The sequence below is a fragment of the Gorilla gorilla genome, chromosome 15 (assembly GCF_029281585.2).
Source record: "Gorilla gorilla gorilla isolate KB3781 chromosome 15, NHGRI_mGorGor1-v2.1_pri, whole genome shotgun sequence".
NCBI classification, from domain to species: Eukaryota; Metazoa; Chordata; class Mammalia; order Primates; family Hominidae; genus Gorilla; species Gorilla gorilla.
In genome coordinates, this window is record NC_073239.2 from 38,205,967 (window position 1) to 38,278,055 (window position 72,089).

The following is a 72,089-nucleotide window of genomic DNA, read 5'->3' on the forward strand; positions in this document are numbered from 1 at the left end:
AGTAGTCTCTGACAGTGCTTATGTCTAGATTTTAGATGAAGATATTCCTGTTGCCAACGAAATCTATAGAGCAATCCAAATATCCACTAACAGATACTACCAAAGGAGTGTTTCCAAACTGCTCTTCAAAAAGAAAGGTTGAACTCTGTTAGTTGAGGACACACATCACAAAGAAGATTCTGAGAATGCTTCTGTCTAGATTTTATGTGAAGTTATTCACGTTTCCAACGAAACCGTTAGAGCTATCCAAATATCGACTTACAGATTCTGCAAAAAGAGTGTTTCCAAACTGCTCTGTCTATAGAAAGGTTGAACTCTGGTAGTTGAGGACACACAAAGCAAAGAAGTTTCAGAGAATGCTACTGTCTGGATTTTATATGAAGACACTCCCGTTTCCCACGAAATCTTCACATTTATCCAAATATCCACTTGCAGATTCTACAAAAAGAGTGTTTCCAAACTGCTGTATCAAAAGAAAGGTTCAATTCTGTTGTTTGAGGACACACATCCCAAATAAGTTTCTGAGAATGCTTCTGTCTCGTTTTTATGGGAAGATATCTCCCTTTTCACAATAGGCCTCAAAGTGCTCGAAATGTCCACTTGCAGATAGTACAGAAAGAGTGTTCCAAAGCTGCTCTAAGAAGGGGAATATTCAGCTCTGTGAGTTGAATTCAGACATGACAAAGTAGTTTCTGAGAGAGCTTCTCTCTAGATTTTAGATGAAGATATTCCCGTTTCCAATGAAATCATTAGAGCTATCCCAATATCCACTTACAGATTCTACAAAAAGAGTGTTTCCAACCTGCTCTATCAAAAGAAATGTTGAACTCTGTTAGTTGAGGACACACATCACAGAGAAGTTGCAGAGAATGCTTCTGTCTCGTTTTTATGGGAAGGTATTTCCCTTTTCACCATAAGCCTGTAAGCGCTCGTAATGTCCACTTGCAGATACTACAGAGAGAGTGTTCCAAACCTTCTCTAGGAAAGGGAATGTTCAGCTCTGTGGGTTGAAGGCGCTTATCACAAAGTAGTTTCTGACAGTACTTCTGTCTAGATTTTAGATGAAGACATTCCCGTTTCCAACGAAATCTTCACGGTTATCCATATATGCACTTACAGATAATACAAAAAGAGCTTTTACAAACTGCTCTATCAAAAGAAAGGTTGAACTCTGTTAGTTGAGGACACACATCTCAAAGAAGTTTCTGAGAATGCTTCTGTCTAGATTTTATATGAAGATATTCCCGTTTCCAATGAAATTTTCACAGTTATCCAAATATCCACTTGCAGATGCTACAAAAAGAGTGCTTCCAAACTGCTCTACCAAAAGAAAGGATCAACTCTGTTATTTGAGGCCACACATCCGAAATAAGTTTCTGAGAATGCTTCTGTCTTGTTTTTATGGGAAGTTATTCCCTTTTTCATCATAGGTCTGAAAGCGTTCGAAATTTCCACTTCCAGATACTACAGAAAGAGTGTTTAAAACCTGATCTATGAAAGCGAATGTTCAGCTCTGTGACTTGAATGCAGATATCACAAAGTAGTCTTTGACAGTGCTTCTGTCTAGATTTTAGAGGAAGATATTCCAGTTGCCAGCGAAATCTTTAGAGCTATCCAAATATCCACTTACAGATACTACGAAAGGAGTGTTTCCAAACTGCTCTGACAAAAGAAAGATTGAACTCTGTTAGTTGAGGTGACACATCACAAAGAAGATTCTGAGAATGCTTCTGTCTAGATTTTATTTGAAGTTATTCCCGTTTCCAAAGAAACCGTTAGAGCTATCCAAATATCCACTTGCAGATTCTACAAAAAGAGTGTTTCCAAATTGCTGTATCAAAAGAAAGTTTGAAGTCTGTTATTTGAGGACACACATCACAAAGAAGATTCTGAGAATGCTTCTGTCTAGATTTTATATGAAGATATTACCATTTCCAACGAAATCTTCACAGTTATCCAAATATCCACTGGCACATTCTACAAAGAGTGTTTCCAAACTGCTGTGTCAAAAGAAAGGCTGAACTCTGTTCATTAAGGACACACATCACAAAGAAGTCTCTGAGAATGCTTCTGTGTAGAATTTATATGAAGATATTCCCGTTTCCAACGAAATCTTCACAGTTATCCAAAGATCCACTTACAGACCCCACAAAAAGAGTGTTTCCAAACTGCTCTATCAAAAGAAAGGTTGAATTTTGTTAGTTGAGGACACACATCACAAAGAAGTTGCAGAGAAAGCTTCTGTCTCGTTTTTATGGGAAGATATTTCCCTTTTCACCATAAGCCTGTGAGCGCTCGAAATGTCCACTTGCAGATACTAGAGAAGGAGTGTTCCAAACCTTCTCTAAGAACGGGAATGTTCAGCTCTGTGAGTTGAAGGCAGATATCACAAAGTAGTTTCTGACATTGCTTCTGTCTAGATTTTAGATGAAGATATTCCCGTTTCCAATGAAATCTTCACGGTTATCCATATATGCACTTACAGACCTTACAAAAAGAGTTTTTGCAAACTGCTGTATCAAAAGAAAGGTGGAACTCGGTTAGTTGAGGACACACATCACAAAGAAGTTTCTGAGAATGCTTCTGTCTAGATTTTATATGAAGATCTTCCCGTTTCCAATGAAATCTTCACTGTTATCCAAATATCCACTTGCAGATTCTACAAAAAGAGTGTTTCCAAACTGCTCTATCATAAGAAAGCATCAACTCTGTTAGTTGAGGCCACACATCAGAAATAAGTTTCTGAGAATGCTTCTGTCTCGTTTTTATGGGAAGTTATTTCCTTTTTCACAATAGGCCTGAAAGCGTTCGAAATGTCCACTTCCAGATACTACAGAAAGAGTGTTTAAAATCTGCCCTATGAAAGCGAATGTTCAGCTCTGTGACTTGAATGCAGATATCACAAAGTAGTCTCTGACAGTGCTTCTGTCTAGATTTTAGATGAAGATATTCCTGTTGCCCACGAAATCTTTAGAGCTATCCAAATATCCACTTACAGATACTACCAAAGGAGTGTTTCCAAACTGCTCTGTCAAAAGAAAGGTTGAACTCGGTTATGTGAGGACACACAACACAAAGAACATTCTGAGAATGCTTCTGTCTAGATTTTCTATGAAGTAATTCCCGTTTCCAACAAAACCGTTAGAGCTATCCAAATATCCACTTACAGATTCTACAAAAAGAGAGTTTCCAAACTGCTCTGTCTATAGAAAGGTTGAACTTTGTTAGTTGAGGACACACTTCACAAAGAAGTTTCAGAGAATGCTTCTGTCTGGATTTTATATGAAGATATTCCCGTTTCCAACGAAATCTTCACAGTTATCCAAATATCCACTTGCAGATTCTACAAAAACAGTGTTTCCAATCTGCTCTATCAAAAGAAAGGTTGAAATCTGTTAGTTGAGGACACACATCAGAAAGAAGTTTCTGAGAATGCTTCTCTCTAGATTTTATATGAAGATATTACCGTTTCCAACGAAATCTTCACAGTTATCCAAATATCCACTGGCACATTCTACAGAAAGAGTGTTTCCAAACTGCTCTGTCAAAGGAAAGGCTGAACTCTGTTCATTAAGGACACACATCACAAAGAAGTCTCTGAGAATGCTTCTGTGTAGATTTTATATGAAGATATTCCCGTTTCCAACGATATCTTCACAGTTATCCAAATATCCACTTATGGATCCTACAAAAAGAGTGTTTCCAAACTGCTGCATAAAAAGATAGTTTCAACTCCGTTTCTTGATGGCACAAATCCCAAATAAGTTTCTGAGAATTCTTCCGTCTCTTATTCATGTGAAGATATTTCTTTTTTCACCATAGTCCAGAAAGCGCTCGAAATGTCCACTTCCAGATACTACAGAAAGAGTGTTTCAAACCTGCTCTATGAAAGCGAATGTTCTGCTCTGTGTCTTGAATGCAGATATCACAAAGTAGCTTCTGACCGTGCTTCTGTGTAGATTTTAGATGAAGATATTCCCGTTTCCAACGAAATCTTTAGAACTATCTAAATATCCACTTACAGATTCTACAAAAAGTGTGTTTCCACATTGCTCTGTCAAAAGAAAGGTTGAACTCTGTTAGTTGAGGACACGCTTCACAAAGAAGTTTCTGAGAATACTTCTGACTATATTTTATATGAAGATATTCCCGCTTCCAAAGAAATGGTCATAGATATCCAAATATCCAGTTGCAGATTATACAAAAAGAGTGTTTCCAAACTTATGTATCAAAAGAAAGGTTCAACTCTGTAATTTGAGGACACACATCCCTAATAAGTTTCTGAGAATGCTTCTGTCTCGTTTTTATGGGAAGATATTTCCCTTTTCACCATAAGCCTGAAAGCACTCGAAATATCCACTTGCAGATGGTACACAAAGAATGTTCCCAGCCTGCTCTAAGAAAGGGAATATTCAGATCTGTGAGTTGACTGCGGAAATCACAAAGTAGTTTCTGACAGTGCTTCTGTCAAGATTTTAGATGAAGATATTCCCGTTTCCAACGAAATCATTAGAGCTATCCCAATATCCACTTACAGATTCTACAAAAAGAGTGTTTCCAAACTGCTCTATCAAAAGGAAAGTTGAACTCTGTTAGTTGAGGACACACATCACAAAGAAGGTTCTGAGAATGCTTCTGTCTAGATTTTATATGAAGATATTCCCGTTTCCAACCAAATCTTCACAGTTATCCAAATATCCACTTGCAGATACTTCAAAAGGAGTATTTCCAAACTGCTGTATCAAAAGAAACGTTCAACTCTGTTAGTTGTGGACACACATCCCTAATAAATTTCTGAGAATCCTTCTGTCTCGTTTTTATGGGAAGATATTTCCTTTCTAACCATAGGCCTGAAAGCTCTCGAAATGTCCGCTTCCTGATACTACAGAAAGAGTGTTTCAAACCTGTTCAATGAAAGGGAATGTTCAGCTCTGTGACTTGAATGCAGATATCACAAAGTCGTTTCTGACAGTGCTTCTGTCTAGATTTTAGTTGAAGATATTCCCGTTTCCAATGAAATCGTTACAGATATCCAAACATCCACTTACAGATTCTACAAAAAGAGTTTTTCCAAACTGCTCTATCAAAAGAAATGTTGAACTCTATTAGTTGAGGACACACATCACAAAATGATGCAGAGAATGCTTCTGACTCGTTTTTATGGGAAGATATTTCCCTTTTCACAATAAGCCTGTAAGCGCTCGAAATGTCCACTTGCAGATACTACAGAAAGAGTGTTCCAAAACTTCTCTAAGAAAGGGAATGTTCAGCTCCGTGAGTTGAAGGCAGATATCACAAAGTAGTTTCTGACAGTGCTTCTGTCTAGATTTTAGATGAAGATATTCCCGTTTCCAACGAAATCATTAGAGCTATCCCAATATCCACTTACAGATTCTACAAAAAGAGTGTTTCCAAACTGCTCAATCAAAGGAAAGGTTGAACTCTGTTAGTTGAGGACACACATCACAAAGAAGGTTCTGAGAATGCTTCAGTCTAGATTTTATATGAAGATATTCCCGTTTCCAACCAAATCTTCACAATTATCCAAATATCCACTTGCAGATACTTCAAAAGGAGTATTTCCAAATTGCTGTATCAAAAGAAACGTTCAAGTCTCTTAGTTGAGGGCACACATCCCTAATAAGTTTCTGAGAATCCTTCTGTCTCGTTTTTATGGGAAGATATTTCCTTTTTCACCATAGGCCTGAAAGCTCTCGAAATGTCCACTTCCTACTACTACAGAAAGAGTGTTTCAAACTTGGTCTATGAAAGGGAATGTTCAGCTCCCTGACATGAACGCAGATATCACAAAGTAGTTTCTGACAGTGCTTCTGTCTAGATTTTAGTTGAAGGTATTCCCGTTTCCAATGAAATCGTTAGGGCTATCCAAACATCCACTTTCAGATTCTACAAAAAGAGTGTTTCGAAACTGCTCTATCAAAAGAAATGTTGAACTCTGTTAGTTGAGGACACACATCAAAAAGAAGTTGCAGAGAATGCTTCTGACTCGTTTTTATGGGAAGATATTTCCCTTTTCACCATAAGCCAGTAAGCGCTCGAAATGTCCACTTGCAGATACTACAGAAAGAGTGTTCCAAACCTTCTCTAAGAAAGGCAATGTTCAGCTCTGTGAGTTGAAGGCAGATATCACAAAGTAGTTTCTGACAGTGCTTCTGTCTAGATTTTAGATGAAGATATTCCCGTTTCCAACGAAATCTTCACGGTTATCCATGTATGCACTTACCGATCCTACAAAAAGAGTTCTTACAAACTGCTCTATCAAAAGAAAGGTTGAACTCTGTTAGTTGAGGACACACATCACAAAAAATTTTCTGAGAATGCTTCTGTCTAGATTTTATTTGAAGATATTCCCGTTTCCAATGAAATCTTCACAGTTATCCAAATATCCACTTGCAGATTCTATAAAAAGATTGTTTCCAAACTGCTCTATCAAAAGAAAGGATCAACTCTGTTAGTTGAGGACACACATCCGAAATAAGTTTCTGAGAATGCTTCTGTCTCGTTTTTATGGGAAGTTATTTCCTTTTTCACCATTGGCCTGAAAGCGTTCGAAATGTCCACTTCCATATACTACAGAAAGAGTGTTTAAAACTTGCTCTATGAAAGCGAATGTTCAGCTCTGTGACTTGAATGCAGATATCACAAAGTAGTCTCTGACAGTGCTACTGTCTAGATTTTAGATGTAGATATTCCTATTGCCAACGAAATCTTTAGAGCTATACTAATATCCACTTACAGATACTACCAAAGGAATGTTTCCAACCAGCTCTGCCCAAAGAAAGGTTGAACTCTGTTAGTTGAGGAAACACATCACAAAGAAGATTCTGAGAATGCTTCTGTCTAGATTTTATTTGAAGTTATTCCCGTTTCCAACGAAACCATTACAGCTATACAAATATCCACTTACAGATTCTACTAAAAGAGTGTTTCCAAACTGCTGTGTTTACAGAAAGGTTGAACTCTGTTAGTTGAGGACACACATCGCAAAGAAGTTTCAGAGAATCCTTCTGTCTGGATTTTATATGAAGATATTCCCGTTTCCAAAGAAATCTTCACAGTTAGAACAATATCCACTTGCAGATACTACAAAAAGAGTTTCCAAATTGCTGTATCAAAAGAAAGTTCGAACTCTGTTAGTTGAGGACGGACAACACAAAGAAGTTTCTGAGAATGCTTCTGTCTAGATTTTATATGAAGATATTACCGTTTCCAACGAAATCTTCACAGTTATCCAAATATCCACTGGCGCATTCTACAAAAAGAGTGTTTCCAAACTGCAGTGTCAAAAGAAAGCTTGAACTCTGTTCATTACGGACACACATCACAAAGAAGTTTCTGAGAATGCTTCTGTGTAGATTATATATGAAAATATTCCCTTTTCCAATGAAATCTTCACAGTTATCCAAATATCCACTTACAGATCCTACAAAAAGAGTGTTTCCAAACTGCTCTATCAATAGAAAAGTTGAACTTTGTTAGTTGAGGACACACAACACAAAGAAGTTTCAGAGAATGCTTCTGTCTGGATTTTATATGAAGATACTACCGTTTCCAACGAAATCTTCACATTTATCCAAATATCCAATTGCAGATTCCACAAAAAGATTATTTCCAAACTGCTGTATCAAAAGAAAGGTTCAATTCTGTTGTTTGAGGACACACATCCCAAATAAGTTTCTGAGAATGCTTCTGTCTCGTTTATGTGGGAATATATCTCCCTTTTCACCATAGGCCTGAAAGCGCTCGAAATGTCCACTTGCAGATAGTACAGAAAGAGTATTCCAAAGCTGCTCTAAGAAGGGGAATGTTCAGCTCTGTGACTTGAATGCAGATTTCACATAGTAGTTTCTGACAGTGCTTCTGTCTAGATTTTAGTTGAAGGTATTCCCGTTTCCAATGAAATCATTAGAGCTATTCAAATATCCACTTAAAGATTCTACAAAAAGAGCGTTTCCAACTGCTCTATCAAAAGAAATGTTGTACTCCGTTAGTTGAGGACACATTTCAAAAAGTAGTTGAAGAGAATGCTTCTGTCTCGTTTTTAAGGGGAAGATATTTCCCTTTTCACCATAAGAGTGTAAGCCCTCGAAATTCCCAATTGCAGATACTACAGAAAGAGTGTTCCAAACCTTATCTAAGAAAGGGAATGTTCAGCTCTGTGAGTTGAAGGCAGATATCACAAAGTAGTTTCTGACAGTGCTTCTGTCTAGATTTTAGATGAAGATATTCCCGTTTACAACGAAATCTTCACGGTTCCCTATATATGCAATTAGAGATCCTACAAAAAGAGTTTTCACAAACTGCTCTATCAAAATAAAGGTAGAACTCTGTTAGTTGAGGACACACATCACAAAGAAGTTTATGAGAATGCTTCTGACTAGATTTTATATGAAGATATTCCCGTTTCCAACGAAATCTTCACAGTTATCGAATATCCACTTGCAGATTCTGCAAAAAGAGTTTTTCCAAACTGCTGTATCAAAAGAAATGTTCAACTCTGTTAGTTGAGGACACACATCCCAAATAAGTTTCTGAGAATGCTTCTGTCTCGTTTTTATGGGAAGATATTTCCCTTTTCACCATAGGCCTGAAAGCGCTCGAAATGTCCACTTGCAGACAGTACAGAAAGAGTGTTCCAAACCTGCTCTAAGAAAGGGAATGTTCAGCTCTGTGAGTTGAATGCAGATATCACAAAGTAGTTTCTGAGAGTGCTTCTGTCTAGATTTTAGATGAAGATATTCTCGTTTCCAACGAAATCGTTAGAGCCATCCAAATATCCACTTGCAAATTCTACAAAAAGGGTGTTTGAAAACTGCTGTATCAAAAGAAAGGTTGAACTCTGTTAGTTGAGGACACACATCACAAAGAAGTTTCTGAGAATGCTTCTGTCTAGATTTTAGATGAAGATATTCCAGCTTCCAGCGAAATCGTTAGATCTATCCAAATATCCACTTACAGATTCTACAAAAAGAGAGTTTCCAAACTGCTCTATCAAATGAAAGGTTGAAATCTGTTAGTTGAGGAAACACATCACAAAGAAGTTTCTGAGAATACTTCTGTCTATATTTTATACGAAGATGTTCCCGTTTCCAACGAAATCTTCACAGTTATCCAAATATCCACTTGCAGATCCTACAAAAAGTTTGCTTCCAAACCGCTCTATCAAAAGAAATGTTGAACTCTATTAGTTCAGGACACACATCCGAAATAAGTTTCTGAGAGTGATTCTGTCTCAGTTTTATGGGAAGGTATTTCCTTTTTCACCATAGGCCTGAAAGCCCTCGAAATGTCCACTTCCAGATACTACGGAGAAAGTGTTTCAAAGCTGCTCTATGAAAGGGAATGTTCAGCTCTGTGTCTTGAATGCAGGTATCACAAAGTAGTTTTTGACAGTGCTTCTGTCTAGATTTTAGTTGAAGGTATTCCCGTTTCCAAAGAAATCCTTAGAGCTTTGGAAATATCCAGTTACAGATTCCAGAAAAAGAGTGTTTCCAAACTGCTCTATCAAAAGAAAGGTTGAACTCTGTTAGTTGAGGACTCCCATCAGAAAGATGTTTCTAAGAATGCTTCTGTCTATATTTTATATGAAGATATTCCTGTTTCCAAAGAAATGGTCATAGATATCCAAATATTCACTTACAGATTCTACAAAAACTGTGTTTCCAAACTTATGTGTCAAAAGAAAGGTTCAACTCTGTAAGTTGAGGACACACATCCCTAATAAGTTTCTGAGAATGCTTCTGTCTCGTTTTTATGGGAAGATATTTCCCTTTTCACCATAAGCCTGAAAGCGCTCGAAATATCCACTTGCAGATGGTACACAAGGAATGTTCCAAGCCTGCTCTAAGAAAGGGAATGTTCAGCTCTGTGAGTTGACAGCGGAAATCACAAAGTAGTTTCTGACAGTGCTTCTGTCAAGATTTTAGTTGAAGATATTCCCGTTTCCAATGAAATCTTTAGATCTATCCAAATATCCACTTGCAGATTCTACAAAAAGAGTGTTTCCAAACTGCTCTATCAAAAGAAAGGTTGAACTCTGTTAGTTGAGGACACACATCACAAAGAAGTTTCTGAGAATGCTTCTGTCTAGATTTTATATGAAGATATTCCCGTTTGCAATGAAATCTTCACAGTTATCCAAATATCCACTTGCAGATTCTACAAAAAGAGTGTTTCCAAACTGCTGTATCAAAATAAAGGTTGAACTCTGTTAGTTGAGGACACACATCCCAAATAAGTTTCTGGGAATCCCTCTGTCTCGTTTTTATGGAAAGATATTTCCATTTTCACCATAGGCCTGAAAGTGCTCGAAATGTCCACCTCCAGATACTACAGAAAAAGTGTTTCAAACCTGCTCTATGAAAGGGAATCTTCAGCTCTGAGAGTTGACTGGAGATATCACAAAGTAGTTTCTGACAGTGCTTCTGTCTAGATTTCAGATAAAGATATTCCCTTTTCCAATGAAGACTTTAGAGCTATCGAAATATCCCCTAACAGATTCTTAAAAAAGTGTGTTTCCACCATGCTCTATCAAAAGAAAGGTTGCACTCTGTTAGTTTCAGGACACACACTCACAAAGAAGTTTCTGAGAATGCTTCTGTCTAGATTTTTTGTGAACATATTCCCGTTTCCAAGGAAATCTTCACATTTATCCAAATATCCAATTGCAGATTCTACAAAAAGAGTGTTTACAATCTGCTCTATCAAAAGAAAGGTTCAACTCTGTTAGTTGAGGACACACATCCCAAATAAGTTTCTGAGAAAGCTTCTGTCTCGTTTTCAGGGGAAGATATTTGGTTTTTCACCATAGTCCTGAAAGTGCTCGAAATGTCCTCTTCCAGATACTACAGAAACAGTGTTTCAATCCTGCACAATGAAAGCGAATGTTCAGCTCTGAGACTGAATGCAGATATCACAAAGTAGTTTCAGACAGTGCTTCTGTCTAGAATTTATATGAAGATATTCCCGTTTCCAACGAAATCTTCACAGTTATCCAAATACCCACTTGAAGATTCTACAAAAAGGGTGTTTCCAAATTGCTGTAACAAAAGAAAGGTTGAACTCTGTTAGTTGAGGACACACCTCACAAAGAAGTTTCTGAAAATGCTTCTGTCTAGATTTTATATGAGGATATTCCCGTTTCCAATGAAATCTTCATGGTTATCCATATATGCACTTACAGATCCTACAAAAAGAGTGTTTCCAAACTGCTCTATCAAAAGAAAGGTTGAACTCCGTTAGTTGAAGACACACATCACAAAGAAGGTTCTGAGAATGCTTCTGTCTAGATTATATGTGAAGATATTCCCGTTTCCAACCAAATCTTCACAATTTTCCAAATATCTACTTGCAGATTCTTCAAAAGGAGTATTTCCAAATTGCTGTATCAAAAGAAACGTTCAACTCTGTTAGTTGAGGACTCACATCCCTAATAAGTTTCTGAGAATCCTTCTCTCTCGTTTTGATGGGAAGATATTCCCTTTTTCACCATAGGCCTGAAAGCGTTCGAAATGTCCACTTCCGTATACTACAGAAAGAGTGTTTAAAACCTGCTCTATGAAAGAGAATGTTCAGGTCTGTGACTTGAATGCAGATATCACAGAGTAGTTTCTGACAGTGCTTCTGTCTAGATTTTAGATGAAGATATTACTGTTGCCAACGAAATCTTTAGAGCTATCCAAATATCCACTTACACATACTACCAAAGGAGTGTTTCCAAACTGCTCTGTCAAAAGAAAGGTTGAACTCTGTTATTTGAGTACACACATCACAAAGAAGATTCTGAGAATGCTTCTGTCTAGATTTTAGAGGAAGTTTTTCCCGTTTCCAACGAAACCGTTAGAGATATCCAAATATCCACTTACAGATTCTACAAAAAGAGAGTTTCCAAACGGTTCTGTCTATAGAAAGTTTGAACTCTGTTAGTTGATGACACACATCGCATAGAAGTTTCAGAGAATGCTTCTGTCTGGATTTTATATGAAGATATTCCCGTTTCCAATGAAATCTTCACAGTTAGCCAAATATCCACTTGCAGATTCCACAAAAAGAGTGTTTCCAAACGGCTGTATCAAAAGAAAGTTTGAACTCTGTTAGTTGAGGACACACATCACAAAGAAGTTTCTGAGAATGCTTCTCTCTAGATTTCATATGAAGATACTACCGTTTCCAATGAAATCTTCACAGTTATCCAAATATCCACTGGCACATTCTACAGAAAGTGTTTTTCCAAAATGCTGTGTCAAAAGAAAGGTTGAATTCTGTTCATTAAGGACACACATCACAAAGAAGTTTCTGAGAATGCTTCTGTGTTGATTTTACATGAAGATATTCCCATTTCCAAAGAAATCTTCACAGTTATCCAAATATCCACTTGCAGATCCTTCAAAAAGAGTGTTTCCAAACTGCCCTATCAATAGAAACGTTGAACTTTGTTAGTTGAGGACACATATCACAAAGAAGTTTCAGAGAATGCTTCTGTCTGGATTTTATATGAAGATACTCCCGTTTCCAACAAAATCTTCACACTTATCCACATATCCACTTGCAGATTCTACAAAAAGAGTATTTCCAAACTGCTGTATCAAAAGAAAGGTTCAATTCTGTTGTTTGAGGACACACATCCCAAATATGTTTCTGAGAATGCCTCTGTCTCGTTTTTATGTGAAGATATCTCCCTTTTCACCATTGGCCTGAAAGCGCTCGAAATGTCCACTTGCAGATAGTACAGAAAGAGTGTTCCAAAGCTGCTCTAAGAAGGGGAATGTTCAGCTCTGTGTCTTGAATTAAGGTATCACAAAGCAGTTTCTGACAGTGCTTCTGTCTAGATTTTAGATGAAGATATTCCCGTTTCCAACGAAATCTTTAGATCTACCCAAATATCCACTTACAGATTCTACAAAAAGAGTGTTTCCAAACTGCTCTAGCAAAAGAAAGTTTGAAATCTGTTATTTGAGGACACACATCACAAAGAAGTTTCTGAGTATGCTTCTGTCTAGATTTTATAGGAAGATATTCCCATTTCCAAAGAAATCGTTAGAGCTATCCGAATATCCACTTACAGATTCTACAAAAAGTGTGTTTCCAAACTGCTCTCTCAAAAGAAAGGTTCAATTCTGTTAGTTGAGGACACACATCACAAAGAAGGTTCTGAGAATGCTTCTGTCTATATTTTATGTGAAGATGTTCCCGTTTCCAATGATATCTTCCCAATTATCCAAATATGCACTTGCAGATATTACAAAAAGTTTGTTTCCAAACTGCTCTATCAAAAGAAAAGTTGAACTCTATTAGTTCAGGACACACATCCGAAATAAGTTTCTGAGAGTGATTCTGTCTCAGTTTTATGGGAAGGTATTTCCTTTTTCACCATAGGCCTGAAAGCCCTCGAAATGTCCACTTCCAGATACTACACAAAAAGTGTTTCAAACCTGCTGTATGAAAGGGAATGTTCAGCTCTGTGTCTTGGATGCAGGTATCACAAAGTAGTTTTTGACAGTGCTTCTGTCTAGATTTTAGTTAAAGGTATTCCCGTTTCCAAAGAAATCCTTAGAGCTATCCAAATATCCAGTTACAGATTCTACAAAAAGAGTGTTTCCAAACTGCTCTATAAAAAGAAAGGTTGAACTCTGTTTGCTGAGGACACACATCACAAAGAAGCTGCAGAGAATGCTTCTGTCTAGATTTTATATGAAGATAATCCCATTTCCAATGAAATCTTCACAGTTATCCAAATATCCGTTTGCAGATTCTACAAAAAGAGTGTTTCCAAACTTCTGCATAAAAAGAAAGTTTCAACTCTGTTAGTTGATGGGACAAATCCCTAATAAGTTTCTGAGAATGCTTCTGTCTCGTTTTCAAGGGAAGATATTTCCTTTTTCACCATAGTCCTGAAAGCGCTCTAAATGTCCACTTCCAGATACTACAAAAAGAGTGTTTCAAACCTGCTCTATGAAAGCGAGTGTTCAGCTCTGTGTCTTGAATGCAGGTATCACAAAGCAGTTTCTGACAGTGCTTCTGTCTAGATTTTAGATGAAGATATTCCCGTTTCCAATGAAACCTTTAGATCTACCCAAATATCCACTTACAGATTTTACAAAAAGAGTGTTTCCAAACTGCTCTATCAAAAGAAAGGTTGAACTCTGTTAGTTTAGGGCACGCATCCAAAAGAAGGTTCTGAGAATGCTTCTGTCTAGATTTTATATGAAGTTATTCCCGTTTCCAAAGAAATCTTCACAGTTATCCAAGTATCCACTTGCAGATTCTACAAAAAGAATGTTTCCAAACTGCTGTATCAAAAGAAAGGTTCAACTTTGTTAGTTGAGGACACACATCCCTAAGAAGTTTCTGAGAATCCCTCTGTCTCGTTTTTATGGGAAGATATTCCCTTTTTCACCATAGGGCGGAAAGCGCAGAAAATATCCACTTCCAGATACTACAGAAAAAGTGTTTCAAACCTGCTCTATGGAAGGGAATCTTCAGATCTGTGAGTTGACTGCAGATATCACAAAGTAGTTTCTGAGAGTGCTTCTGTCTAGATTTTAGATGAAGATATTTCGTTTCCAACGAAATCCTCACAGTTATCCAAATATCCACTTGCAGATTCTACAAAAAGAGTGTTTCCAAACTGCTGTGTCAAGAGAAAGGTTTAACTCCGTTAGTTGAGGACACACATCACAAAGAAGTATCAGAGAATGTTTCTGTCTAGATTTTATATGAACATATTCCCGTTTCCAATGAAATCGTTAGAGGTATCCAAATATCCACTTACAGATTCTACAAAAAGAGTGTTTCCAAACTGCTCTATCAAAAGAAAGGTTGAACTTTGTTAGTTGAGGACACACATCACAAAGAAGTTTCTGAGAATGCTTCTGTCTGGATTTTATATGAAGATATTCCCGTTTCCTACGAAATCTGAACAGTTATCCAAATATCCACTTGCAGATTCTACAAAAAGAGTGTTTCCATACTTCTCTATCAAAAGAAAGTTTGAACTCTGTTTGTTTAGGACACAAGTCCCAAATAAGTTTCTGATTATGCTTCTGTCTCGTTTTTATGGGAAGATATTTCACTTTTCACCATAGGACTGAAAGTGCTCGAAATGTCCACTTGCAGATAGTACACAAAGAGTGTAGATACTGGGATAGCACTAACGATTACGTTGGGAACGGAATTATCCTCATATAAAATCTAGACGGAAGCATTCTCAGAAACTTCTTTGTGATGAGTGTCCTCAACTAACAGAGTTCAACCTTTCTTTTGTTACAGCAGTTTTGAAACACGCTTTTTGTAGAATCTGTATGTGGATATTTGGAAAGCTCCAAAGATTTCATTGGAAACGGGAATATCTTCATCTAAAATCCAGACAGAAGCACTCTCAGAAACTACTTTGTAATATCTGCATTCAACTCACAGAGCGGAACATTCGCTTTCATATAGCAGGTTTGAAACACTCTTTCTGTAGTATCTGGAAGTGGACATTTCGAGCGCTTTCACGACTATGGTGAAACAGGAAATATCTTCCCATAAAAACGAGACGGAATCATTCTCAGAAACTAATTTAGGAAGTGTGTCCTCAACTAACCGAGTTCAAACTTTCTTTTAATACAGCAGTTTGGAAAAACACTTTTTGTAGAATCTGCATGTGGATATTTGGATAACTGAGAGAATTTCGTTGGAAACGGGAATATCTTCATATAAAATCCAGACAGAAGCATTCTCTGAAACTTCTTTGTTATGTGTGTCCTCAAATAACAGAGTTCAACCTTTCTTTTGATAGAGCAGCTTGGAAACAGCCTTTTTGTAGAATCTGCAAGTGGATATTTGGATAACTGTGAAGATTTCGTTGGAAACGGGAATATCTTCATATAAAATCTATACTGATGCATTCTCAGAAACTTCTTTGTGATGTGCGTCCTCAACTAACGGAGATCAAACATTCTTTTGATAGAGCAGTTTGGAAACACTCTTTTTGTAGAATCTGTAAGTGGATATTTGGATGCTTCTAACGATTTTGTTAGAAACGGGAATATCTTCATATAAAATCTAGACAGAAGCATTCTCAGAAACTTATTTGGGATGTGTGTCCTCAACTACCCGGGTTCAACGTTTCTTTTGATAGAGCAGTTTGGAAACACTCTTTTTATAGAATCTGCAAGTGGATATTTGGAAAACTGTGTAGATCTCTTTGGAAACGGGAATACTTTCATTTAAAATCTAGACCGAAGCATTCTCAGAAACTTCTTTGTGATTTGTGTCCTCAACTAACAGAGTTCAACCTTTCCTTTGATACAGCAGTTTGGAAACACTCTTTTTGTAGAATCTGCAAGAGGATATTTGGCTGACTGTGAAGGTTTCGTTGGAAACGGGAAAATCTTCGTATAAAATCTAGACGGAAGCATTCTCAGAAGCTCCTTTGTTATGTGTGGCCTCAACTAACAGAGTTCAACCTTTCTTTTAATAGAGCACTTTGGAAACACTCTTTTTGAAAGATCTGTAAGAGGATATTTGGATAGCTCTAACGATTTCGTTGGAAACAGGAATATTTTAATATAAAATCCGCACAGAAGCATTCTCAGAAACTTCTTTGTGATGTGTGTCCTCAGCTAACAGAGTTCAACCCTTCTTTTGATTCAGCAGTTTGGAAACACTCTATTTGTAGAATCTGCAAGTGGATATTTGGATAACTGAGAAGATTTCCTTGGAAACGGGAATATCTTCATATAAAATCCAGAACAGAAGCATTCTCTAAAGCTTCTTTGTGATGAGTGTCCTCATCTAACACAGTTAAACTTTTCTTTTGACAGAGCAGTTTGGAATCACTCTTTTTGTAGAATCTGTAAGTGGATATTTGCCCAGATCTAACAATTTCATTGGAAAGAGGAATATCTTCATATAAAATCAAGACAGAAACATTCTCAGAAACTTCTTTGTGATGAGTGTCCTAAACTAACAGAGTTCAACCTTTCTTTTGACAGAGCAGTTTGGAAACACTCTTTTTGTGGTATCTGTAAGTGGATATTTTCATAGCTCTAAAGATTTCGTCGGAAACGGGAATACGTTGAAGTAAAATCTAGAAAGAAGCGCTGTCAGAAACTACTTTGTGATATCTGATTTCTAGTCACGGAGCTGAACATTCGCTTTCATAGAGTAGGTTTGAAACACTCTTTCTGTAGTTTCTGGAAGTGGACATTTCGAGCGCTTACTGGCCTACGGTGAAAAAGGAAATATCTTCCCATAAAAACGAGACGTAAGCATTCTCAGAAACTTACTTGGGATGTGTGTCCTCAAATTACACAGTTGAATATTTCTTTTGATAGAGCAGTTTGGAAACACACTTTCTGAAGAATCTGCAAGTGGATATTTGATAACTGTGAAGATTTCGTAGGAAACGGGAATATCTTCATGTAAAATCTAGTCAGAAGCACTGTCAGAAACTACATTGTGATATCTGCATTTAAGTCACAGAGCTGAACATTCCCTTTCATAGACCAGGTTTGAAACACTCTGTCTGTAGTATCTGGAAGTGGACATTTCGTGCGCATTCAGGCCTATGGTGAAAAAGGAAATATCTTCCCACAAAAACGAGACAGAAGGATTCTCAGAAACTTATTTGGAATGTGTGTCCTCAATTAACAGAGTTCAACGTTTATTTTGATCCAGCAGTTTGGAAACACTCTTTTTGCAGAAATTGCAAGTGGATATTTGGATAACTGTGAAGATTTCCTTGGAAACGGGAATATCTTCATATAAAATCTAGACAGAAGCATTCTCAGAAACCTCTTTGTGATGTGTGTCCTCAACTAACAGAGTTCAACATTTATTTTGATAGAGCAGTTTGGAAACACTGTTTTTGTAGAATCTGCAAGTGGATATTTGGATAACTGTGAAGATTTCTTTGGAAACGGGAATATCTTCATATAAAATCTAGACAGAAGCATTCTCAGAAACTTCCTTGTGATGAGTATACTCAACTAACAGAGTTCAAACTTTCTTGTGATACAGCAGTTTGGAAATCCTCTTTTTGTAGAATCGGCTAGTGGATATTTTGATAACTGTGAAGATTTCGTAGGAAACGGGAATATCTTCATATAAAATCTAGACAGAAGCATTCTCGGAAACCTCTTTGTGATGTGTGTCGTCAACTAACAGAGTTCAACTATTCTTTTGATAGAGCAGTTTGGAAACACTCTTTTTGTACAATCTCTAAGTGGATATTTGGAGAGCTCTATCGATTTCGCTGGAAACAGGAATATCTTCATCTACAATCTAGACGGAAGCACTGTCAGAACCTACTTTGTGATATCTGCATTCAAGTCACAGAGCTGAACATTCCCTTTCATAGAACAGGTTTGAAACACTCTTTCTGCTGTACCTGGAAGTGGACATTTCGAGTGCTTTCTGGCCTAAGGTGAAAACGGGAATATCTTCCCATAAAAAAAAAGACAGAAGAATTCTCAGTAACTTAATTGGGATGTGTGTCCTCAACTAACAGAGGTGAACATTTCTTTTGATGTACCACCTTGGAAGCATTCTTGTTGTAGAATCTGCAAGTGGATATTTGGATAACGGTGAAGATTTCGTTGGAAACGGGAATATATTCATATAAAATTTAGACAGAAGCATTCTCAGAAACTTCTTTGTGATGTGTGTCCTCAATTAACAGAGTCCAACCTTTCTTTTGATACAGCAGTTTGGAAACACACTTTTTGTAGAATCTCCAAGTGGAAATTGAGATAACAGTGAAAATTTCATTGGAAACGGGAATATCTTCATATAAAATCTAGACAGAAGCATTCTCAGAACACTCTTTGTGATGTGTGTCGTCAACTAACAGAGTTCAACCTTTCTTTTGATAGAACAGTTTGGAAACACTCTTTTTGTAGAATCGGTAAGTGGATATTTGGAGAGATCTATCTATTTCATTGGAAACGGGAATATCTTCATCTAAAATCTAGACAGAAGCACAGTCGGAAACTACTTTGTGACATCTGCATTCAAGTCACAGAGCTGAACATTCCCTTTCATAGACCAGGTTTGAAACACTCTTTCTGTAGTATCTGGAAGTGGACATTTCGAGCGAATTCAGGCCTAAGGTGAAAACGGGAATATCTTCCCATAAAAACGAGACAGAAGGATTCTCAGAAACTTAATTGGGATGTGTTTCCTCAACTAACAGAGTTGAACGTTTCTACTGATACACTAGTTTGGAAACACTCTTTTTGTAGAATCTGCAAGTGTATATCTGGATAACAGTGAAGATTTCCTTGGAAACGGGAATATCTTCATATAAAATCTAGACAAAAGCATTCTCAGAAACTTCTTTCTGATGTGTGTCCTCAACTAACAGACTACAACTTTTCTTTTGATACAGCAGTTTGGGAACACGCTTTTTGTAGAATCTGTAAGTTGATATTTGGATACCTCTAACGATTTTGTCGGAAACGGGAATATCTTCATATAAAATCTGGACAGAAGCATTCTCAGAAACTTCTTTGTGATGTGTGTCCTCAACTAACAGTGTTCAACCTTTCTTTTGGTAGAGCAGTTTGGAAACACTCTTTTTGAGGAATCTGCAAGTGGATATTTTGATAACTGTGAAGATTTCTTTGGAAACGGGAATATCTTCATATAAATTCTAGACAGAAGCACTGTCAGAAACTACTTTGTGATATCTGCATTCAAGTCACGGAGCTGAATATTCCCTTTCATAGAGCAGGTTTGAAACATGTTTTCTGTAGTATCTGGAAGTGGACACTTCGAGCGCTTTCAGACCTATGGTGAAAAAGGAAATATATTCCCATAAAAACGAGACAGAAGCATTCTCAGCAACTTATTTGGGATGTGTGTCCTCAACTAACAGGGATCAACCTTTCTTTTGATACAGCAGTTTGGAAACACTCTTTTTGTAGAATCTGCAAGTGGATATTTCGATATCTCTTACGATTTCGTTGGAAACGGGAATATCTACCTATAAAATCTAGATGGAAGCATTCTCAGAACCTTGTTTGTTATATGAACCCTCAATTAACAGAGTTCAACCTTGCTTTTGATAGAGCACTTTGGAAACACTCTTTTCGAAGGATCTGTAAGTGAATGTTTGGATAGCTCTAACAATTTCGTTGGAAACGGTAATATCTACATGTAAAATCTAGACAGAATCATTCTCAGAAACTTCTTTGTAATGTGTGTCCTCAACTAACAGAGTTCAACCTTTCTTTTGATAGAGCAGTTTGGAAAAACTCTTTTTGTAGAATCTGCAAGTGGATATTTTGATAACTGTGAAGACTTCATTGGAAACGGAAATATCTTCATATAAAATCTAGACAGAAGCATTCTCAGAAACTTCTTTGTGATGTGTGTCCTCAACTAACAGAGTTGAACCTTCCTTTTGATACAGCAGTTTGGAAACACTCTTTTTGTAGAATCTGAAAGTGGATATTTGGATAACTGAGAAGATTTCGTTGGAAAAGGGAAGATCTTCATATAAAATCCAGACAGAATCATTCTCAGAAACTTCTTTGTGATATCTGCAATAAAGTCACCGAGCTGAACATTCCCTTTCATAGAGCAGGTTTGAAATGTTTTTTCTGTAGTGTCTGGAAGTGGACATTTCGAGCGCTTTCAGGCCTATGGTAAAAAAGGAAATATCTTCCCATAAAAACGAGACAGAAGCATTCTGAGAAACTTATTTGGGATGTGTGTCCTCAACTAATGGAGTTCAAACTTTCTTTTGATAGAGGAGTTTGGAAACACTCTTTTTGTAGAATCTGCAGGTTGATATTTGGATAAATGTGTAGACTTCATTGGAAATGGGAATATCTTCATATAAAATCTAGACAGAAGTATTCTCAGAAACTTCTTTGTGATGTGTGTCCTCAACTAACAGAGTTCAACCTTTCCTTTGATACAGCAGTTTGGAAACACTCTTCTTGTAGAATCTGCAAGTGGATATTTGGATAACTGTGAAGATTTCGTTGGAAATGGGAATATCTTCATATAAATTCTAGACAGAAGCACTATCAGAAACTACTTTGTGTTATCTGCATTCAAGTCACAGAGCTGAACATTCCCTTTCATAGAGCAGGTTCGAAACATGATTTCTGTAGTACCTGGAAGTGGACATTTCGAGCACTTTCAGGCCTATGGTGAAAAAGGAAATATCTTCCCATAAAAACGAGACAGTAGCATTCTCAGAAACTTATGGGGGATGTGTGTCCTCAACAAACAGGGATCAACCTTTCTTTTGATAGTGCAGTTTGGAAACACTCTTTTGTAGAATGTGTAAGTGGATATTTCGATATCTCTAACGATTTCATTGGAAACTGGAATATCTTCATATAAAATCTAGAAGGAAGCATTCTCAGAACCTTCCTTGTTATATGTGCGCTCAACTAACAGAGTTCAACATTTCTTTGGATAGAGCACTTTGGAAAAACTCTTTTTGAAGGATCTGTAAGTGAATTTTTGGATAGCTCTAACGATTTCGTTGGAAACAGTAATATCTTCATGTAAAATCTAGACAGAAGCATTCTCAGAAACTTCTTTGTGATGTGTCCCTCAACTAACAGAGTTCAACCTTTCTTTTGATAGAGCAGTTTGGAAACACTCCTTTTGTGGAAACTGCAAGTGGATATTTGGATAACTGCGAAGATTTCTTTGGAAACATTAAGATCTTCATATAAAATCTAGACAGAAGCATTCTCAGAAACTTCTCTGTGATGTGTCTCCTCAACTATCAGAGTTCAACCTTTCTTTTGATAGAGCAGTTTGGAAACACTCCTTTTGTAGAAACTGCAAGTGGATATTTGGATAACTGCGAAGATTTCGTTGGAAACATTAAGATCTTCATATGAAATCTAGACAGAAGCATTTTCAGAAACTTCTTTGTGATGTGTGTCCTCAACTAACAGAGATGAACCTCTCTTTTGATACAGAAGTTTGGAAAAACTATTTTTGTAGAATCTGAAAGTGGATATTTGGATAAGTGTGAAGATTTCTTTGGAAACGGGTAGATGTTCATATAAAATCTAGACAGAATCATTCTCAGAAACTTCTTTGTGATATCTGCAATAAAGTCACCGAGCTGAACATTCCCTTTCATAGAGCAGGTTTGAAACGTTTTTTCTGTAGTGTCTGGAAGTGGACATTTCGAGCGCTTTCAGGCCTATGGTGAAAAAGGAAATATCCTCCCATAAAAAGGAGACAGAAGCATTCTCAGAAACTTAATTGGGATGTGTGTCCTCAACAAACAGGGATCAACCTTTCTTTTGATAGAGCAGTTTGGAAACACTCTTTTTGTAGAATCTGTAAGTGGATATTTCGATATCTCTAACGATTTCATTGGAAACGGGAATATCTTCACATAAAATCTAGATGGAAGCATTCTCAGATCCTTCTTTGTTATATGTGCACTCAACTAACCGAGTTCAACCTTTCTTTTGATAGAGGACTTTGGAAACACTCTTTTCGAAGGATCTGTAAGTTAATGTTTGGATAGCTCCAACGATTTCATTGGAAACGGTAATATCTTCATGTAACACCTAGACAGAAGCATTCTCAGAAACTTCTTTGTGAAGTGTTTCCTCAACTAACAGAGTTCAACCGTTCTTTTGATACAGCAGTTTGGAAACACTCTTTTTGTAGAATCTGTCAGTGGATATTTGGATAGCTCTAATGATTTCGTTGGAAATGGGAATATCTTCATCTAAAATCTAGACAGAAGCACTGCCAGAAACTAGTTTGAGATATCTGCATTCAAGTCACAGAGCTGAACATTCTGTTTCATAGAGCTGGTTTGAAACACTCTGTCTGTAGTATCTGGAAGTTGACATTTCGGGTGCATTCAGGCCAATGGTGAAAAAGGAAATATCTTCCCATAAAAACGAGACAGAAGGATTCTCTGAAACTTAATTGGGATGTGTTTCCTCAACTAACAGAGTTGAACGTTTCTACTGATACACTAGTTTGGAAACACTCTTTTTGTAGAATCTGCAAGTGTATATCTGGATAACAGTGAAGATTTCCTTGGAAACGGGAATATCTTCATATAAAATCTAGACAAAAGCATTCTCAGAAACTTCTTTCTGATGTGTGTCCTCAACTAACAGACTACAACTTTTCTTTTGATACAGCAGTTTGGGAACACGCTTTTTGTAGAATCTGTAAGTTGATATTTGGATACCTCTAACGATTTTGTCGGAAACGGGAATATCTTCATATAAAATCTGGACAGAAGCATTCTCAGAAACTTCTTTGTGATGTGTGTCCTCAACTAACAGTGTTCAACCTTTCTTTTGGTAGAGCAGTTTGGAAACACTCTTTTTGAGGAATCTGCAAGTGGATATTTTGATAACTGTGAAGATTTCTTTGGAAACGGGAATATCTTCATATAAATTCTAGACAGAAGCACTGTCAGAAACTACTTTGTGATATCTGCATTCAAGTCACGGAGCTGAATATTCCCTTTCATAGAGCAGGTTTGAAACATGTTTTCTGTAGTATCTGGAAGTGGACACTTCGAGCGCTTTCAGACCTATGGTGAAAAAGGAAATATATTCCCATAAAAACGAGACAGAAGCATTCTCAGCAACTTATTTGGGATGTGTGTCCTCAACTAACAGGGATCAACCTTTCTTTTGATACAGCAGTTTGGAAACACTCTTTTTGTAGAATCTGCAAGTGGATATTTCGATATCTCTTACGATTTCGTTGGAAACGGGAATATCTACCTATAAAATCTAGATGGAAGCATTCTCAGAACCTTGTTTGTTATATGAACCCTCAATTAACAGAGTTCAACCTTGCTTTTGATAGAGCACTTTGGAAACACTCTTTTCGAAGGATCTGTAAGTGAATGTTTGGATAGCTCTAACAATTTCGTTGGAAACGGTAATATCTACATGTAAAATCTAGACAGAATCATTCTCAGAAACTTCTTTGTAATGTGTGTCCTCAACTAACAGAGTTCAACCTTTCTTTTGATAGAGCAGTTTGGAAAAACTCTTTTTGTAGAATCTGCAAGTGGATATTTTGATAACTGTGAAGACTTCATTGGAAACGGAAATATCTTCATATAAAATCTAGACAGAAGCATTCTCAGAAACTTCTTTGTGATGTGTGTCCTCAACTAACAGAGTTGAACCTTCCTTTTGATACAGCAGTTTGGAAACACTCTTTTTGTAGAATCTGAAAGTGGATATTTGGATAACTGAGAAGATTTCGTTGGAAAAGGGAAGATCTTCATATAAAATCCAGACAGAATCATTCTCAGAAACTTCTTTGTGATATCTGCAATAAAGTCACCGAGCTGAACATTCCCTTTCATAGAGCAGGTTTGAAATGTTTTTTCTGTAGTGTCTGGAAGTGGACATTTCGAGCGCTTTCAGGCCTATGGTAAAAAAGGAAATATCTTCCCATAAAAACGAGACAGAAGCATTCTGAGAAACTTATTTGGGATGTGTGTCCTCAACTAATGGAGTTCAAACTTTCTTTTGATAGAGGAGTTTGGAAACACTCTTTTTGTAGAATCTGCAGGTTGATATTTGGATAAATGTGTAGACTTCATTGGAAATGGGAATATCTTCATATAAAATCTAGACAGAAGTATTCTCAGAAACTTCTTTGTGATGTGTGTCCTCAACTAACAGAATTCAAACTTTCTTTTGACAGAGCAGTTTGGAAACACTCTTTTTGTAGAATCTGCAAGTGGATATTTGGATAACTGTGAAGATTTCGTTGGAAATGGGAATATCTTCATATAAATTCTAGACAGAAGCACTATCAGAAACTACTTTGTGTTATCTGCATTCAAGTCACAGAGCTGAACATTCCCTTTCATAGAGCAGGTTCGAAACATGATTTCTGTAGTACCTGGAAGTGGACATTTCGAGCACTTTCAGGCCTATGGTGAAAAAGGAAATATCTTCCCATAAAAACGAGACAGTAGCATTCTCAGAAACTTATGGGGGATGTGTGTCCTCAACAAACAGGGATCAACCTTTCTTTTGATAGTGCAGTTTGGAAACACTCTTTTGTAGAATGTGTAAGTGGATATTTCGATATCTCTAACGATTTCATTGGAAACTGGAATATCTTCATATAAAATCTAGAAGGAAGCATTCTCAGAACCTTCCTTGTTATATGTGCGCTCAACTAACAGAGTTCAACATTTCTTTGGATAGAGCACTTTGGAAAAACTCTTTTTGAAGGATCTGTAAGTGAATTTTTGGATAGCTCTAACGATTTCGTTGGAAACAGTAATATCTTCATGTAAAATCTAGACAGAAGCATTCTCAGAAACTTCTTTGTGATGTGTCCCTCAACTAACAGAGTTCAACCTTTCTTTTGATAGAGCAGTTTGGAAACACTCCTTTTGTGGAAACTGCAAGTGGATATTTGGATAACTGCGAAGATTTCTTTGGAAACATTAAGATCTTCATATAAAATCTAGACAGAAGCATTCTCAGAAACTTCTCTGTGATGTGTCTCCTCAACTATCAGAGTTCAACCTTTCTTTTGATAGAGCAGTTTGGAAACACTCCTTTTGTAGAAACTGCAAGTGGATATTTGGATAACTGCGAAGATTTCGTTGGAAACATTAAGATCTTCATATGAAATCTAGACAGAAGCATTTTCAGAAACTTCTTTGTGATGTGTGTCCTCAACTAACAGAGATGAACCTCTCTTTTGATACAGAAGTTTGGAAAAACTATTTTTGTAGAATCTGAAAGTGGATATTTGGATAAGTGTGAAGATTTCTTTGGAAACGGGTAGATGTTCATATAAAATCTAGACAGAATCATTCTCAGAAACTTCTTTGTGATATCTGCAATAAAGTCACCGAGCTGAACATTCCCTTTCATAGAGCAGGTTTGAAACGTTTTTTCTGTAGTGTCTGGAAGTGGACATTTCGAGCGCTTTCAGGCCTATGGTGAAAAAGGAAATATCCTCCCATAAAAAGGAGACAGAAGCATTCTCAGAAACTTAATTGGGATGTGTGTCCTCAACAAACAGGGATCAACCTTTCTTTTGATAGAGCAGTTTGGAAACACTCTTTTTGTAGAATCTGTAAGTGGATATTTCGATATCTCTAACGATTTCATTGGAAACGGGAATATCTTCACATAAAATCTAGATGGAAGCATTCTCAGATCCTTCTTTGTTATATGTGCACTCAACTAACCGAGTTCAACCTTTCTTTTGATAGAGGACTTTGGAAACACTCTTTTCGAAGGATCTGTAAGTTAATGTTTGGATAGCTCCAACGATTTCATTGGAAACGGTAATATCTTCATGTAACACCTAGACAGAAGCATTCTCAGAAACTTCTTTGTGAAGTGTTTCCTCAACTAACAGAGTTCAACCGTTCTTTTGATACAGCAGTTTGGAAACACTCTTTTTGTAGAATCTGTCAGTGGATATTTGGATAGCTCTAATGATTTCGTTGGAAATGGGAATATCTTCATCTAAAATCTAGACAGAAGCACTGCCAGAAACTAGTTTGAGATATCTGCATTCAAGTCACAGAGCTGAACATTCTGTTTCATAGAGCTGGTTTGAAACACTCTGTCTGTAGTATCTGGAAGTTGACATTTCGGGTGCATTCAGGCCAATGGTGAAAAAGGAAATATCTTCCCATAAAAACGAGACAGAAGGATTCTCTGAAACTTATTTGTAATGTGTGTTCTCAACTAACAGAGTTCAACATTTATTTTGATCCACCAGTTTGGAAAAACTCTTTTTGTAGAAATTGCAAGTGGATATTTGGATAACTGTGAAGATTTCCTTGGAAACTGGAATATCTTCATATAAAATCTAGACAGAAGCATTCTCAGAAACTTCTTTGTGACGTGTGTCCTCAACTAACAGAGTTCAACCTTTCTTTTGATTGAGCAGTTTGGAAACACTCTCTTGGAAGAATCTGCAAGTGGATATTTTGATAACTGTGAAGATTTCGTTGGAAACAGGAATAACTTCATATAAAATCTAGACAGAAGCATTCTCTGAAACTTCTTTGTGATGAGTATCCTCAACTAATAGAGTTCAACCTTTCTTTTGATTCAGCAGTTTGGAAAACCTCTTTCTGTAGTATCTGCAAGTGGATATTTGGATAACTGTGAAGATTTCGTTACAAACGGGAATAGGTTCGGAAATACTCTAGACAGAAGCATTCTAAGAACCCTCTTTGTGATGTGTGTCCTCAACTAACAGAGTTCAACCATTCTTTTGAAAGAGCAGTTTGGAAACACTCTTTTTGTAGAATCTGTAACTGGATATTTGGATAGCTCTGATGATTTCATTGGAAACAGGAATATCTTCATCTAAAATCTAGACAGAAGCAATGTCCGAAACCACTTTGTGATATCTGCAATCAAGTCACAGTGCTGAACATTCCCTTTCATAGACCAGGTTTGAAACACTCTTTCTGTATTATCTGGAAGTGGACATTTCGGGCGCATTCAGGCCTGTGGTGTAAAAGGAAATATCTTCCCACAAAAACGAGACAGAAGGATTCTCAGAAACTTATTTGGAATGTGTGTCCTCCACTGACAGGGTTCAGCCTTTCTTTTGATACAGCAGTCTGGAAACACTCTTCTTGTTGAATCTGCAAGTGTATATTGGATAACTGTGAAGATTTCGTTGGAAATGGAATATCGTCATATAAAATCAAGACAGAAGCATTCTCAGAAAATTCTTTGTGATGTGTGTCCTCAACTAACCGAGTTCATCCTTTCTTTTCATAGAGCAGTTGGGAAGCACTCTTGTTGTAGAATCTGTAAGTGGATATTTAGATACATCTAATGATTTCACTGGAAACGGGATTATCTTCATATAAAATCTAGACAGAAGCATTCTCAGAAACTTCTTTGTGATGAGTGTCCTCAACTAACAGAGTTCAACCTTTCTTTTGATAGAGCAGTTTGGAAACACTCTTTTTATAGAATCTGTAAGTGGATATTTGGATACCTCTAACGATTTCACTGGAAACGGGAATATCTTCATATAAAATCTAGACGGAAGCATTCTCAGAAACTTCTTTGTGATGTGTGACCCCACTAACAGAGTTCAACCTTTCTTTTGATAGAGCAGATTGGAGACACTCTTTTTGTAGAATCTCCAAGTGGATATTTGATAACTGGGTAGATTTCGTTGGAAACGGGAATATCCTCATATAAAATCTAGACAGAAGCATTCTCAGGAACTTCTTTGAGATGTGTGTCCTCAACTGACAGATTTCAACCTTTCTTTAGGTAGAGCACTTTGGAAACACTCTTTTTGTAGAATCTGTAAGAGGATATGTCGATAGCTCTAACGATTTCATTGGAAACGGGAATATCTTCATGTAAAATCTTGACAGAAACACAGTCAGAAACTACTTTGTGATATCTGCATTCAAGTCACAGTGCTGAACATTCCTTTTCATAGACCAGGTTTGAAACACTCTTTGTGTAGTATCTGGAAGTGGACATTTCAAGCGATTTCAGGCCTTAGGTGAAAACGGGAATATCTTCCCATAAAAACGAGACAGAAGGATTCTAAGAACCTTATTTGGGATGTGTGTCCTCAACTAACAGAGCTGAACGTTTCTATTGATACAGTAGTTTGGAAACACTCTTTCTGTAGAATCTGCAAGTGGATATTTGGATAACGGTGAAGATTTCTTTGGAAACGGGAATATCTTCATATAAAATCTAGACAGTAGCATTCTCAGAAACTTCTTTGTGATGTGTGTCCTCAACTAACAGAGTACAACATTTCTTTTGATACAGCAGTTTGGGAGCCCACTTTTTGTAGGATCTGTAAGTGGATATTTGGATACCTCTAACGATTTCGTCGGAAATGGGAATTTCTTCATATAAAATCTAGACAGAAGGATTCTCAGAAACTTATTTGGGATGTGTGTCCCCAACTAACAGAGTTGAACCTTTCTTTTCATACAGCAGTTTGGAAACACTCTTTTTGTAGAATCTGCAAGTGGATATTTGGATAACTGTGAAGATTTCCTTGGAAACGGGAATATCTTCATATAAAATATAGACACAAGCATTCTCAGAATCTTCTTTGTGATGTGTGTCCTCAACTTACAGAGTTCAACCTTTCTTTAGATAGAGCAGATTGGAAACACTCTTTCTGTAGAATCTGAAAGTGGATATTTGGATAACAGTGAAGATTTAATTGGAAACAGGAATATCTTCATATAAAATCTAGACAGAAGCATTATCAGAAACTTCTTGTGATGAGTGGCCTCACCTAACAGAGTTCAACCTTTCTTTTGACACTGCAGTTTGGAAACACTCTTTTTGTAGAATCTGCAAGTGGATATGTGGATAACTGTGAAGATTTCATTGAAAAAGGAAATATTTTCATGTAAATTCTAGACAGAAGCATTCTCATAAACTTCTTTGTGATGTGTGTCCTCAAATAACAGAGTTCAACCTTTCTTTTGATAGAGCAGTTTGGAAACACTCTTTTTGTAGAATCTGTAAGTGGATATTTGGATTCCTCTAACGATTTCATTGGAAACGGGAATATCTTCAACTAAAAGCCTAGACAGAAGCACTGTCAGAAACTACTTTGTGATATCTGCATTCAAGTCACAGAGCTGAACATTCCCTTTCATAGACCGAGTTTGAAACACTCTTTCTGGAAGTGGACATTTTGAGCGCATTCAGTCCTACGGCGAAAACAGAAATATCTTCCCATAAAAACGACACAGAATTATTCTCAGAAACTTATTTGGAATGTGTGTCCTCAACTAACAGAGTTGAACCTTTCTTTTCATACAGCAGTTTGGAAACACTCTTTTTGTAGAATCTGCCAGTGGATATTTGGATAAAAGTGAAGATTTCCTTGGAAACGGGAATGTCTTCATATAAAATCTAGACAAAAGCGTTCTCAGAAACTTGTTTGTGATGTGTGTCCTCAACTAACAGAGTACAACCTTTCTTTTGATACAGCAGTTTGGGAACACGCTTTTTGTAGAATCTGTAAGTGGATGTTTGGATACCTCTAACGATTTCGTGGGAAACGGGAATATCTTCATATAAAATCTAGACAGAAGCATTCTCAGAAACTTCTTTGTGATGAGTATCCTGAACTAACAGAATTCATCCTTTCCTGTGATACAGCAGTTTGGAAACCCTCTTTTTGTAGAATCGGCTTGTCGATATTTGGATAACTGTGAAGATTTCGTAGGAAACGGGAATATCTTCATACTAAATCTAGACAGAAGCATTCTCAGAAACTTCTTTAAGATTAGTGTCCTCAACTAACAGAGTTCAACCTTTCTTTTGATACAGCAGTTTGGAAACACTCTTTTTATAGAATCTGTATGTGAATATTTGGACACTTCTAACGATTTCGTGGGAAACGGGAATATCTTCCTCTAAAATCTGGACAGAAGCACTGTCAGAAACTACTTTGTGATATCTGCATTCAACTCACAGAGCTGAACATTCCCTTTCATAGACCACGTTTGATACACTCTTTCTGTAGTATCAGGAAGAGGATATTTCGAGCGCTTCCAGGCCTATGGTGAAAACGGAAATATCTTCCCAAAAAAATCAGACAGAAGGATTCTCAGAAACTTAATTGGGAAGTGTGCCCTCATCTAACAGAGTTCAACCTTTCTTTTGATACAGCAGTTTGGAAACACTCTTTTTGTAGAATCTGCAAGTGGATATTGGGATATCTGTGAAGATTTCGTTGGGAACTGGAATATCTTCATATAAAATCTAGACAGAAGCACTCTCAGAAACTTCTTTGTGATGTGTGCCCTCAACTAACGGAGTTCAACTTTTCTTTTGATACAGCAGTTTGGAAACACTCTTTTTGTAGAATCTGCATGTGGATATTTGGATAGCTCTGTCGATTTCATTGGAAACGGGTATATCTTCATCTAAAATCTAGACAGAAGCACTGTCAGAAACTACTTTTTGATATCTGCATTCAAGTCACAGAGCTAAACATTCCCTTTGGTAGACCAGGTTTGAAACACTCTTTCAGTAGTATCTGGAAGTGGACATATTGAGCGCATTCAGGCCTAAGAAGAAAACGGAAATATCTTCCAATAAAAACGAGACAGAAGGATTCTCAGAAGCTTAATTGGGATGTGTGTCCTCAAGTAACAGAGTTGAAAGTTTCTCTTGATACAGTAGTTTGGAAACACTCTTTTTGTCGAATCTGCAAGTGGATATTTCGATAACTGTGGAGATTTCATTGGAAACGGGAATATCTTCATATAACATCTAGAGAGAAGCATTCTCAGAAACTTCTTCGTGATGTGTGTCCTCCACTAACAGCGTAAAACCTTTCTTTTGATACCGCAGTTTGGGAACACGCTTTTTGTAGAATCTGTAAATGGATATTTGAATACATCGAAAGATTTTGTTGGAAACGGGAATATCTTCATATAAAATCTAGACAGAATCATTATCAGAAACTTCTTTGTGATGTGTGTCCTCAACTAACAGAGATCATCCTCTCTTTTGAGAGAGTAATTTGGAAACACTCTTTTTGTGGAATCTGTAAGTGGGTATTTGGATAGCGCTTTCGATTTCGTTGGAAACGGGAATATCTTCATCTAAAATCTAGACAGAACCACTGTCAGAAACTGCTCTGTGATATCTGCATTCAAGTCACAGAGCTGAACATTCCCATTCATAGGCCAGGTTTGAAACACTCTTCCTGTAGTGGTAGGAAGTGGACATTTCGAGAGCTTTCAGGCCTATGGTGAAAAAGGAAATATCTTCCCATAAAAACGAGACAGAAGGATTCTCAGAAACTTATTAGGGATGTGTGTCCTCAACTAACAGATTTGAACGTTTCTTCTCATACAGCAATTTGGAAATACTCCTTTTGAAGAATCTGCAAGAGGATATTTGGATAATTGTGAAGATTTGGTTGGAAACGGGAATATCTTCATATAAAATCTAGACAGAAGCATTCTCAGAACCTTCTTTGTGATGTGTGTCCTCAACTAACAGAGTTCAAGCTTACTTTTGATTGAGCAGTTTTGAAACACTCTTTTTGTAGAATCTGTAAGTGGATATTGGGATAGCTCTAATGATTTCGATGGAAACGGGAATATCTACATCTAAAATCTAGACAGAAGCACTCCCAGAAACTACTTTGTGATATCTGCATTCAAGTCACGGAGCTGAACATTCCCATTCATAGGCCAGGTTTGAAACACTCTTCCTGTAGTATCTGGAAGTGGACATTTTGAGCGCATACAGTCCTATGGTGAAAACGGAAATATCTTCCCATAAAAACGACACAGAATTATTCTCAGAAACTTATTTGGGATGTTTGTCCTCACCTGACAGATTTGAACATTCGTTTTGATACAGCAGTTTGGAAACACTCTTTTTGTAGAATCTGCAAGTGGATATTTGGATAACGGTGAAGATTTCTTTGGAAACGGGAATATCTTCATATAAAATCTAGACAGAAGCATTCTCAGAACCTTCTTTGTGATGTGTGTCCTCAACTAACAGAGTTCAAGCTTACTTTTGATTGAGCAGTTTTGAAACACTCTTTTTGTAGAATCTGTAAGTGGATATTGGGATAGCTCTAATGATTTCGATGGAAACGGGAATATCTACATCTAAAATCTAGACAGAAGCACTCCCAGAAACTACTTTGTGATATCTGCATTCAAGTCACGGAGCTGAACATTCCCATTCATAGGCCAGGTTTGAAACACTCTTCCTGTAGTATCTGGAAGTGGACATTTTGAGCGCATACAGTCCTATGGTGAAAACGGAAATATCTTCCCATAAAAACGACACAGAATTATTCTCAGAAACTTATTTGGGATGTTTGTCCTCACCTGACAGATTTGAACATTCGTTTTGATACAGTAGTTTGGAAACACTCTTTTTGTAGAATCTGCAAGTGGATAATTGGATAACTGTGAAGATTTCCCAGGAAACGGGAATATCTTCACATAAAATCCAGACAGAAGCATTCCCAGAAACTTCTTTGTGATGTGTGTCCTCAACTAACAGAGTTCAACCTTCTCTTGGCAGAGCTGTTTGGAAACACACTTTTTTTTAGAATCTGCAATGCACATTGGGATAACTGTGAAGATTTCGTTTTAAACGGGATTATCTTAATATAAAATCTAGACAGAAGCATTCTCAGAAACTACTTTGTGATGTGTGTCCTCAATTAACAGATTTCAGCCTTTCTTTTGATAGGGCAGTTTGGAAACACTCTTTTTGCAGTATCTGTAAGTGGATATTTGGATACCTCTAACGATTTCGTTGGAATCGGGAATATCTTCATATAAAACCTAGACAGAATCATTCTCAGAAACTTCTTTGTGATGAGTGTCCTCAACTAACAGAATTCAATCTTTCTTTTGATACAGCGGATTGAAAGCACTCTTTTTGTAGGATCTTCAGGTGGAAATTTGGATAACTGTGAAGATTGCATTGAAAACGAGAATATCTTCATATAAAATCTAGACAGAAGCATTCTCAGAAACCTCATTGTGATGTGTGTCCCCAACTAACAGAGGTCAACCTTTCTTTTGATAGAGCAGTTTGGAAACACTCTTTTTGTAGAATTTGTAAGTGGATATTTGGATAGCTCTATCGATTTCATTGGAAACGGGAATATCTTCATCTAAAATCTAGACAGAAGCACTGTCAGAAGCTACATTTTGACATCTCCATTCAAGTCAGAGAGCTGAACATTCCCTTTCATAGGCCAGGTTTGAAACACACTTTCTGTATTATCTGGAAGTGGACATTTTGAGCGCATTCATGCCTATGTTGAAAACGGAAATATCATCCCATAAAAAAGAGACAGAAGGTTTCTCAGAAACTTATTTGGGATGTGTGTCCTCAACTAACAGATTTGAACATTTTTTTTGATACAGAAGTTTGGTAGACAGAAGCATTCTCCGAAACTTCTTTTTGATGCATGTCCTCAACAAACAGAGTTCAACCTTTCTTTTGATAGACCAGTATGGAAACACCCTTTTTAGAGAAACTGCAAGTGGATATTTGGATAACTGTGAAGATTTCGTTGTAAACGGGAATATTTTCATATAAAATCTAGAGAGAAGCATTCTCAGAAACTTCCTTGTGATGTGTGTCCTCAACTAACGGAGTTCTACCTTTTTTTTGATACAGCAGCTTGGAAACACTCTTTTTGTAGAATCTGTAAGTGGATATTTGGAGAGCGCTATCGATTTCGTTGGAAACGGGAATATCTTCATCTAAAATCTAGACAGAAGTACTGTCAGGAACTGCTTTGTGATATATGCATTCAAGTCACAGAGCTGAAGATTCCCTTTCATAGACCAGGTTTGAAACACTCTTTCTGTAGTATCTGGAAGTGGACATTTCGAGCGCATTCAGGCCTAAGGTTGAAACGGGAATATCTTCCCATAAAAACGACACAGAAGCATTCTCAGAAACTTATTTGGGATTTGTGTCGTCAAGTAACGGAGATGAAGATTTCTTTTTACACAGAAGTTTGGAAACACTCTTTTGGTAGAATCTGCAAGTGGATATTTGTATAACTGTGAAGATTTCTTTGGAAAAGGGAATATGTTAATATAAAATCTGGACAGCAGCATTGTCAGAAACTTCTTTGTGATGTGTGTCCTCAACTAACAGAGTTCATCCTTTCTTTTGATACAGCAGATTGGAAACACTCTTCTTGTAGAATCTGAAAGAGGATATTTCGATAACTGTGAAGATTTCGTGGGAAACAGGAATAAACGGGAATATCTTCATATAAAATCTAGACAGAAGCATTCTCAGAAACTTCTTTGTGATGTGTGTCCTCAACTAACAGAGTTCAACCTTTCTTTTGATACAGCAGTTTGGAAACACTCTTCTTGTAGAATCTGAAAGAGGATATTTCGATAACTGTGAAGATTTCGTTGGAAACGGAATATCTTCATTTAAAATCTAGACGGAAGAATTCTCTGAAACTTCTTTCTGATGTGTGTCCTCAACTAACAGAGTTCAACCTTTCTTTTGATAGAGCAGTTTTGAAACACTCTTTTTGCAGAATCTGTAAGTGGATATTTCGATAGCTCTAACAATTTCGGTGGAAACGGGAATATCTTCATCTGAAATCTATACAGAAGTACTGTCAGAAAGTACTTTGTGATATCTGCATTCATGTCACAGAGCTGAACATTCCCTTTCATAGAGCAGGTTTGAAACACTCTGTCTGTAGTATCTGTAAGTGGACATTTCGGGCGCATTCAGGCCTATGCTGAAAAAGGAAATATCTTCCCATAAAAACGAGACAGAAGGATTCTCAGAAACTTATTTGGAATGTGTGTCCTCAACTAACAGAGTTCAACATTTATTTTGATACAGCAGTTTGGAAACACTCTTTTTGTAGAATCTGCAAGTGGATATTTGGATAACTGTGAAGATTTCGTTGGAAACGGGAATATCTTCATATAAAGTCTAGACAGAAGCATTCTCAGAACCCTCTTTGTGATGTGTGTCGTCAACTAACAGACTTCAACCTTTCTTTTGATAGAACAGTTTGGAAACATTCTTTTTGTAGAATCTGTAAGTGGACATTTGGATAGCTCTATTGATTTCATTGGAAACGGGAATATCTTCATCTAAAATCTAGACAGAAGTACTGTCAGGAACTGCTTTGTGATATATGCATTCAAGTCACAGAGCTGAAGATTCCCTTTCATAGACCAGGTTTGAAACACTCTTTCTGTAGTATCTGGAAGTGGACATTTCGAGCGCATTCAGGCCTAAGGTGAAAACGGGAACATCTTCCCATGAAAACGAGACAGAAGGATTCTCAGAAACTTAATTGGGATGTGTGTAATCAAGTAACAGAGTTGAACGTTGCTCTTGATACAGTAGTTTGGAAACACTCTTTTTGCAGAATCTGCAGGAGGATATTTGGATAACTATGAAGATTTCCTTGGAAACGGGAATATCTTCATATAAAATCTAGACAGAAGCATTCTTAGAAACTTGTTTGTGATGTGTGTCCTCAACTAACAGAGTACAACTTTTCTTTTGATACAGCAGTTTGGGAGCACGCTTTTTATAAATTCTGTAAGTGGATATTTGAATACATCTATAGATTTCGTTGGAAACGGGAATATCTTCGTATAAAATCTAGACAGAAGCATTCTCAGAAACTTCTTAGTGATGTGTGTCCTCAACTAACAGAGTTCAACCTTTCTTTTGATAGAGCAGTTGGGAAACACTCTTGTTGTAGAATATGCAAGTGGATATTAGGATAACTGTGCAGATTACGTTGGAAACGGGAATATTTTCAAATAAAATCTAGACAGAAGCATTCTCAGAAACTTCTTTGTGATGTGTGTCCTCAACTAACAGAGTTCAACCTTTCTGTTGATAGAGGATTTTGGAAACACTCTTTTTGTAGAATCTCTAAGTGGATATTTGGATAGCTCTATCGATTTTGTTGGAAAAGGGAATACTTCATGTAAAATCTAGACAGAAGCACTGTCAGAAATTACTTTGTGATATGTGCATTCAAGTCACAGAGCTGAACATTCCCTTTCATAGACTAGGTTTGAAACACACTTTCTGAAGTATCTGGAAGTGGACATTTTGAGTGCATTCAGGCCTATGGTGAAAACGGAAATATCTTCCCATAAAAACGACTCAGAATTATTCTCAGAAACTTATTTGGAATCTGTGTCCACAACTAACAGAGTTGAACCTTTCTCTTGATAGAGCAGTTTGGAAACACTCTTTTTGTAGAACCTGCAAGAGGATATTTGGATAACTGTGAAGATTTCGTTGGAAACTGGAATACCTTCATATAAAATCTAGACAGAAGTATTCTGTGAAACTTCTTTATGATGTGTGTCCTCAACTAACAGAGTTCAACCTATCTTTTGACAGAGTAGTTTGGAAACACTCCTTTTGTAGAATCTGTAAGTGGATATTTCGATAGCTCTTATGATTTCGTTGGAAACGGGAATATCTTCATCTAAAATCTAGACAGAAGCACTGTCAGAAACTACTTTGTGATATCTGCATTCAAGTCACAGAGCTGAAAATTCCCATTCATAGACCAGGTTTGAAACACTCTTTGTGTACTATCGGGAAGTGGACATTTCGAGCGCATTGAGGCCTATGGTGAACACGGAAATATCATCCCATAAAAACGAGACACAAAGATTCTCAGAAACTTATTTGTGATGTGCGTCCTCAACTAACGGAGTTGAACATTTCTTTTGATACAGAAGTTTGGAAACACTCTTTTTGTAGAATCTGCAAGTGGATATTTGTATAACCATGAAGATTTCTTTGGAAACGGGAATATCTTAATATAAAATCAAGACAGAAGCATTCTCAGAAACTTCATTGTGATGTGTGTCTTCAACTAACAGAGTTCAACCTTTTTTTTGATAGAGCAGTGTGGAAACACTCTTTTTGTAGAATCTGTTAGGGGATATTTGGATATATCTAACGATTTCATTGGAATCGTGAATATCTTCATATAAAATCTAGACAGAAGCATTCTCAGAAACTTCTTTGTGATGAGTGTCCTCAACTAACAGTTTTTGTGGTATCTGTAAGTGGATATTTGGGTACCTCTAACGATTTCATTGGAAACTTGTATAACTTCATATAATATCTAGACAGAAGCATTCTCAGAAACTTCTTTGCGATGAGTGTCCTCAACTAACAGAGTTCAACGTTTCTCTTGATACAGCAGTTTGGAAACACTCTTTTTGTAGAATCTGCAAGTGGATATTTGGATAACTGTGAAGATTTCTTTGGAAACGGGAATATCTTAATATAAAATGTAGACAGCAGCATTCTCAGAAACTTCTTTGTGATGTGTTTCCTCAACAAACAGAGTTCAACTTTTCTTTTGATAGAGCAGTTTGGAAACACTCTTTTTCTAGAATCTGTAAGTGGATATTTGGATAACACTAAAGATTTCGTTGGAAACGGGAATATGTTCATCAAAAATTCTAGACAGAAGCACTGTCAGAAACTACTTTGTGATATCTGCATTCAAGTCACAGAGCTGAACATGCCCTTTCATAAACCAGGTTTGAAAAACTCTTTCTTCAGTATCCGGAAGTGGACATTCCGAGCAAATTCAGGCCTATGGTGAAAACGGAAATATCTTCCCATAAAAGGTGACAGAAGGATTCTCAGAAACTTAATTGGGATGTGTGTCTTCAACGAACACAGTTGAACGTTTCTATTGATACAGTAGTTTGGAAACACACTTTTTGTAGAATCTGCAACTGGATATTTGGATAACTGTGAAGATTTCACTGGAAACGGGAATATCTTCATATAAAATCTAGAAAGAAGCATTCTCAGAAACTTCTTCATGATGTGTGTCCTCAACTAACAGAGTACAAACTTTCTTTTGATAGAGCAGTTTGGAAGCACGCTTTCTGTAGAATCTGTATGTGCATATTTGAATACCTCTATAGATTTCGTTGGAAACGAGAATATCTTCATATAAAATCCAGACAGAAGCATTCTCAGAAGCTTCTTTGTGATGTGTGTCCTCAACTAACAGAGTTCAAACTTTCTTTTGATAGAGCAGATTGGAAACACTCTTTTTGTAGAATCTGCAAGTGGATATTTGGATAACTGTGAAGATTTCGTTGGAAATGGGAATATCTACATAAAAAAACTAGACAGAAGCATTCTCACAAACCCTTTTGTGATGTGTGTCGTCTACTAACAGAGTTCAACCTTTCTTTTGATAGAGCAGTTTGGAAACACTCTTTTTCTAGAATCTGTAAGTGGATATTTGGATAGCTCTAACAATTTCATTGGAAACGGGAATATCTTGATATAAAATGTAGACAGAAGCATTCCCAGAAACTTCTTCGTGATGTGTGTCCTCAACTAACAGAGTTCATCATTTCTTTTGATAGAGCAGTTTGGAAACACACTTTTTGTAGAATCTGCAAGTGGATATTTGGGTACCTCTAACGATTTCATTGGAAACTTGAATAACTTCATATAATATCTAGACAGAAGCATTCTCAGAAACTTCTTTGTGATGAGTGTCCTCAACAAACAGAGTTCAACGTTTCTTTTGATACAGCAGTTTGGTAACACTCTTTTTGTAGAATCTGCAAATGGATATTTGGAGAACTGTGAAGATTTCTTTGAAAACGGGAATATCTTCATATAAAATCTGGGCAGAAGCATTCTCAGAAACTTCTTTGTGATGGGTGTCCTCAACTAACAGAGTTCAACCTTTCTTTTGATAGAGCAGTTTGGAAACACTCTTTTTGCAGAATCTGTAAGTGGATATTGTGATAGCTCTATCGATTTCATTGGAAACGGGAATATCTTCATATAAAATCTAGACAGAAGCATTCTCAGAAACTTCTTTGTGATGTGTGTCCTCAACTAACAGATTTGAATCTTTCTTTTGATACAGCAGTTTGGAAACACTCTTCTTGTAGGATCTGAAAGAGGATATTTGGATAACTGTGAAGATTTCGTTGGAAACGGAATATCTTCATATAAAATATAGACAGAAGCATTCTCTGAAACTACTTTGTGATGTGTTTCCTCAACTAACAGAGTTCCACCTTTCTTTTGATAGAGCAGTTTGGAAACACTCTTTTTGTAGAATCTGTAAGTGGATATTTGGATAGCTCTAACGATTTCATTGGAAACGGGAATATCTTCATCTGAAATCTAGACAGAAGCACTGTCAGAAACTACTTTGTGTTATGTGCATTCAAGTCACAGAGCTGAACATTCCCTTTCATTGGCCAGGTTTGAAACACACTTTCTGTAGTATCTGGAAGTGGCCATTTTGAGTGCATTCAGGCCTAGGGTGAAAACGGAAATACCTTTGCATAAAAAAGAGACAGAAGGATTCTCAGAAACTTATTAGTGATGTGTGTCCTCCACTAACAGAGTTGAAAATTTCTTTTGACACAGAAGTTTTGATACACTCTTTTTGTAGAATCTGCAAGTGGATATTTGGTTGACTGTGAAGATTTCTTTGGAAACGTGAATATCTTAATATAAAATGTAGACAGAAGCATTCTCAGAAACGTCTTTGTGATGTGTTTCCTCAACAAACAGAGTTCAACCGTTCTTTTGATAGAGCAGTTTGGAAACACTCTTTTTTTAGAATCTGCAAGTGGATATTTGGATAACTGTGAAGATTTCATTGGAAACGGGGATATCTTCATATAAATCTAGAGAGAAGCATTCTCAGAATCTTCCTTGTGATGTTTGTCCTCAACTAACAGATTTCAACCTTTTTTTTGATACAGTAGCTTTGAAACACTCTTTTTGTAGTATACGTAAGTGGATATTTGGAGAGCTCTATCGATTTCATTGGAAACGGGAATGTCTTCATCTAAAATCTAGACAGAAGCACTGTCAGAAACTACTTTGTGATATCTGCAAAGAAGTCACAGAGCTGAACATTCCCTTTCATAGGCCAGGTTTGAAACACTCTTTCTGTAGTATCTGGAAGTGGACATTACGAGCGATTTCTGGCCTAAGGTTAAAACGGGAATATCTTCCCACAAAAACGACACGAAGGATTCTCAGAAACTTAATTGGGATGTGTGTCCTCAACTAACAGAGTTGAACGTTTCTATTGAAACAGTAGTTTGGAAAAAATCTTTTTGTTGAATCTGCAAGTGGATATTTGGATAACTGTGAAGATTTCGTTGGAAACGGGAATATCTTAATATAAAATCTATAAAGAAGCATTCTCAGAAACTTCTTTGTGATGTGTGTGCTCAACTAACAGAGTTCAACGTTTCTTTAGATAGAGTAGTTTGGAAACTCACTTTTTGTAGAATCTCCAAGTGGATATTGGGATAAATGTGAAGATTTCGTTGGAAACGGGAATATCTTACTATAAAATCTACACAGAAGCATTCTCAGAAACTACTCTGTGATGTGTGTCCTCAACTAACAGAGTTCAACCTTCCTTTTGAGAGAGCAGTTTCAAAACACTCTTTTTGTTGTATCTGTAAGTGGATATTTGGGTACCTCTAATGATTTCATTGGAAACTTGAATAACTTCATATAAAATCTAGACAGAATCATTCTCAGAAACTTCTTTGTGATGAGTGTCCTCAGGTAACAGAGTTCAACCTTTCTTTTGGTAAGGCAGTTTTGAAACACTCTTCTTGTAGAATCTGCAAGTGGATATTCAGATAACTGTGAAGATTTTTTGAAAATGGGAATATCTTCATATAAAATCTAGACAGAAGCATTCTCAGAACCTTCTTTGTGATGTGTGTCCTCAACTAACAGAGTTCAACCTTTCTTTTGATAGAGCAGTTTGGAAACACTCTTTTTGCAGAATCTGTAAGTGGATTTTGGGATAGCTCTATCGATTTCATTGGAAACGGGAATATCTTCATATATAATCTACACAGAAGCACTGTCAGAAACTACTTGTTGATATCTGAATTCAAGTCACAGAGCTGAACATTCCCTTTCATAGACCAGGTTTGAAACACTCTTTCTGTAGTAACTGGAAGTGGACATTTTGAGCGCATTCAGGCCTATGGTGAAAACGGAAATATCTTCCCATAACAACGAGACAGAAGGATTCTCAGAAACTTATTTGGGATGTGTGTCCTCAACTAACAGAATTGAACATTTCTTTTGATACAGCCGTTTGGAAACACCCTTTTTCTAGAATATGCAGGTGGATATTTGGATAAATGTGAAATTTTCTTTGGAAACGGGAATATCTTCATATACAATCCAGACAGAAGAATTCTCAGAAACTTCTTCATGATGTGTGTCCTCAACTAACAGAGTACAACATTTCTTTTGATACAGCAGTTTGGAAACACGCTTTTTGTAGAATCTGTAAGTGGATATTTGAATACCTCTAACGATTTCATTTGAAACGGAATATCCTCATACAAAATCTACACAGAAGCATTCTCAGAAACTTCTTTGTAATGAGTGTCCTCAACTAACAGAGTTCAACCTTTCTTTTGATAGAGCAGTTTAGAAACACACTTTTTGTAGAATCTGCAAGTGAACATTTGGATAACTGTGAAGATTTCGTTGAAAACGGGAATATCATCATATAAAATCTAGACAGAAGCATTCTCAGAAACTTCTTTGTGATGTGTGTCCTCAACTAACAGAGTTCAATCTTTCTTTTGACAGAGCAGTTTGGAAACACTCTTTTTGTAGAATCTGTAAGTGGATATTTTGAAAGCTCTAATGATTTCGTTGGAAACGGGATTATTTTCATCTAAAATCTAGACAGAAGCACTGTCAGAAACTACATTGTGATATCTGCATTCAAGTCACAGAGCTGAACATTCCCTTTCATAGACTAGGTTTGAAACACTCTTTCTGTAGTATCTGGAAGTGGACATTTTGAGTGAATTCAGGCCTATGTTGAAAAAGGAATTATGTTCCCATAAATACGACACAGAATTATTCTCAGAAATTTATTTGGAATATGTGTCCTCAACTAACAGAGTTCAGCCTTTCTTTTGATACAGCAGTTTGGAAACACTCTTTTTGTAGAATCTGCAAGTGGATATTTGGGTAACTGGGAAGATTTCTTTGGAAACGGGAATATCTTCATATAAAATCTAGACGGAAGCATTCTCAGAATCATCTTTGTGATGTGTGTCCTCAACTGGCTGAGTTCAGCCTTTCTTTCAATTGAGAAGTTTAGAAACACACTTTTTGAAGAATGTGCAAGTGGATATTTGGATAACTGTGAAGATTTCGTTGGAAACGGGAATATCTTCATATAAAATCTAGACAGAAGCATTCTCAGAAACTTCTTTGTGATGTGTGTCCTCAACTAACTGAGTTCAAACATTCTTTTGATAGAGCAGTTTGGAAACACTCTTTTTGTAGAATCTGTAAGTGGATATTTGAATACCTCTAACGATTTCATTTGAAACGGAATATCCTCATAAAAAATCTACACAGAAGCATTCTCAGAAACTTCTTTGTAATGAGTGTCCTCAACTAACAGAGTTCAACCTTTCTTTTGATAGAGCAGTTTAGAAACACACTTTTTGTAGAATCTGCAAGTGAACATTTGGATAACTGTGAAGATTTCGTTGAAAACGGGAATATCATCATATAAAATCTAGACAGAAGCATTCTCAGAAACTTCTTTGTGATGTGTGTCCTCAACTAACAGAGTTCAACCTTTCTTTTGACAGAGCAGTTTGGAAACACTCTTTTTGTAGAATCTGTAAGTGGATATTTTGAAAGCTCTAATGATTTCGTTGGAAACGGGATTATTTTCATCTAAAATCTAGACAGAAGCACTGTCAGAAACTACATTGTGATATCTGCATTCAAGTCACAGAGCTGAACATTCCCTTTCATAGACTAGGTTTGAAACACTCTTTCTGTAGTATCTGGAAGTGGACATTTTGAGTGAATTCAGGCCTATGATGAAAAAGGAAATATCTTCCCATAAATACGACACAGAATTATTCTCAGAAATTTATTTGGAATATGTGTCCTCAACTAACAGAGTTCAGCCTTTCTTTTGATACAGCAGTTTGGAAACACTCTTTTTGTAGAATCTGCAAGTGGATATTTGGGTAACTGGGAAGATTTCTTTGGAAACGGGAATATCTTCATATAAAATCTAGACGGAAGCATTCTCAGAATCATCTTTGTGATGTGTGTCCTCAACTGGCTGAGTTCAGCCTTTCTTTCAATTGAGAAGTTTAGAAACACACTTTTTGAAGAATGTGCAAGTGGATATTTGGATAACTGTGAAGATTTCGTTGGAAACGGGAATATCTTCATATAAAATCTAGACAGAAGCATTCTCAGAAACTTCTTTGTGATGTGTGTCCTCAACTAACTGAGTTCAAACATTCTTTTGATAGAGCAGCTTGGAAACACTCTTTTTGTAGAATCTGTAAGTGGACATTTGGTTAGATCTAACGATTTCATTGGAAACGGGAATTTCTTCATATAAAATCAAGAGAGAGGCACTGTCAGAAACTACTTTGTGATATATGCACTCAAGTCACAGAGCTGAACATTCCCTTTCATAGACGAGTTTTGAAGCACACTTTCTGTAGTATCTGGAAGTGGACATTTCGAGCGCATTCAGGCCTATGGTGAAAACGGAAATATCTTCCCATAAAAACGAGACAGAAGGATTCTCAGAAACTTATTTGGGATGTGTGTCCTCAACTAACGGAGTGGAACATTTCTTTTGATACAGCAGTTTGGAAACACTCTTTTTGTAGAATCTGCAAGTGAATATTGGGATAACTGTGAAGATTTCTTTGGAAACAGGAATATCTTCATACAAAATCTAAACAGAAGCATTCTCAGAAACTTCTTTGTGCTGTGTGTCCTCAACTAACAGAGTTCAACTTTTCTTCTGATACAGCAGTTTGGAAACACTCTTTTTGTAGAATCTGCAAGTGGATATTTGGATAACTGTGAAGATTTTGTAGGAAACGGGAATATCTTCATATAAAATCTTGACAGAAGCATTCGCAGAAATTTCTTTCTGACGTGTGTCATCAATTAACAGAGTTCAACCTTTCTTTTGATACAGCAGGTTGGAAACACTCTTTTTGTAGAATCTGCAAGTGGATATTGGCATAACTGTGAAGATTTTTTGGAAACGGGAATATCTTCATATAAAATCTAAACAGAAGCATTCTCAGAAACTTCTTTGTGCTGTGTGTCCTCAACTAACAGAGTTCAACTTTTCTTCTGATACAGCAGTTTGGAAACACTCTTTTTGTAGAATCTGCAAGTGGATATTTGGATAACTGTGAAGATTTTGTAGGAAACGGGAATATCTTCATATAAAATCTTGACAGAAGCATTCGCAGAAATTTCTTTGTGACGTGTGTCCTCAATTAACAGAGTTCAACCTTTCTTTTGATAGAGCAGTTTGGAAACACTCTTTTTGTAGAATCTGTATGTGGATATTTAGATAGCTCCAACGATTTTGTTGGAAACGGCCATATATTCATCTAAAATCTAGAGAGAAGCACTGTCAGAAACTAGTTTTTGATATCTGCATTCAAGTCACAGAGCTGAACATTCCCTTTCATAGAACAGGTTTGAAACACTCTTTCTTTAGTATCTGGAAGTGGACATTTCGAGCCATTTCAGGTCTATGGGGAAAACAGAAATATATTCACAGAAAAACGAGACAGAAGAATTCTCAGAAACTTAATTGGGATGTGCGTCTTCAACTACCAGAATCGACAGTTTCTCTTTATACAGTAGTTTGGAAACACACTTTTTGTAGAATCTGCAAGTGGATATTTGGATAACTGTGAAGATTTCATTGGAAACGGGAATATCTTCGTATAAAATCTAGAGAGAAGCATTCTCAGAAACTTCTTCATGATGTGTGTCCTCAACTAACAGTGTAAAACCTTTCTTTTGATACAGCAGTTTGAGAATACGCTTTTTGTAGTATCTGTAAATGGATATTTGAATACCTCTAAAGATTTCGTTGGAAACGGGAATATCTTCATATAAAATCTAGACAGAAGCATTTTCAGAAACTTCTTTGTGATGTGTGTCCTCAACTAACAGAGTTCAACCTTTCTTTTGATATAGCAGTTTGGAAACACTCTTTTTGTAGTATCTGTAAGTGCATATTTGGGTACCTCTAACGATTTCATTGGAAACTTGCATAACTTCATATAAAATCTAGACAGAAGCATTCACTGAAACTTCTTTGTGATCAGTGTCCTCAGGTAACAGAGTTCAACCTTTCTTTTGATACAGCAGTTTGGAAACACTCTTCTTGTAGAATCTGCAAGTGGATATTTGGATAACTGTGAAGATTTCTTTGAAAACGGGAATATCTTTATATAAAATCTAGACAGAAGCATTCTCAGAACCTTCTTTGTTATGTGTGTCCTCAACTAACAGAGTTCAACCTTTCTTTTGATACAGCAGTTTGGAAACACTCTTCTTGTAGAATCTGCAAGTGGATATTTGGATAACTGTGAAGATTTCTTTGAAAACGGGAATATCTTTATATAAAATCTAGACAGAAGCATTCTCAGAACCTTCTTTGTTATGTGTGTCCTCAACTAACAGAGTTCAACCTTTCTTTTGATAGAGCAGTTTGGAAACACTCTTTTTGCAGAATCTGTAAGTGGATATTTGGATAGCTCTATCGATTTCATTGGAAACGGGAATATCTTCATCGAAAATCTAGACAGAAGCACTGTCAGGAACTGCTTTGTGATATGTGCTTTCAAGTAACATTCCCTTTCATAGACCAGGTTTGAAACACTCTTTCTTCAGTATCTGGAAGTGGACATTCCGAGCCAATTCAGGCCTATGGTGAAAACGGAAATATCTTCCCATAAAAGGTGACAGAAGGATTCTCAGAAACCTAATTGTGATGTGTGTCTTCAACTAACAGAGTTGAACGTTTCTATTGATACAGTAGTTTGGGAACACGCTTTTTGTAGAATCTGTAAATGGATATTTGAATACCTCTAAAGTTTTCATTGGAAACGAGAATATCTTCATATAAAATCTTGACAGAATCATTCTCAGAAACTTCTTTGTGATGTGTGTCCTCAACTAACAGAGATCAACCATTCTTTTGAGAGAGCAATTTGGAAACACTCCTTTTGTAGAATCTGTAAGTGGGTATTTGGAAAGCTCTATTGATTTCGTTGGAAACGGGAATATCTTCCTCTAAAATGTAGACAGAAGCACTGTCAGAAACTACTCTGTGATATCTGCATTCATGTCACAGAGCTGAACATTCCCTTTCATAGGCCAGGTTTGAAACACTCTTCCTGTAGTATCTGGAAGTGGACATTTTCAGAGCATTCAGGTCTATTGTGAAAATGGAAATATCTTCCCATAAAAACGACACAGAATTATTCTCAGAAACTTATTTGAGATGTGTGTCCTCAACTAACGGATTTGAACATTCCTTTTGATACGGCAGTTTGGAAAAACTCTTTTTGTAGAATCTGCAGGTGGATGTTTGGATAACTGTGAAGATTTCTTTGGAAACGGGAATATCTTAATATAAAATGTAGACAGAAGCATTCTCAGAAACTTCTTTGTGATGTGTGTCCTCAACAAACAGAGTTCAATATTTCTTTTAATAGAGCAGTTTGGAAACACTCTTTTTGGAGAATCTGCAAGTGGATATTTGGGTAATTATGAAGATTTCGTTGGAAACGGGAATATCTTCATATAAATCTAGTGAGAAGCATTCTCAGAAACTTCCTTGTGATGTGTGTCCTCAACTAACGGAGTTCAAACTTTTTTTTGATACAGCAGTTTGGAAACACTCTTTTTGTAGAATCTGTAAGTGGATATTTGGAGAGCTTTATAGATTTCATTGGAAACGGGAATATCTTCATCTAAAATCTAGACAGAAGCACTGTCAGAAACTACTTTGTGATATCTGCAAAGAAGTCACAGAGCTGAACATTCCCTTCCATAGGCCAGGTTTGAAACCCTCTTTCTGTAGTATACGGAAGTGGACATTACGAGCGATTTCAGACCCAAGGTTAAAACGGGAATATCTTCCCACAAAAACGACACGAAGTATTCTCAGAAACTTAATTGGGATGTGTGTCCTCAGCTAACAGAGTTGAACGTTTCTATTGATACAGTAGTTTGGAAAAAATCTTTTTGTAGAATCTGCAAGTGGATATTTGGATAACTGTGAAGATTTCTCTGGAAACGGGAATATCTTAATATAAAATCTAGACAGAAGCCTTCTCAGAAACTTCTTTGTGATGTGTGTCCTCAGTTAACAGAGTTCAACATTTCTTTAGATAGAGTAGTTTGGAAACACACTTTTTGTAGAATCTGCAAGTGGATATTGGGATAAATGTGAAGATTTCATTGGAAACGGGAATATCTTACTATAAAATCTAGACAGAGGCATTCTCAGAAACTACTCTGTGACGTGTGTCCTTAACTAACAGAGTTCAACCTTTCTTTTGATATAGCAGTTTGGAAACACTCTTTTTGTAGTATCTGTAAGTGCATATTTGGGTACCTCTAACGATTTCATTGGAAACTTGAATAACTTCATATAAAATCTAGACAGAAACATTCTCGGAAACTTCTTTGTGATGAGTGTCCTCAGGTAACAGAGTTCAACCTTTCTTTTGATACAGCAGTTTGGAAACACTCTTCTTGTAGAATCTGCAAGTGGATATTTGGATAACTGTGAAGATTTCTTTGAAAACGGGAATATCTTCATATAAAATCTAGACAGAAGCATTCTCAGAACCTACTTTGTTATGTGTGTCCTCAACTAACAGAGTTCAACCTTTCTTTTGATAGAGCAGTTTGGAAACACTCTTTTTGCAGAATCTGTAAGTGTATATTGGGATAGCTCTATCGATTTCATTGGAAACGGGGATATCTTCATCGAAAATCTAGACAGAAGCACTGTCAGGAACCGCTTTGTGATATGTGCTTTCAAGTGACAGAGCTGTACATTCCCTTTCATAGACCAGGTTTGAAACACTCTTTCTTCAGTATCTGGAAGTGGACATTCCGAGCCAATTTAGGCCTGTGGTGAAAACGGAAATATCTTCCCATAAAAGGTGACAGAAGGATTCTCAGAAACTTAATTGGGATCTGTGTCTTCAACGAACAGAGTTGAACGTTTCTATTGATAGAGTAGTTTGGAAACACACTTTTTGTAGAATCTCCAAGTGGATATCTTGATAACTGTGTAGATTTCATTGGAAACGGGAAAATCTTCATATAAAATCCAGACAGAAGCATTCTCAGAAACTTCTTCATGATGTGTGTCCTCAACTAACAGAGTACAACCTTTCTTTTGATAGAGCAGTTTGGAAGCACTCTTTTTGTAGAATCTGTATGTGGATATTTGAATGCCTCTATAGATTTCATTGGAAACGGGAATATCTTCATATAAAATCTAGACAGAAGCATTCTCAGAAACTTCTTTGTGATGTGGGTCCTCAACTAACGGAGTTCAACCTTTCTTTTGATAGAGCAGTTTGGAAACACACTTTTTGTAGAATCTGCAAGTGGATATTAGGATAACAGTGAAGATTTCGTTGGAAACGGGAATATCTTCAAATAAAATCTAGACAGAAGCATTCTCAGAAATTTCTTTGTGACGTGTGTCCTCAACTGACAGAGTTCAACCTTTCTTTTCAACCAGCAGTTTGGAAAAACGCTTTTTGTGGAATCTGTAAGTGGATATTTGGATAGCTCTAAAGTTTTCATTGGAAACGGCAATATATTCATCTAAAATCTAGAGAAAAGCACTGTCAGAAACTACTTTGTGATATCTGCATTCAAGTCACAGAGCTGAACATTCCCTTTCATAGACCAGGTTTGAAACACTCTTTCTATAGTATCTGGAAGTGGACATTTTGAGCGCATTCAGGCCTATGGTGAAAACGGAAATATCTTCCCATAACAACGAGACAGAAGCATTCTCAGAAACTTATTTGGGATGTGTGTCCTCAACTAACAGAGTTGAACATTTCTTTTGATACAGCCATTCGGAAACACTCTTTTTGTAGAATCTGCAAGTGGATATTTGGATAACTGTCAAATTTTCGTTGGAAACGGGTATATCTTCATATAAAATCCAGACAGAAGCATTCTGAGAAACTTCTTTGTGATGTGTGTCCTCAATTAACAGAGTACAACATTTCTTTTGATACAGCAGTTTGGAAACACGCTTTTTGTAGAATCTGCAAGTGGATATTTGAATATCTCTAACGATTTCGTTTGAAACGGAATATCCTCATACAAAATCTAGACAGAAGCATTCTCAGAAACTTCTTGGTGATGAGTGCCCTCAACTAACAGAGTTCATCCTTTCTTTTGACAGAGCAGTTTGGAAACACACTTTTTGTAGACTCTGCACGTGAACATTTGGATAACTGTGAAGATTTCATTGAAAAAGGGGAATATCATCATATAAAATCTACACAGAAGCATTCTCAGAAACTTCTTTTTGATGTGTGTCCTCAACTAACAGAGTTCAACCTTTCTGTTGATAGAGGATTTTGGAAACGCTTTTTTTGTAGAATCTGTAAATGGATATTTGGATAGCTCTATCGATTTTGTTGGAAATGGGAACATCTTCATGAAAAAATCTAGACAGAAGCACTGTCAGAAACTACTTTGTGATATATGCATTCAAGTCACAGAGCTGAACATTCCCTTTCGTAGACTAGGTTTGAAACACACTTTCTGTAGTATCTGGAAGTGGACATTTTGAGTGCATTCAGGCCTACGGTGAAAACGGAAATATCTTCCCATAAAAACGACACAGAATTATTCTCAGAAACATATTTGGAATGTGTGTCCGCAACTAACAGAGTTGAACGTTTCTCTTGATAGAGTAGTTTGGAAACACTCTTTTTGTAGAGTCTGCAAGTGGATATTTGGATAACTGTGAAGATTTCGTTGGAAAAGGGAATACCTTCACATAAAATCTAGACAGAAGTATTCTCTGAAACTTCTTTGTGATGTGTGTCCTCAACTAACAGAGTTCAACCTTTCTTTTGACAGAGCAGTTTGGAAACACTCTTTTTGTAGAATCTGTAAGTGGATATTTCGATAGCTCTAATGATTTTGTTGGCAACGGGAATATCTTCATCTAAAATCTAGACAGAAGCACTGTGAGAAACTACTTTGTGATATCTGCATTCAAGTCACAGAGCTGAACATTCCCATTCATAGACCAGGTTTGAAACACTCTTTGTGTACTATCGGGAAGTGGACATTTCGAGCGCAGTCAGGCCAATGGTGAAAACAGAAATATCTTCCCATAAAAACGAGACACAAGGATTCTCAGAAACTTATTTGGGATGTGTGTCCTCAACTAACGGAGTTGAACATTTCTTTTGATACAGAAGTTTGGAAACTATTTTTGTAGAATCTGCAAGTGGATATTTGTATAACCATGAAGATTTCTTTGGAAATGGGAATATCTTAATATAAAATCGAGACAGAAGCATTCTCAGAAACTTCTTTGTGACATGTGTCCTCAACTAACAGAGTTCAACCTTTCTTTTGATAGAGCAGTGTGGAAACACACTTTTTGTAGAATCTGCAAGTGGATATTTGGATAACTGTGAAGATTTTGTTGGAAACGGGAATATGTTCATATAAAATCTAGAAAGAAGCATTCTCAGAAACTTCTTTGTGATATGTGTCCTCAACTAACAGAGTTCAACCTTTCTTTTGATAGAGCACTTTGGAAACACTCTTTTTGCAGAATCTGTTAGTGGATATTTGAATAGCTCTATCGATTTCATTGGAAACGGGAATATCTTCATCTAAAATCTAGACAGAAGCACTGTCAGAAATTAATTTCTGATATCTGCATTCAAGTCACAGAGCTGAACGTTCCCTTTCATAGACCAGGTTGGAAACACTCTTTCTGTAGTATCTGGAAGTGGACATTTCGAGCCAATTCAGGCCAATGCTGAAAACGGGAATATCTTCCCATAAAAACGAAACAGAAGGATTCTCAGAAACTTAATTGGGATGTGTGTCCTGAACTAACAGAGTTGAATCTTTCTTTTGGTGCAGCACCTTGGAAACACTCTTTTTGTAATATCTGCATATGGATATTTGAATAACTGTGAAGATTTCGTTGGAAACGGGAATATCTTCACCTAAAATCTAGACAGAAGCAGTGTCAGAAACTACATTGAGATATCTGCATTCACGTCACAGAGCTGAACATTCACTTTCATAGACCTAGTTTGAAACACTCTTTCTGTAGTATCTGGAAGTGGACATTTTGAGTGAATTCAGGCCTATGGTGAAAACGGAAATATCTTCCCATAAAAACGACACAGAATTATTCTCAGAAATTTATTTAGAATGTGTGTCCTCAACTAACAGAGTTCAGCCTTACTTTTGATGCAGCAGTTTGGAAACACTCTTTTTGTAGAATCTGCAAGTGGATATTTGGATAACTGTGAAGATTTCTTTAGAAACGGGAATATCTTCATATAAAATCTACACGGATGCATTCTCAGAATCATCTTTGTGATGTGCATCCTCCACTAACAGAGTTCAACCTTTCTTTCAATTGAGCAGTTTCGAAACACACTTTTTATAGAATGTGCAAGTGCATATTTGGATAACTATGAAGATTTAGTTAGAAACGGGAATATCTTCATCTAAAATCTAGGCAGAAGCATTCTCAGAAACTTCTTTGTGATGTTTGTCCTCAACTAACAGAGTTCAACCTTTCTTTTGATAGAGCAGTTTGGAAGCACACTTTTTGTAGAATCTGTAAGTCGATATTTGGATAGCTCTAACGATTTCATTGGAAACGGGAATATCTTCATATAAAATCTAGACAGAAGCACTGTCAGAAACTACTCTGTGATATATGCATTCAAGTCACAGAGCTGAACATTCCCTTTCGTAGACCCGGTTTGAAGCACACTATCTGTAGTATCTGGAATTGGACATTTGGAGCGCATTTTGGCCTAAGGTGAAAACGGAAATATCTTCCCATAAAAACGAGACAGAAGGATTCTCAGAAACTTATTTCGGATGTGTGTCCTCAACTAACGGAATTGAACATTTCTTTTGATACAGCAGTTTGGAAACACTCTTTTTGCAGAATCTGCAAGTGGATATTTGGATAACTGTGAAGATTTCTTTGGAAACGGGAGTATCTTCATATAAAATCTAGACAGAATCATTCTCAGAAACTTCTTTGTGATGTGTGTCCTCAACTAACAGAGTTCAACCTTTCTTCTGATAGAGCAGTTTGGAAACACTCTTTTTGTAGAACCTGTAAGTGGGTATTTGGATAGCTCTATCGATTTCGTTGGAAACGGGAATATCTTCATCTAAAATCTAGACAGAAGCACTGTCAGAACCTACTCTGTGATATCTGCATTTATGTCACAGAGCTGAACATTCCCTTTCATAGGCCAGGTTTGAAACACTCTTCCTGTAGTATCTGGAAGTGGACATTTTCAGCGCATTCAGGCCTATGGTGAAAACGGAAATATATTCCCATAAAAACGACACAGAATTTTTCTCAGAAACTTATATACAATGTGTGTCCTCAACTAGCATAGTTCAACCTTGCTTTATATAGAGCAGTTTGGAAACACTCTTTTTGTAGAATCTGTAAGTGGATATTTGGATACCTCTAACGATTTCGCTGGAAACGGGAATATATTCATTTAAAATCTGGAAAGAAGCACTTTCAGAAACTACATTGTGATATCTGCATTCAAGTCACAGAGCTGAACATTCCTTTTCATAGACCACGTTTGAAACACTCTTTCTGTAGTATCTGGAAGTGGACATTTCGAGCGAATTCAGGCCTATGGTGAAAACGGAAATAACTTCCAATAAAAACGAAAGAGAAAGATTCTCAGAAACTTAATTGGGATTTGTGTCCTTAACTAACAGAGTTGAACCTTTCTTTTGATACAGCACGATAGAAACACACTTTTTGTAGAATCTGCAAGTGGATATTTGGATAAATGTGAAGATTTCCTTGGAAACGGGAATGTCTTCACAAAAATTCTAGACAGAAGCATTCTCAGAAACTTCTTTGTGATGTGTGTCCTCAACTAACAGAGTTCAACGTTTCTGTTGATAGAGCATGGTGGAAACACGCTTTTTTTAGAATCTGTTAGTGGATATTTGGATAGCTCTAAAGTCTTCGTTGGAAACGGGAATATCTTCATCTAAAATCTTGACAGAAGTACAGTCAGAAGCTACTTTGTGATATCTGCAGTTAACTTACAGAGCTGAAAATTCCCTTTCTTAGAGCAGGCTTGGAACTTTCTTTCTGTACCATCTGCAAGTGGACATATCGAGTGCTTTCAGGCTTATGGTGAAAAGGGAAATATCCTCGCATAAAAACGAGACAGAAGCATTCTCAGAAACTTATTAGGGATGTGTGTCCTCAACTTACAGAGATGAACCTTTCTTTTGATACAGAAGTTTGGAAACAAGCTTTTTGGAGAATCTGCAAGTGGATATTTGGATAACTGTGAAGATTTCGTTGGAAACGGGAATATCTTCATATGAAATCTAGACAGAATCACTGTCAGAAACTACTTTGTGATATCTGCATTCAAGTCACAGAGCTGAACATTCCCTCTCGTATACCAGGTTTGAAACGTTTTTTCTGTAGTGTCTGGAATTGGACATTTCGAGCGCTTTCAGGCCTATGGTGAAAAAGGAAATATATTCCCATAAAAACGAGACAGAAGCATTCTCAGAAACTTATTTCGGATGTGTGAGCTCAACAAAGAGAGTTCTACATTTCTTTTGATAGAGCAGATTGGAAACTCTGTTTTTGTAGAATCTGCAAGTGGATATTTGGATAACTGTGAAGGTTTCTTTGGAAACGGGAATATCTTCATATAAAATCTAGACGGAAGCATTCTGAGAACCTTCTTTGTTATGTGTGCCCTCAACTAACAGAGTTCAACCTTTCGCTTGATAGAGCACTTTGGAAACACTCTTTTTGGAGGATCTGTAAGGGGATATTTCCACAGCTCTAAAGATTTCGTTGGAAACGGGAATATCTTCATACAAAATCTAGACAGAAGCATTCTCAGAAACTTCTTTGTGATGTGTGTCCTCAACTAACAGACTTCAACCTTTCTTTTGATACAGCAGTTTGGAAACACTCTTTTTGTAGAATCTGCAAGTGGATATTTGGATAACTGTGAAGATTTCATTGGAAACGGGAAAATCTTAATATAACGTCCAGACAGAAGCATTATCTAAAACGTCTCTGTGTTGTGTGTCCTCATCTAACAGAGTTAATCATTTCTTTTGACAGAGCAGTTTGGAAACACTCTTTTTGTAGAATTTTTTAGTCGATATTTGGATAGCTCTTATGATTTCATTGGAGACCCCAATATCTTCATATAAAATCTAAACAGAACCATTCTCAGAAACTTCTTTGTGATGTGTGTCCTCAACTATCAGAGTTCAACCTTTCTTTTGACAGAGCAGTTTGGAAACACTCTTTTTGTAGTATCTGTAAGTGGATATTTTGATAGCTCTAAAGATTTCTTCGGAAACGGGAATACCTTGAAGTAAAATCTAGATAGAAGCACTGTCAGAAACTACTTTGTGATATCTGCATTCTAGTCACGGAGCTGAACATTCGCTTTCATAGAGCAGGTATGAAACACTCTTTCTGTAGTTTCTGGAAGTGGACATTTCGAACGCTTTCAGGCCTTTGGTTAAAAAGGAAATATCTTCTCATAAAAACGAGACGTAAGCATTCTCAGAAACTTATTTGGGATGTGTGTCCTCAACTTACAGAGTTGAACCTTTCTTTTGATAGAGCAGTTTGGAAACGCACTTTTTGTAGAATCTGCAAGTGGATATTTGATTACTGTGAAGATTTCCTTGGAAACAGGAATATCTTCATATATAATCTGGACAGAAACACTGTCTGAAACTACTTTGTGATATCTGCAATAACGTCACCGAGCTGAACATTCCCTTTCATAGAGCAGGTTTAAAACATTAATTCTGTAGTGTCTGCAGGTGGATATTTCATGCGCTTCCAGCCCTATGGTGAAAAAGGAAATATCTTCCCATAAAAACGAGACAGAAGGATTCTCAGAAACTTATTTGGAATGTGTGACCTCAACTAATGGAGTTCAACCTTTCTTTGATAGACGAGTTTGGAAACCCTCTTTTTGTAGAATCTGCAAGTTGATATTTGGATAACTGTGTAGATTTCATTGGAAAAGAGAATATCTTCATATAAAATGTAGACAGAAGGATTCTCAGAAACTGATTTGGGATGTGTGTCCTCAACTAACAGAGTTCAACCTTTCTTTTGATAGAGCAGTTTGGAAACACTCTGTTTGTAGTATGTGCAAGTGGATATTTGGATAACTGTGAAGATTTCGTTGAAAACGGGAATATCTTCATATAAAACCTAGACAGAAGCATTCTCTGAAACTTCTTTGTGATGTGTGTCCTCAACTAACAGAGTTGAACATTTCTTTTGAAACAGCAGTTTGGAAACACTCTTTTTGTAGAATCTGAAAGTGGATATTTGGAAAACTATGAAGATTTCATTTGAAACGGGAATATCATCATATAAATTCTAGACAGAAGCACTGTCAGAAACTACTTTGTGATATCTGCATTCAAGTCACAAAGCTGAACATTCCCTTTCATACAGCAGGTTTGAAACATTTTTTCTGTAGTGTCTGGAAGCGGACATTTCGAACGCTTTCAGGTCTATGGTGAAAAAGGAAACATCTTCCCATAAAAACAAGACAGAATCATTCTCAGAAACTTATTTGGGATGTGTGTCCTCAACTAACAGAGTTCAACCTTTCTTTTGATAGAGCAGTTTGGAAACACACTTATTGTAGGATCTGCAAGTGGATATTTGGATAACTGTGAAGTTCTCGTTGCAAACCGGAATAACTTCATATAAAATCTAGACAGAAGCATTCTCAGAAACTTCTTTGTGATTTGTGTCCTCAACTAACAGAGTTCACCCTTTGTTTAGGTAGAGCAGTTTGGAAACACTCTTTTTGTAGAATCTGTACGTGGATATTTGGATAACTGTGAAGATTTCGTTGGAAACGGAATATCTTCATATGAATTCTAGACAGAAGCACTGTCAGAAACTACTTTGTGATATCTGCATTCAACTCACAGAGGTGAATTTTCCCTTTCATAGAGCATGTTTGAAACACTCTTTCTGTAGTACCTGGAAGTGGACGTTTCGAGCAAATTCAGGCCTATGGTGAAAACGGAAATATCTTCCCATAAAAATGAGACAGAAGCATTCTCAGAAACTTATTTGGGATGTGTGTCCTCAACTAACAGAGTTCAACCTTTCTTTTGATAGAGCAGTTTGGAAAAACTCTTTTTGTAGAATCTGCAAGTGGATATTTTGATAACTGTGAAGACTTCGTTGGAAAAGGGAATATCCTCATATAAAATCTGGACAGAAGCATTCTCGGAAACCTCTTTGCGATGTGTGTCCTCAACTAACGGAGTTGAAACTTCTTTTTGATACAGCAGTTTGGAAACACTCTTTTTGTAGAATCTGAAAGTGGATATTTGGATAACTGTGAAGATTTCGTTGGAAACGGGAAGATCTTCATATAAAATCCAGACAGAAGCATTCTCAGAAACTTCTTTGTGATATCTGCAATAAAGTCACCGAGCTGAACATTCCCTTTCATAGAGCAGGTTTGAAATGTTTTTTCTGTAGTGTCTCGAAGTGGACATTTCGAGCGCTTTCTGGCCTATGGTGAAAAAGGAAATATCTTCCCATAAAAACGAGACAGAAGCATCCTCAGAAACTTATTTGGGATGTGTGTCCTCAACTAACGGAGTTCAAACTTTCTTTTGATAGAGGAGTTTGGAAACACTCTTTTTGTAGAATCTGCAAGTTGATATTTGGATAAATGTGTAGATTTCATTGGAAATGGGAATATCTTCATATAAAATCTAGACAGAAGTATTCTCAGAAACTTCTTTGTGATGTGTGTCCTCAACTAACGGAATTCAACCTTTCTTTTGACAGAGCAGTTTGGAAACACTCTTTTTGTAGAATCTGCAAGTGGATATTCGGATAACTGTGAAGATTTTGTTGGAAATGGGAGTATCTTCATATAAATTCTAGACAGAAGCACTATCAGAAACTACTTTGTGATATCTGCATTCAAGTCACAGAGCTAAACATTCCCTTTCATAGAGCCGGTTTGAAACATGATTTCTGTAGTATCTGGAAGTGGACATTTCAAGCGCTTTCAGGCCTATGGTGAAAAAGGACATATCTTCCCATAAACACGAGACAGAAGCATTCTCAGAAACTTATGGGGGATGTGTGTCCTCAACTAACAGGGATCAACCTTTCTTTTGATACAGCAGTTTGGAAACACTCTTTTTGTACAATGTGTTAGTGGATGTTTCGATATCTCTAACGATTTCATTGGAAACGGGAATATCTTCATATAAAATATAGATGGATGCATTCTCAGAACCTTCCTTTTTATATGTGCGCTCAACTAACAGAGTTCAACATGTCTTTTGATAAAGCACTTTGGAAAAACTCTTTTCGAAGGATCAGTAAGTGAATGTTTGGATAGCTCTAACGATTTCATTGGAAACAGTAATATCTTCATGTAAAATCTAGATAGAAGCATTCTCAGAAACTTCTTTGTGATGTGTCTCCTCAACTAACAGAGTTCAACCTTTCTTTTGATAGAGCAGTTTGGAAACACTCCTTTTGTAGAAACTGCAAGTTGATATTTGGATAACTGCGAAGATTTCATTGGAAACATTAAGATCTTCATATAAAATCTAGACAGAAGCATTCTCAGAAACTTCCTTGTGATGTGTCTCCTCAACTAACAGAGTTCAACCTTTCTTTTGATAGAGCAGTTTGGAAACACTCCTTTTGTAGAAACTGCAAGTGGATATTTGGATAACTGTGAAGATTTCGTTGGAAACATTAAGATCTTCATATAAAATCTAGACAGAAGCATTCTCAGAAACTTCTCTGTGATATCTGCAATAAAGTCACCGAGCTGAACATTCCCTTTCATAGAGCAGGTTTGAAATGTTTTCTCTGTAGTGTCTGGAAGTGGACATTTCGAGCGCTTTCAGGCCTATGGTGAAAAAGGAAACGTCTTCCCATAAAAAGGAGACAGAAGCATTCTCAGAAACTTATTTGGGATGTGTGTCCTCACCTAACAGGGATCAACCTTTCTTTTGATAGAGCAGTTTGGAAACACTCTTTTTGTAGAATTTGTAAGTGGATATTTTGATATCTCTAATGATTTCGTTGGAAACGGGAATATCTTCACATAAAATCTAGATGGAAGCATTCTCAGATCCTTCTTTGTTATATGTGTACTCAACTAACAGAGTTCAACCTTTCTTTTGATAGAGGACTTTGGAAACACTCTTTTCGAAGGATCTGTAAGTGAATGTTTGGATAGCTCCAACGATTTCGCTGGAAACGGTAATACCTACATTTAACACCTAGACAGAAGCATTCTCAGAAAGTTCTTTGTGATGTGTGTCCTCAACTAACAGAGTTCAACCTTTCTTTTGATTGAGCAGTTTGGAAACACTCTTTTTGTAGGATGTGCAAGTGGATATTTGGATAACTGTGAAGATTTCGCTGGAAACGGGAATATCTTCATATAAATTCTAGACAGAAGCACTGTCAGAAACTACCTTGTGAAATTCGCACTCAAGTCACAGAGCTGAACATGCGCTTTCATAGAGCAGGTTTGAAACACTCTTTCTGTAGTATCTGGAAGTGGGCATTTCGAGCGCTTTCACGACTATGGTGAAACAGGAAATATCTTCCCATTAAAACGAGATGGAAGCATTCTCAGAAACTAATTTAGGAAATGTGTCCTCAACTAACCGAGTTCAAACTTTCTTTTGATACAGCAGTTTGGAAAAACACTTTTTGTAGAATCTGCATGTGGATATTTGGATAACTGAGAAAATTTCGTTGGAAACGGGAATATCGTCATTTAAAATCTAGGCCGTAGCATTCTCAGAAACTTCTTTGTGATGTGTGTCCTCAACTACCAGAGTTCAACCTTTCCTTTGATACAGCATTTTGGAAACACTCTTTTTGTAGAATCTGCAAGAGGATATTTTTCTGACTGTGAAGGTTTCGTTGGAAACGGGAATATCTTCATATAAAATCTAGACGGAAGCATTCTCAGAAGCTCCTTTGTTATGTGTGGCCTCAACTAACAGAGTTCAACCTTTCTTTTGATAGAGCACTTTGGAAACACTCTTTTTGAAAGATCTGTAAGAGGATATTTGGATAGCTCTAACGATTTCGTTGGAAACGGGAAAATTTTTATATAAAATCCAGACAGAAGCATTCTCAGAAACTTCTTTGTGATGTGTGTCCTCAGCTAACAGAGTTCAACACTTCTTTTGATACAGCAGTTTGGAATCACTCTTTTTGTAGTATCTGTAAGTGGATATTTTGATAGCTCTAAAGATTTCGTCGGAAACGGGAATACCTTGCAGTAAAATCTAGACAGAAGCACTGTCAGAAACTACTTTGTGATATCTGCTTTCTAGTCACGGAGCTGAACATTCGCCTTCATAAAGCAGGTTTGAAACACTCCTTCTGTAGTTTCTGGAAGTGGACATTTCGAGCGCTTTCAGGAATACGGTGAAAAAGGAAATATCTTCCCATAAAAACGGGACGTAAGCATTCTCAGAAACTTATTTGGGATGTGTGTCCTCAACATACAGAGTTGAATCTTTCTTTTGATAGAGCAGTTTGGAAACACACTTTCTGTAGAATCTGCAAGTGGATATTTGATAACTGTGAAGATTTCTTTGGAAACGGGAATATCTTCATATAAAATCTAGACAGAAGCACTGTCAGAAACTACATTGTGATATCTGCATTTAAGTCACAGAGCTGAACATTCCCTTTCATAGTCCAGGTTTGAAACACTCTGTCTGTAGTATGTGGAAGTGGACATTTCGGGCGCATTCAGGCTTATGGTGAAAAAGGAAATATCTTCCCACAAAAACGAGACAGAAGTATTCTCAGAAACTTATTTGGAATGTGTGTCCTCAACTAACAGAGTTCAACATTTATTTTGATACAGCAGTTTGGAAACACTCTTTTTGTAGAAATTGCAAGTGGATATTTGGATAACTGTGAAGATTTCCTTGGAAACGGGAATATCTTCATATAAAATCTAGACAGAAGCATTCTCAGAAACCTCTTTGTGATTTGTGTCCTCAACTAACAGAGTTCAACCTTTCTTTAGATAGAGCAGTTTGGAAACACTCTTTTTGTAGAATCTGCAGGTGGATATTTGGATAACTGTGAAGATTTCGTTGGAAACGGGAATATCTTCATATAAAATCTAGACAGAAGCATTCTCAGAAACTTCTTTGTGATGAGTATCCTTTACTAACAGAATTCAACCTTTCCTGTGGTACAGCAGTTTGGAAACCCTCTTTTTGTAGAATCAGCTTGTGGATATTTGGATAACTGTGAAGATTTCGTAGGAAACGGGAATATCCTCATACTAAATCTAGACGGAAGCATTCTCAGAAACTTCTTTGCGATTAGTGTCGTCAACTAACAGAGTTCAACATTTCTTTTGATACAGCAGTTTGGAAAAACTCTTTTTGTAGAATCTGTAAGTGAATATTTGGACACTTCTAACGATTTCATGGGAAACGGGAATATCTTCCTCTAAAATCTGGACAGAAGCACTGTCAGAAACTACTTTGTGATATCTGCATTCAAGTCACAGAGCTGAACATTCCCTTTCATAGACCACGTTTGATACACTCTTTCTGTAGTATCTGGAAGTGGAGATTTCGAGCACTTTCAGGCCTATGGTGAAAACGGAAATATCTTCCGAAAAAAATCAAACAGAAGGATTCTCAGAAACTTAATTGGGATGTCTGCCCTCATCAAACAGAGTTCAACCTTTCTTTTGATACAGCAGTTTGGAAACACTCTTTTTGTAGAATCTGCAAGTGGATATTGGGATAACTGTGAAGATTTCGTTGGGAACTGGAATATCTTCATATAAAATCTAGACAGAAGCATTCTCAGAAACTTCTTTGTGATGTGTGCCCTCAACTAACAGAGTTCAACCTTTCTTTTGATACAGCAGTTTGGAAACACTCTTTTTGTAGAATCTGCAAGTGGATATTTGGATAGCTCTGTCGATTTCATTGGAAACGGGTATATCTTCATCTAAAATCTAGAGAGAAGCACTGTCAGAAACTACTTTGTGATATCTGCATTCAAGTCACAGAGCTGAACATTCCCTTTGGTAGACCAGGTTTGAAACACTCTTTCGGTAGTATCTGGAAGTGGACATTTTGAGCGCATTCAGGCCTAAGAAGAAAATGGAAATAACTTCCAAAAAAACGAGACAGAAGGATTCTCAGAAACTTATTTGAGATGTGTGCCCTCAACTAACAGAGTTGAACATTTCTTCTGATACAGCAGTTTGGAAACACTCTTTTTGTAGAATCTCCAAGTGGATATTTGGATAACTGTGAAGATTTCTTTGGAAACGGGAATATCTTCATATAAAATCTAGACAGAAGCATTCTCAGAAACTTCTTTGTGACAAGTGTCCTCAACTAACAGAGTTCAACCCTTCTTTTCATTGAGCAGTTTGGAAACTCTCTTTTTGCAGAATTTGTGAGTGGATATTTGGATAGCTCTAACGATTTCGTTGGAAACAGGAATATCTTCATCTAAAACCTAGACAGAAGCCCTTTCAGAAACTACATATTGATATCTGCATTTAAATCACAGAGCTGAACATTCCCTTTCATAGAGCAGGTTTGAAACACTCCGTCTGTAGTATCTGGAAGTGGACATTTTGGGAGCATTCAGGCCTATGGTGAAAAAGGAAATATCTTCCCACAAAAACGAGACAGAAGGATTCTCAGAAACTTAATTGGGATGTGTGTCCTCAACTAAGAGAGATGAACATTTCTTCAGATACAGCAGCTTGGAAACACTCTTTTTGTAGAATCTGCAAGTGGATATTTGGATAACGGTGAAGATTTCGTTGAAAATGGGAATATCTTCATATAAAATCTACACAGAAGCATTCTCAGAAACATCTTTGTGATGTGTGTCCTCAACTAACAGAGTACAACCTTTCTTTTGATAGTGCAGTTTGGGAGCACGCTTTTTGTAGAATCTGTAAGTGGATATTTGAATACGTCCACAGATTTCGTTGGAAACGGGAATATCTTCACATAAAATGTAGACAGAAGCATTCTAATAAACTTCTTTGTGATGTGTGCCCTCAACTAACAGAGTTCAACCTTTCTTCTGATATAGCAGTTTGGCAACCCTCTTTTTGAAGAATCAGCTAGTGGATATTTGGATAACTGTGAAGATTTCGTAGGAAACGGGAATATCTTCATATAAAATCTAGACAGAAGCACTGTCCGAAACTACTGTGTGATGTCTGCATTCAAGTCACAGAGCTGAACATTCCCTTTCAAACACCACGTTTGATACACTCTTTCTGTAGTATCTGGATGTGGACATTTCGAGCAATTGCAGGCCTATGGTGAAAACGGAAATATCTTCCTATTAAAACGAGACAGAAGGATTCTCAGAAACTTATTTGGCATGTGTGTCCTCAACTAACAGGATTGAACATTTCTTCTGCTACAGCAGCTTGGAAACACTCTTTTTGAAGAATCTCCAAGTGGATATTTGGATAACTGTGAAGATTTCTTTGGAAAAGGGAATATCTTCATATAAAATCTAGACAGAAGCATTCTCAGAAACTTCTTTGAGATGTGTGTCCTCAACTAACAGAGTTCAACGTTTCTTTTGATAGAGTAGATTGGAAAAACTCTTTTTGTAGAATCTGCAAGTGGATATTTGGATAACTGTGAAGATTTCGTTGGAAACGGGAATATCTACATAAAATATCTAGACAGAACCATTCTCAGAACCCTCTTTGTGATGTGTGTCACCAACTAACAGAGTTCAACCTTTCTTTTGATAGAACAGTTTGGAAACACTCTTTTTGTAGAATCTGTAAGTGGGTATTTGGATAGCGTTTTCGATTTCGTTGGAAACGGGAATAACTTCATCTAAAATCTAGACAGAAGCACTGTCAGAAACTGCTCTGTGATATCTGCATTCAAGTCACAGAGCTGAACATTCCCATTCACAGGCCAGGTTTGAAAGAGTCTTCCTGTAGTGGTAGGAAGTGGACATTTCGAGAGCTTTCAGGCCTAAGGTGAAAAAGGAAATATCTTTCCATAAAAACGAGACAGAAGGATTCTCAGAAACTTATTAGGGATGTGTGTCCTCAACTAACAGAGTTGAACGTTTCTTTTGATACAGCAATTTGGAAATACTCCTTTTGAAGAATCTGCAAGTGGATATTTGGATAATTGTGAAGATTTGATTGGAAACGGGAATATCTTCATATAAAATCTAGACAGAAGCATTCTCAGAACCTTCTTTGTGATGTGTGTCCTGAACTAACAGAGTTCAACCTTTCTTTTGATTGAGCAGTTTTGAAACACTCTTTTTGTAGAATCTGTAAGTGGATATTGGGATAGCTCTAATGATTTCGTTGGAAACGGGAATATCTACATCTAAAATATAGACAGAAGCACTCTCAGAAACTACTTTGTGATATCTGCATTCAACTCACAGAGCTGAACATTTCCCTTCTTAGAGCAGCTTTGGAACACTCTTTCTGTACTATCTGCAAGTGGACATTTCGAGCACTTCGAGGCCTATTGTGAAAAGGGAGATATCTTCCCATAAAAACGAGACAGAAGCATTCTCAGAAACTTATTTGGGATGTGTGTCCTCAAACAACAGAATTGAACCTTTCTTTTCATACAGAAGTTTGGAAATAGTCTTTTTGTAGTATCTGCAAGTGGATATTTGGATAACTGTGAAGATTTCGTTGGAGACGGAAATATCTTCATATAAAATCTAGACAGAAGCATTCTCAGAAACTTCTTTGTGATGTGTGTCCTCAACTGACAGAGTTCAACCTTTCTTCTGACAGAGCAGTTTGGAAACACCCTTTTTGTAGAATCTGTAAGTGGATATTTGGATAACTCTGACGATTTCGTTGGAAACGGGAATATCTTCATCAAAAATTCTAGGCAGAAACACTGTCAGAAACTACTTTGTGATATCTGCATTCAAGTCACAGAGCTGAACATTCCCATTCATAGGCCAGGTTTGAAACACTCTTCCTGTAGTATCTGGAAGTGGACATTTTGAGCGCATACAATCCTATGGTGAAAATGGAAATATCTTCCCATAGAAATGACACAGAATTATTCTCAGAAACTTATTTGGGATGTTTGTCCTCACCTGACAGATTTGAACATTCCTTTTGATACAGTAGTTTGGAAACACTCTTTTTGTAGAATCTGCAAGTGGATAATTGGATAACTGTGAAGATTTCTCAGGAAACGGGAATATCATCATATAAAATCCAGACAGAAGCATTCCCAGAAACTTCTTTGTGATGTGTGTCCTCAACTAACAGAGTTCAACCTTTCTTTTGGCAGAGCTGTTTGGAAACACACTTTTTTTAGAATCTGCAATGCACATTGGGATAACTGTGAAGATTTCGTTGAAAACGGGAATATCTTAATATAAAATCTAGACAGAAGCATTCTCAGAAACTACTTTTGATGTGTGTCCTCAATTAACAGATTTCAGCCTTTCTTTTGATAGGGCAGTTTGGAAACACTCTTTTTGCAGTATCTGTAAGTGGATATTTGGATACCTCTAACGATTTCATTGGAATCGGGAATGTCTTCATATAAAATCTAGACCGAAGCATTCTCAGAAACTTCTTTGTGATGAGTGTCCTCAACTAACAGAGTTCAATCTTTCTTTTGATACAGCGGATTTGAAGCACTCTTTTTGTAGGATCTGCAGGTGGATATTTAGATAACTGTGAAGATTGCATTGAAAACGAGAATATCTTCATATAAAATCTAGACAGAAGCATTCTCAGAAACCTCTTTGTGATGTGTGTCCCCAACTAACAGAGGTCAACCTTTCTTTTGATAGAGCAGTTTGGAAACACTCTTTTTGTAGAATCTGTAAGTGGATATTTGGATAGCTCTATCGATTTCGTTGGAAACGGGAATATCTTCATCTAAAATCTAGACAGAAGCACTGTCACAAGCTACATTTTGGGTTCTGCATTCAAGTCAGAGAGCTGAACACTCCCTTTCATAGGCCAGGTTTGAAATACACTTTCTGTAGTATCTGGAAGTGGGCATTTTGAGCGCATTCAGGCCTACGTTGAAAACGGAAATATCTTCCCATCAAAAAGAGACAGAAGGATTCTCAGAAACTTATTTGGGATGTGTGTCCTCAACTAAGAGAGTTGAAAATTTCTTTTGATACAGAAGTTTGGTAGACAGAAGCATTCTCGGAATCTTCTTTGTGATGTGTGTCCTCAACAAACAGAGTTCAACCTTTCTTTTGATAGAGCAGTTTGGAAACACTCTTTTTGGAGAAACTGCAAGTGGATATTTGGATAACTGTGAAGATTTCGTTGGAAACGGGAATATCTTCATATAAAATCTAGAGAGAAGCATTCTCAGAAACTTCCTTGTGATGTGTGTCCTCAACTAACAGAGTTCAACCTTTTTTTTGATACAGCAGCTTGGAAACACGGTTTTTGTAGAATCTGTAAGTGGATATTTGGAGAGCGCTCTCGATTTCATTGGAAACGGGAATATCTTCATATAAAATGTAGAGAGAAGCATTGTCAGAAACTTCCTTGTGATGTGTGTCCTCAACTAACAGAGTTCAACCTTTTTTTTTGATACAGCAGCTTGGAAACACGGTTTTTGTAGAATCTGTAAGTGGATATTTGGAGAGCGCTCTCGATTTCATTGGAAACGGGAATATCTTCATCTAAAATCTAGACAGAAGCTCTGTCAGAAACTACTTTGTTATATCTGCAAAGAAGTCACCGAGCTGAACATACCCTTTCATAGGCCAGCTTTGAAACACTGTATCTGTTGTATCTGGAAGTGGACATTACGAGCGATTTCAGGCCTAAAGTTAAAACGGGAATATCTTCCCATATAAATGACACAGAAGCATTCTCAGAAACTTATTTGGGATGTGTGTCCTCAAGTAACGGAGATGAACATTTCTTTTGATACAGAAGTTTGGCAACACTCTTTTGGTAGAATCTGCATGCGGATATTTGTATAACAGTGAAGATTTCTTTGGAAACGGGAATATGTTAATATAAAATCTAGACAGCAGCATTGTCAGAAACTTCTTTGTGATGTGTGTCCTCAACTAACAGAGTTCAACCTTTCTTTTGATACAGCAGATTGGAAACACTCTTTTTGAAGAATCTGCAAGTGGATATTTGGATAACTGTGAAGATTTCGTGGGAAACGGTAATAAACGGGAATATCGACATATAAAATCTAGACAGACGCATTCTCAGAAACTTCTTTGTGATATGTGTCCTCAACTAACAGAGTTCAACCTTTCTTTTGATAGAGCAGTTTGGAAACACTCTTTTTGTAGCATCTGTTAGTGGATATTTGAATAGCTCTATTGGTTTCACTGGAAACGGCAATATCTTCATCTAAAATCTAGACAGAAGCACTGTCAGAAACTACTTTGTGATATCTGCATTCAAGTCACAGAGCTGAACGTTCCCTTTCATAGACCAGGTTGGAAACACACTTTCTGTAGTATCTGGAAGTGGACATTTCAATCCAATTCAGACCTATGCTGAAAACGGAAATATCTTCCCATAAAAACGAGACAGAAGGATTCTCAGAAACTTATTTGGAATGTGTGTCCTCAACTAACAGAGTTCATCATGTATTTTGATCCACCAGTTTGGGAACCCTCTTTTTGTAGAAATTGCAAGTGGATATTTGGATAACTTTGAAGATTTCCTTGGAAACGGGAATATGTTCACATAAAACCTAGACAGAAGAATTTTCAGAAGCATCTTTGTGATGTGTGTCCTCAACTAACAGAGTTCAAGCTTTCTTTTGATACAGCAGTTTGGAAACACACTTTTTGTAGAATCTGCAAGTCGATATTGGGATAACTGTGCAGATTTCCTTGGAAACGGGAATATCTTAATACAAAATCAATACAGAAGCATTCTCAGAAACTTCATTGTGATGTGCGTCCTCAACTAACAGAGTTCAACATTTCTTTTGATACAGCATGTTGGAAACACTCTCTTGTAGAATCTGAAAGAGGATATTTGGATAACGGTGAAGATTTCGTTGGAAACGGAATATCTTCATTTGAAATCTAGACAGCAGCATTCTCTGAAACTTCTTTCTGATGTGTGTCCTCAACTAACAGAGTTCAACCTTTCTTTTGAGAGAGCAGTTTGGAAACACTCTTTTTGTAGAATCTGCAAGTGGATATTGGGATAACTGTGCAGATTTCCTTGGAAATGGGAATAACTTAATAGAAAATCAATACAGAAGCATTCTCAGAAAACTCATTGTGATGTGTGTCCTCAACTAACAGAGTTCAACCTTTCTTTTGGTAGAGCTGTTTGGAAACACACTTTTTGTAGAATCTGCAATGGACTTTGGGATAACTGTGAAGATTTCGTTGGAAACGGGAATATCTTTATATAAAATCTAGACAGAAGCATTCTCAGAAACTACTTTGTGATGTGCGTCCTCAACTAACAGAGTTCAGCCTTTCTTTTGATAGGGCAGTTTGGAAACGCTCTTTTTATACTATTTGTAAGTGGATATTTGGATACCTCTAACGATTTCGTTGGAATCGGGAATATCTTCATATAAAATCCAGAAAGAAGCATTCTCAGAAACGTCTTTGTGATGAGTGTCCTCAACTAACAGAGTTCAACCTTTCTTTTGATACATCAGTTTGGAAACACACTTTTTGTAGGATCTGCAGGTGGACATTTGGATAACTGTGAAGATTGCATTGAAAACGGGAATATCTTCATATAAAATCTAGACTGAAGCATTCTCAGAAACTTCTTTGTGATGTGTGTCCCGAACTAACAGAGATCAACCTCTCTTTTCATAGAGCAGGTTGGAAACACTCTTTTTGTAGAATCTGCAAGTGGATATTTGGATAGCTCTATCGATTTCGCTGGAAACGGGAATATCTTCATCTAAAATCTAGACAGACGCACTGTCAGAAGCTACATTTTGACATCTGCATTCGAGTCACAGAGCTGAACATTTGCTTTCATAGGCCAGGTTTGAAACACACTTTCTGTAGTATCTGGAAGCGGACTTTTTGAGCGCATTCAGGCCTATGGTGAAAACGGAAATATCTTCCCATAAAAAAGAGACAGAAGGATTCTCAGAAACTTATATGGGATTTGTGTCCTCAACAAACAGAGCAGAACATTTCTTCTGATACAGAAGTTTTTATACTCTCTTTTTGTAGAATCTGCAAGTTGATATTTGGATAACTGTGAAGATTTCTTTGGAAACGGGAATATCTTAATATAAAATGTAAACAGAAGCATTCTCAGAAACTTCTTTGTGATGTGTGTCCTCAACAAACAGAGTTGAACCTTTCTATTGATAGCGCAGTTTGGAAACACTCTTTTCGTAGAATCTGCAAGTGAATATTTTTATAACTGTGAAGATTTCTTTGGAAACGGGAATATCCTCACATAAAATCTAGAGAGAAGCATTCTCAGAATCTTCCTTGTGATGTGTGTCCTCAACTAACAGAGTTCAACATTTTTTTTGATACAGTAGTGTGCAAACACTCTTTTTGTAGAATCTGTAAGTGGATATTTGGATAGCTCTATCGATTTTTTTGTAAACGGGAATATCTTCATCTAAAATCTAGACAGAAGCACTGTCAGAAACTACTTTGTGATATCTGCAAAGAAGTCACGGAGCTGAAGATTCCCTTTCATAGGCCAGGTTTGAAACACACTTTCTGTAGTATCTGGAAGTGGACATTACGAGCGATTTCACGCCTAAGGTTAAAACGGGAATATCTTCCCACGAAAACGAGACAGAAGGATTCTCAGAAACTTAATTGGGATGTGTGTCCTCAACTAACAGAGTTGAATGCTTCTATTGATACAGTAGTTTGGAAAAACTCTTCTTGTAGAATCTGCAAGTGGATATTTGGATAACTGTGAAGATTTCCTTGGAAACGGGAATATCTTCATGTAAATTATAGACAGAAGCATTCTCAGAAACTTCTTTGTGATGAGTGTCCTCAACTAACAGAATTCAACCTTTCTTGTGATACAGCAGTTTGGAAACCCTCTTTTTGTAGAATCGCCTAGTGGATATTTGCATAACAGTGAAGATTTCGTAGGAAACGGGAATATCTTCATATAAAATCTAGACAGAAGCACTGTCAGAAACTACTTTGTGATGTCTGCATTCAAGTCACAGAGCTGAACATTCCCTTTCATAGACCACGTTTGATCCACTCTTTCTGTAGTATCTGGAAGTGGACATTTCGAGCGCTTTCAGGCCTATGATGAAAACGGAAATATCTTCCCATAAAAACGAGACAGAAGGATTCTCAGAAACTTAATTGGGATGTGTGTCTTCAGCTAACAGAGTTGAACGTTTCTATTGATACAGTAGTTTGGAAACACACTTTTTGTAGAATCTGCAAGTGGATATTTGCATAACTGTGAAGATTTCATTGGAAACCGGAATATCTTCATATAAAATCTAGAGAGAAGCATTCTCAGAAACTTCTTCATGATGTGTGTCCTCAACTAACAGTGTAAAGCCTTTCTTTTGATTCATCAGTTTGGGAACACGCTTTTTGTAGAATCTGTAAGTGGATATTTGAATACCTCTGAAGATTTCATTGGAAACGGAAATATCTTCATATAAAATCTAGACAGAAGAACTATCAGAAACTTCTCTGTGGTATCTGCATTCAAGTCACAGAGCTGAACATTCCCTTTCATAGGCCAGGTTTGAAACACTCTTCCTGTAGTATATGGAAGGGGACATTTTGAGCGCATTCAGGCCTATGTTGAAAAAGGAAATATCTTCCCATAAAAACGACACAGAATTATTCTCAGAAACTTATTTGGGATGTGTGTCCTCAACTAACAGATTTGAACATTCCTTTTGATACAGCAGTTTGGAAACACTCTTTTTGTAGAATCTGCAAGTGGATATTTGGATAACTGTGAAGATTTCTCTGGAAACGGGAATATCTTCATATAAAATCTAGACAGAAGCATTCCCAGAAACTTCTTTGTGATGTGTGTCCACAACTAACAGAGTTCAACCTTTCTTTTGGTAGAGCTGTTTGGAAACACACTTTTTGTAGAATCTGTAATGGACATTGGGATAAGTGTGAAGATTTCGTTGGAAGCGGGAATATCTTAATATAAAATCTAGACAGAAGCATTCTCAGAAACTACTTTGTGATGTGTGTCCTCAACTAACAGAGTTCAGCCTTCCTTTTGATAGGGCAGTTTGGAAACACTCTTTTTGTAGTATCTGTAAGTGGATATTAGGATACCTCTAATCATTTCGTTGGAATCGGGAATATCTTCATATAAAATCTAGACAGAAGCATTCTCAGAAACTTCTTTGTAATGAGCGTCCTCAACTAACAGAGTTCAACCTTCCTTATGATACAGCATTTTGGAAACACTCTTTCTGTAGGATCTGCAGGTGTATATTTGGATGACTGTGAAGATTGCATTGAAAACGGGAATATCTTCATATAAAATCGAGACAGAAGCATTCACAGAAACTTCTTTGTGATGAGAGTCCCCAATTAACAGAGATCAACCTTTCTTTTGATAGAGCAGTTTGGAAACACTCTTTTTGTAGAATCTGTAAGTGGATATTTGGATAGCTCCATCGATTTCATTGGAAAGCGGGATATTTTCATCCAAAATCTAGACAGAAGCACTGTCAGAAGCTACATTTTGACATCTGCATTCAAATCACAGAGCTGAACATTCCCTTTCATAGGCCAGGTTTGAAATACACTTTGTGTAGTATCTGGAAGTGGACATTTTGAGTGCATTCTGGCCTATGGTGAAAACGGAAATATCTTCCCATAAAAAAGAGACAGAAATATTCTCAGAAACTTATTTCGGATGTGTGTCCTCAACTAACAGAGTTGAACATTTCTTTTGATACAGAAGTTTGGATACAATCTTTTTGTAGAATCTGCAAGTGGATATTTGGATAACTGCGAAGATTTCTTTGGAAACGGGAATATCTTAATATAAAATGTAGACAGAAGCATTCTCAGAAACTTCTTTGTGATGTGTGTCCTCAGCAAACAGAGTTCAACCTTTCTTTTGATAGAGCAGTTTGGAAACACTCTTTTTTCAGAATCTGCAAGTGGATATTTGGATAACTGTGAAGATTTCATTGGAAACGGGAATATCTTCATATAAAATCTAGAGAGAAGCATTCTCAGAAACTTCCTTGTGATGTGTGTTCTCAACTAACAGATTTCAAACTTTTTTTCATACAGCAGCTTGGAAACACTCTTTTTGTAGAATCTGTAAGTGGATATTTGGAGAGCTCTATCGATTTCGTTGGAAACAGGTATATCTTCATCTAAAATCTAGACAG